This window comes from Ochotona curzoniae, unplaced genomic scaffold, assembly GCF_017591425.1.
Source record: "Ochotona curzoniae isolate NIBS_2020 unplaced genomic scaffold, NIBS_Ocur_1.0 scaffold_3208, whole genome shotgun sequence".
Classification (NCBI taxonomy): domain Eukaryota; kingdom Metazoa; phylum Chordata; class Mammalia; order Lagomorpha; family Ochotonidae; genus Ochotona; species Ochotona curzoniae.
The window spans coordinates 33122516-33192938 of NW_024467106.1; the positions used below are offsets into that span (position 1 = coordinate 33122516).

The 70423-nt window shown below is 49.5% G+C and overlaps 1 protein-coding gene and 1 pseudogene across 2 annotated transcripts; both read left to right on the forward strand.

The window, feature by feature from the left end:
* The first annotated feature begins 7526 nt into the window (after positions 1–7526).
* Positions 7527–58429, forward strand: B4GALT1 (beta-1,4-galactosyltransferase 1). 2 transcript variants are annotated; one of them, XM_040963637.1, is made up of 6 exons: positions 7527–8023; positions 36157–36392; positions 51849–52036; positions 55047–55169; positions 55928–56032; positions 56241–58429. In XM_040963637.1, the coding sequence occupies exons 1-6, from the start codon at positions 7618–7620 to the stop codon at positions 56371–56373; spliced, it is 1191 nt and encodes a 396-aa protein (XP_040819571.1). In that variant the 5' UTR covers positions 7527–7617; the 3' UTR covers positions 56374–58429. The 2 variants fall into 2 exon arrangements, with proteins under 2 accessions (XP_040819571.1, XP_040819572.1); XM_040963638.1 differs by lacking the exon at positions 55047–55169.
* On the forward strand, positions 11928–19883 carry LOC121145009 (annotated as a pseudogene).
* Positions 58430–70423: the final 11994 nt, after the last annotated feature.

Below are 70423 nucleotides of genomic sequence, written 5' to 3' on the forward strand. Positions count from 1 at the left end.
TTCCCACAGGGTGACAGGGATCCAAGTACTTGAGCCACCACCTGCTGATCCCCAGGATGTATAATGGCAGAAAACTGCATCTGATACAGAGGAGCCAGCAGTCAAATGAGACAATTTGATATGGGATTAACCATAGAAAATTAGCAATTTTACTGCTGCTCTAAAAGATTACTCTAAGAAACAGTTACTTTAGGTTATTGGAGACTTAAGTTACATACTGGTAACATGTAGTATCATGGATGAGAGAAAATGTATCAGTTGAGTTTGTGGCGTGTGGAGACATACAGACAAAACCTTCAAGATTCCTTGGGCCCAGTATGGTGGCTTAGCAGCTAAAGTCCTCACCTTGAATGCCCAAAGACTTGGAACCCTGCACCTATGAGGGAGACCTGGAGGAGGTTTTTTTGGCTCCAAGCTTCAGATCACTGCAGCACCAGTCACTGCAGTCACTTGGGGAGTGAATCGTCAGTTGGAAAATCTTCCTCTGTATCTCTCCTCCTCTATATCTATATCTGACTTTGCAGTAAAAATAAAATAAAATCTTAAAAATAAAAGAAAAAAACCTTCAAGATTCCAACCTACTCCTGTTATGTAGTTATGAAAAACTACAGGAAGGAAGCAAGGGCAGTGGCATAGCAAGTTAATCCTCAGCCTATAGTGCTAGCATTTCAGATGGGCACTGGTTTGAAACCCACATCTTCTTTTAAAAGATTTTATTTTATTTTCATTGGAAACTCAGAAAGGAGGAGAGAGGAAGATCTTCTGTCTGATGATTCACTTCCCAAGCGGCCACAACAGCTGCATCTCAGCCAATCCGAAGCCAAGAGCTAGGAGCTTCTTCCGGGTCTCCCCCATGGATGCAGAGTCCCAAGGCTTTGGGCCATCCTTGACTGCTTTCCCAGGTCACAAGCAGGGAGCTGGATGGGAAGAGGAGCAGTCGGAACATGAACCAGCATCTATATTGGATCCTGGCATGTACAAGGTGAGGACTTCAACCACTAGGTTACCATGTTGGGCCTCGAAACCCAGTTCTGATCCAGTTTCCTGCTTATGGCCTGAGAGAGCAGCGGGAGACAGCCTGAGGCACTGAGCCCCTGCACCCATGCGGGAAATTTGGAATAAGCTCCTTGACTCTTGGCTTTGTCCAGCTCCAGCCATTGTGTCCATTTGGGGAATGAACCAGCAGATGGAAGATATGTCTTTTCCTCTCTCTCTCTTTGTTTTTCAAGTAAAATAATGAGATCTTAAAAAAAAAAAAAGTACAGGAAGAAGTGATTTTGTTTCAAGCAAAATCCAAAGTGACTAGAGAGAGCCCTGGGCAGTCTCCACAGCCAGCAAAAGATGATCAAAGTAAATTAAAAACCTAGAGGGGAAAATTAATTCCAGGACACGCCCAGTGAAACAGGGTCCAGCTTGTGGCTGTGGGACTCTTGGCTAAGATCTCAGGAACATTTAAAGCAGTGCCTCCTTTCATCTGGAGACAGTCTCCTGTGAATCTTGGGAGTTTATCCCACAGAGCTTTGACTCATTGCCTGAAGGATGGAAGGGTTTCTCCTGTGACTTGGGGGTGTGGTTTTTATCTAATGGAGTGAAGCTCAATAAAATACATGAAAAAATCCAGGTTGCTTTCCCGCCCTCTAAAAAATAAACAAAAACAGTTCAAGCTGAAAAGAGGCATGGGTGCCCACAGAAACATCTTGCCCAAGTTACTGGGTGGCAATAAGAGCCAGTTCTTATGGAAAAGGAGATAAGACTGAAAGGAGGCAAGCAAGAGACCAGAGGGTAGAGAAAAAAGGCAGGCCTCTGGGATTTGCGGATGACTGTTAGGTACTTTATATTCACTTCTTTTCTATTCCTACTTTTTTCTTTAAATTGACTTGAAGGGCATACAGACACACAGAAAGATCTATCTGCTTCTTCATTCCCCAACTGCCAGGACCTGAGCCAGACTAAGGTTAGGCACCTGCACTCAATTCAGGTTTCCCATGTGGGTTGTAGGGCTCCAGGTGCTTCAGCCCATTGTTTGCTGTCTCCCCAAGTGTACACTGGCAGGAAGCTGGACCAGGAATGGAGGCAGGACTTTATTCCAGGTCCTTCAAAATGTGATATGGCTTCTGCTGTGCCGTAATTCTTACCCCTCCTTAATATTTAACTTCATGCTTGAAATATTCTATATCTGGCCAACGAGAGCCCCTTCAAACTGATTTCTGTGTGCTAATGACACAGCCTCATCAATCTTCAAGTTCTTTACTTCGTGGCACAAGATTTTCCAGGCTGATCTTATAATATCCTTAGCCCATTTCTAGAACCATCCTTTCCCTCAAGAATTCCTAGGTCCTTTTATTGGACAATGGTGTTTAGAAACCAATATTTTGGTGCTAGATGGATACACTGAATTGGGAGGCCTCTACTCTCAGACACGCATGCAAACATACACACAGACTCATATCTACTTACTTATCGATTTTTATATTGAAAACCTTGGCCTTATACCAATTTCTCATTCAAATTAAGTAACACAGGGTTCATTTAATTTTCTCCTGGTCTATATTTGTAACTGCCTTCTCTGCCAGCGAGAAATACAGTGAAATCTCACTAGCCATATCTATAAAGGGCATTCAAAAAGCTCATGGGCATAGTGACTCTTGTGGCTGCTGCTTAGGAAACTCACATCCCGTATTAAAGTGCCAGAGTAGTCCCAGTTACTTCTCTTCCTATTGCACTTTCCAACATGCTGGGAGTTAGCAGGGGATAGCTCAAGTGCTTGGGTGGGAGGGCAAGATGGAGTTCTGTGCTCCTAGTTTTGGCCTGACTTAATCTAGATAGTGTGTGCAAATGGAGAATGAACCAATGGATGAAAGAGTACACACACATGCTCTCTTTTTTGTCTACTTTTAAAGTAGATAAAAATAAATATTTGTCTTAAACTTCTAAAAAGAAAAAAATTTGGAATTGGAATTAGAAAGTAAATCTGGACCGGGCATTTATTCTAGTGTTTTTTGTTGTTGTCTGTTTGTGTTAAGATTTACTTATTTGAAAATCAAAGTGAGAGGGAGAGAAAGTCTTTCAATCACTGATTCACTTCCCCGATGGCTGCAATGGCCAGGGTTGGGCCAGGCTCAAGCTGGGAGCCGGGGCTTTTTGTGGGTCCCACATGGGTGGTGACAGGGACCCCTAACACTTGCACCTTGTTCCTCTGCTTTTCCCAGGCTAATAGCAGGGAGCTGGATCAGACATGGAAAAGCTGGAACATGAACCCATATGGGATGCTAGTGTCAGAGGCCACAATTTTACCCATTATACCACAATATCTGTCCCATGTTTCTGTTTAATCATTCTCTTTATGTTTATCATTTCCTCCTCTCTTTTGTGCTCCAATACCTTGTCCTGGGCTGCTGTTCTTTACTGATACCTGCTACCTCCCTGAGGTCCTCCCAGGGGTGCCTTTCAGATTCCACTCAGGCTTTCACAGGGCTGGGCTTCTGCACCCCTCTGTCCATCCCTTATCCTTCCTCATCCTGATTGGCCTTGATACTCTGTGTGTGCCATCTGGATTCCTACCTTGGTCACCTCTAATGGTTTTTGGACTCAATTGCTAAGGTAGAGAGAAGGAGAGAAAGAAGGTATCTTGTTTTTCTAAACCCAAGGAGCTATACTTGAACCTGATGCAGAGGATCTGGACTCTGAATCTGAAGTAGCTTTAAAAAATATTTATTTTTATTTGAAAGAAAGATTTACAGAGAGAAGGACAGACAGAGAGAAAGATCTTCCATTTGCTGGTTTACTCCCCAAATGGCCACAAAAGCCAGAAATGAGTTGATCTGAAGCCAGGAGCCTCTGCTGGGTTGATTATGTGAATGCAGGGTCCCAAGACTTTGGGCCATTCTCTGCTGCTTTCCCAGGCCCCAAGCAGGAAGCTGGATGGGAAGTGGAGTAGCTAGGACATGAACTGGAGCCCAAGTAAACTGTGAGCACTTGTAGGCAGAGGATTAGTTTATCTAGCCACCATGTCAGCCCCTGGACCTGAAGTCTTAATGAGATGTGCCTCTGGGGAATCTTGAGGGGAGATGAAAGTACTTTATGTGTGGGAAGAATCTAAATAGTTTATGGGCCCTGGACAAACCCTGGTGAAAAGTCATTCCTCTTCTTGTCAAGAGGTTGAGTCTATTTGTTCTCTGCTTGACTCCAGATGACCCAATAATCGACTTTTAACAAAGGGCTGCCTGCAGAACAATGCTGAAGGCGGGGTCTTCTGGGATCTGTGTCTTCTTACTTTGTCCCTTTTGGAAATACACACTCTAGTTTAGTGAGCAAACCCAAGCAGCCACAGGAGGAGGAGTCTGTGAAAAAGTCAGCAAGAAACAGGAAGGTTCTACAACCCACTCTGAGCCAACAGCCAGCACCCGCTGCCAGTCATGTGAAGGAGCCCTTCTGGAACTTCCAACTGTGCCAGTGCCCCAAGCTGACCGCAGCAGAGGCACAAGTGCCCTATTACACAGCTGTATGACGCTGCTGTTTCAAGATACTAAGCTTTGAAATGGCGTGTTGCACAGAAGCAACTGCCTACCACAAGCTGGGCGCTATTCTCTGTCCTCATCTTCAAGGGTGAAGCAGAAACGAAAAGGAACAGGTGCAGAAGACGGTGCTGCAGGAGGGCAGAGGAAATGCCACTCAGGAGCCCAAGGCGAGCTGCACAGACAGGCAGAGGGCGGGGATTCTGGGCAGATGACTACTGGGCAGGATAACTGCCAAGCGAGGTCCCAGCTTTTGGCAATCGAGCCCTGCAACTTCCTCTTTCAGGTTCTCACCTAATAGGATTAGTTTTTCACGTAAAAAGCTCAAGAGTGGAAAAAGCTGGAGACAGTCGGGAGGGGTGGGGAAGGTCGCGAGGGCTGATCTTTTTCTAACACTTGTTTGTGTTTGGACAGATGGAAATTTACTGACTCTGGGTATCTCTGGACTAGGGGCTGGCAAAGCTGGCATTCAGTCTTGTGAAAGACATACATACTTGTGAAATGTACCCTCTGTACATTTTTCAGGTGGAGGATTCACCAGACCCAAGCTTACACACTGGCCAGTTTTCTGGAGGCCTTGGTTACTGGGGTCACCTTCTCTTTTATCAAGTCTGGGGAGAACAAATCTTCGCATTGAGCTCTAAAACACTTTAGTAATAATTTCTCCTATTGCCTCTTCCTGTGTGATCAAGATGCTTTTAGGTATTCATTTCCCAAGAACTCATGTGGACTACGTGCCAGGCTCAGTTCTGGGAGCTAAAGATACATCGCTGAATGAGAAAGTGCTTGCCTCATGGAGCTGGTCTTCCACCAACAAAGCGAAGCGGAGACAACAGAAAATAAACGGATAATGCTGGGGAGCAATTCCTGCAGAGTCAGTACATTTGGGCTGGAAACAAATCTACATAATAGTCTGAGGGGCCGGCACGATGACTAATCCTTTCCCTTCAAGCAGGGATTCCATGTAGGCTTATGGGTTATGTCCTGGCTACTCTACTTCCCATCCAGCTCCCTGCTTATGGCCTGGGAAAGCAGCAGAGGATGGCCCAAGGCCTTGGTATCCTGCGTCCCCGTGGTAAAGTAGAAACCCCGGGCTCTTGGCTCTGCTGCCTCCCAGAACACATCAGCAGGAGGCTGGATGGGAAGCAGAATAGCCTGGACTCAAGCTGATACCCTGAAATGGCACCTGTATGTCCCGAGTGATGGCCTAGCCTGATGCTCTGTAATGCTGGCCCCAGCATCTATGGATTTAAATTTTGATCTGAGTACAACAGCACAACCTGGCTTAGGCTTGCAAACTGGATGCTGAATGGAGAATAGAATGGGGGAGGACCAGGGAGAAGGTGAAGCAGGTGACCCAATAGGAGGCCCAGATGAAGGTGATGGCTATTTGGTCCATTATGGTCCAGAGTTAGTAAGACAAGAATTTTCATGTTTTGACAATGGCACTGAGGAGATTCCTTAAGGGCCTGGAAATGGCATTTGTGAATAAAGAGGTAGGCTAAAAGAGGTAATCCTTTTAGGATTTGGTCTGGTAGAACTGGATGAATGAGGTAGGAATGGAAATAGAGAATGGAAGCAGCTGGTTGGCGGGATGTGTTGATTTAGAGAAGCTGGTAAAACAGGCAGCTGAATACAGGAGTCTAGGGGTAAGGGAGGAGATTTGGGCTGGAGATAAAAATTTGGAGCACTTGGGATACAGGTATTAGAAATCACGCCCAGAGAGAGGCAGAAAAGCACATCACAGCCCACTTGGGTCTTCCCCAACAACCCAAGAGTGGTCAGAGACCGGATGACTATCAGGAGGGCCTAGTGGTCAGACAGTCAAGGAAGTATACTTGTTCAATGATAGCGAAATGTTAACTCCTGTGCCTCGGTTCTTTCCATCTGCGAAATGGGGGCATACAGGCTCCATCAGTGTGGTGCAGCTATTGCTAGAGTTCCCCTTCAGAGTTCGCTGCTGGAGGTTTTGGTTCCTGTATTTACAGCATCTCCAAGGATCTTGGAGAGGTGTCTTTGCTCTGGCGAGGCCCCTGGGTTCCAACCTAGGCCTAGGAGCTTCCTTGTTGTAAAAGCTTCCAGTCTTAGTGCAAAATTCCATAAGCGGTTTTTGGGGTCTGATCAGCTGGGGGATCTTGGCATAAGTTTCTTAACCTCCGTGGCCCTGAAGTCATCATCTGTAACGTGGGGACAGTCCCTAATTCGTGGGACTCTGACCAGCCCCGCATGGATTGCACATTCCAGCAGCCAGGCCTGAGGGTCACCAGGGAACCTCGCCATCTGCCCACTTAACTTCTGTATCCTGGCGTTGTGGTGTGCTTTTAATATAAGGCAAGCGACCTCCTGCGCCCTGCGCCCATTGGCCCGGGGACACATGGTGGTACAGGAAAGACAAGCAGTTGCGTGTCCACTCTCTAGGCCAGAGGCCGCGCGGCGCCGTCCTCGAGGGTTCCCCACGCCGGCCCGCTGGGCCCCGTGGCCTAGAGGAGCGGGTTTCGAACCAGTTCCGCTCAGTCCCTCCCCTCGCGGGGTGTCGAGGTCCGTTTCCTGGCAACCCTTCTCTGGTCTTTCCCATCCCGGCTACTGGCCAGGGTGGCTATGGCCCTCGACCCCTCCGGGACAGTGCCTCGCTCGCTCTCCCCTCTCCGCTCCCAGCTCACCGCCGCGCTGCAGGCCCGGGCGCATACCCTACCGGAGTCCCACGGCACCCAGTGGACGGAGGCCCCTCTGCAGGGCTGCTCGCAGGAGGAGGAAGAGGAGAAGGAGGAGGAGGGAAAAAGGGAGGAGGGCGGGGGCGCCTGAGCCGGGACCGCCCCGGCTGTGGGCAGCCGCGCCCCTGGCCAGCGGTGGCCACGCCCCGGGCCCAGCGCCCAGAGGCCCCGCCCGCCGCCGGCCCCGCCCGCGCCTCGGGCGCCCTTCTGGTCTCCTGCAGGTCCTGCCTCGGAGTCCGCGCCAGCCGCGCGTCCGCCGCGCCGCGCGCCCTCGCCCCGCTGCTGGGCCCCTCCCCCAGCCGCCGTGGTCGGGCAGCGCCTGGCCGGGGGCCCGCGGGCGGGCCGCCCTCCCCACAGCAGCACACCCCCCCTCTTAAAGCAGCGGCGGGAAGATGAGGTTTCGGGAGCCGCTCCTGGGCGGCAGCACCGCGATGCCGGGCGCGTCCCTGCAGCGGGCCTGCCGCCTGCTCGTGGCCGTCTGCGCGCTGCACCTTGGCGTTACGCTCGTGTATTACCTGGCCGGCCGCGACCTGAGCCGTCTGCCCCAGCTGGTCGGGGTCTCCACGACTCTGCAGAGTGGCTCGAACGCCAACACCGCCGCCGCCACCCGTGGACAGCCCTCCGGGGAACTCCGGACCAAAGGGGTCCGGCCGCCGCCGCCTCTGGGTACCTTTTCCGAACCTCGCCGGGGTGGCAGCAACGCCAGCCTCGGCCCTTCAAGCAGCTTGACTTCGGTGCCGGTGGCTCCGACCTCAGCCCTGTTACTGCCCGCGTGCCCTGAGGAGTCCCCGCTGCTGGGTAAGGACTGGACTCGGTGTGGATCCCAGGACTGGGGCTCTCCGGCTTTCCCCCGACGGGGTCCGCCCAACGTACCGCTGTGCTCTGGTCCGCGGGACAGCCAAGCCCCCTTGTTCCAGTTCAGAGTCCTAAATGGGAAGGCAAGCTCTGGGCTGGCTGGGGCAGAGAAAGTGGGAGGTGGACCCTTGGGCGGCTGGGACCGGGGGAGGGGGTCCCTCTGTCCCCAAAGCGGGGAAGGCCAGGCGGGGGCTTCCCTGCTCTGGTCCCAGCGAACCTCAGGAAGTGTTGCAATTTGTGTCTGCCTTAGGGCTTAAAGAAACCTTTTGCGTTTGCTAACTCAGGCAGCAGACAAGAGCCACCCTGCCGCGTTTGGGGGCCTCAGCAGCAGGTTCTCTGGTGGAAAAGGGCGCCTGCTCTAGTCGGGAGTCTGTCTTTCCTTAGAGCTTGGACCTTTACATTGTGGGCTGACTTCTTAGCCTGTGGGCGTATGATTCATGACTCTTGTTCAGCCTCTGCTCTCTCTTCTGGTGAATGGGTAAACCATGCTTGTTCCTGTTTCGGGTCAGGCTGGTTGGGGTCCTAGATGAAACAATGTTAAGTGCGGGTTGAATTAATGAGAGTGAGCTGTTACAGTTGTGTTCATTTCCTCCTCTGGGCCTACCCCTCCACCCTGGCTTCCCCCTTCTGTGAGTTCCCAGGACCTAAGGGAGCAGGGCTCCTCTCTCAAGGGCAGAGGACATGTGTACGCTGGGTGCTGGAGGGCTAAAATATAACCAGTCCCTGCCTGGGCTTGCCCCTGCCCAGTCCTTCTGGTTCCAGCGCAGGCAGGGAGCTTTGGTAGGGGGTGGGTTTGGGCACAGGAACGTGAGGCCAGCCTGGACCACGTAGTGACCTGTAAACCCAGCGAAGCTACAGGTTGCTGCCGGGGTGGTGGACTCATTTCGAGGGTCAGCTTTTCCAGCGCTGTGCTGTGAGTGAGGGGCCCTGGTGGGCAGGCAGGCAAGCACCCATGGAACCCTGACCAAGTAGGCCTGCCTCCCACTCTTGCTCAATTGCTCCCATAATTACTTCAATATTTTCATATCAAGTTTGGGAGGAACCTCTTGGAGTTGGTCAGGCATGAACTGTGGTCATAAGGAGGGTTTCTTTCTTTCTTTCTTTCTTTTTTTTTTTTAAGGCAGAAAATGGAATTCCTTTGGACTTGCTGGTTGGTCTGGGAAGCATCAATCCCATAAAGTGAAGTTGGCTCTCTGTCCTGCTGCTAGATGCAACTTAGAGAGTTTCTTAGAGGCTTTCCCCACCTAATGTGTATGTAAAAGGAGAGGTGATCATAGTCTTGCCACCAGGAGATATTTCCAGGACAGAATGATGTGCGCCTGAAGCAGGTGGCGTGCAGTGGGCACTCATGATAGCATGGCACTAACATTTGTGTGGGGCCTTCAGGTTTTGTTTTCTCAGCCACTCTTTGGAGATAGCTTGTCAGCGGCAGAGAGGAGGCAGGATGAGAGGCCCCAGAACACAGAGAGGCAGACTTTATTTATTTTTTTGCTTTTGTTTTTACTTACTGCCTGAGCATTGTATGGAAAGCAAAAAAAGAATAAATGAAGGAAGACTGCCCTTAGCTTGTCAGCTTGGTGTCCGAGGTGTACGTGAAGTCTTTGGGTTTGACATATGACTAGTCTGGTGGTGTTCTGCTTTGTTTTGCTTGGTAGTGTGTCACCCGTGATGAGTCTTTCCGCCGTTACTAGTGGTGCCGCCTTTTGAAATTAGCGGTTCAAAAGCATTTAATGTTTAGAGGGCATGGGAGAGAGGCCTCACTGGGACTGCCTTCCTAGGCCTTCATGGGTGACTGTGGCCCTAGGGCAGCTGCTGAGGCAGCCCCAGGAAGGGTGGTGGCAGGAATCTGTTTGTTTCGATTAGGCCTTTGGGTTGGAATGGCTGGGTTAGCGCCCCGGTGTTGGGGGTTCCCTGTTAGGAGGAGCATTGAGAAAGTTTCCTGGAGAGTGTGTGGGTGAGGGGAATGGTTCCCATCTGTGCAGGTGTGAGGCGAAGGCATTGTGGGCAGGTTTTGAGGTTGCTGGGAGAAAGCCTCCGCTAGCTTTAGAATTCTGTGGGCTTTTCACTACTTGCAGTTTCTTTTTCCCCAACTAGACTCCTGTTTTTTGGTGTCCAGTGGTGTGGGCCAAGATGGCTGCAGTCGCTAAGGCCTAAGGTTGTGGGTTTTGGGTATGACTTTTTCTCTGCTTCTCTGCAGAAGGTAAGGTGGGGGCTGCGACACTCACCTGCAGCTGGGTCGCTGGTTGGTGGGTGGCCCCTGGGTTCTAAGAGCCTCAGGTGACTTCAGAGAGGTGTGGGTTAGGACGCTGCCCCCCTGTGTGCTGCAGGGCTAGGTTGCTATATTAGAGCCCCTCTCCCTGCACCCTGGGGTTCCCCCTGGCTAGTGTGGGAACTCCAGTTCCAGCTGCAGGAGGGAGGCGGCTCCTTCTGAGGAATCCCACTTTTGCCCCAGGGAGTTCAGCAAGGTGGCTCTGGCCCTGTGTTCTCCACCTCCTCCCTCAGCCCTACCTCAGAGGCCTTGTCTTCCCCTCTCTTTCCCTCCCCTCCTCCCCCCAGGCAGCATCTCTTCTAAGTAGCCCTGGTGGTGAAGTTCCCTGTTCTGGCCACCTGGGAGTTTGTCTGAACTGGGAGGAGCTGCAGCCTTGTGTTTTCTTTCCCGGAATGTTTATCTCCACTCGGATTTGGCAGCAGCTCAACCTGATCTGACCCACCGTGGCACTGCCAGGCCCAGGGGAGGAGAAGGAGGAGGAGGTGGGCAGCACGGCAGGCTGAACTGGTTAGGGGAGACGGTTGTGACCTGGGGCCCAGACTTGCTGCGGGTCAGGGCGGTCACTTCCACCCCGTAGCCAGCCATGAAGTGAGAAGATCTGTTGAGCTTTGAGATTTGTCCAGAAGGGACAATGCTGATCTAGAGGTGGGCGCTTGGGTAAGCTAAACAGCATCTGCAGGTATCAGGGCCTCTGGAGAGACTTGTTCATGAAGCAGTCTCCCTGGCTATTCTGGAGGCCGTAGCAGACGATCCCATGCCGTGGCTGCTCTCTTGGGAATAGGAAGCATCTGCTGGGTTCTGGGCTCTCCTGTGTGCCACAGCTGGGGCATGCTGTACCCCTCTCACATGAACACACGCAAACACACATGTGATACAAGCACGCTGCCCAGGTCTGCGTGGACTCCAAAGCTTAGGAAAGTGCTCTGTCTTGCCCTGGACACCTTCTGACTTGGAGCAAAGTGCAGAAAGCTTCACCCTGTGTCCGTGGAAATCTTGACGTGTTTTGAGCTTCAGTGACCCCAGTTGGGTCTTGTTCTCCTTTGGGGAGAAATGACTTACTAGTATTCACACAGACGTTTGGAGCCCAGCAGTCTGGGACTGAGAAAGCATTTTGTTGGTGACTTTCAGTTGTCTTTCCCATGGGGCTGACAGAGGTAGATGTGATCCCTCTTTGTTGGGAGTTCAGGCTATGAGCAAGCACTACAGCTGGTGCCTCATGCAGCAGCACTACAGCTGAGCCAGATGGAGACTCCTTGGGACTTGGGCAGAGCAAAAGCCAAAGGTGGGTTTATTTTTTTTAAGATTTATTTATTTTTATTACAAAGTCAGATATACAGAGAGGAGGAGAGACAAAGAGGAAGATCTTCTATCCGATGGTTCACTCCCCAAGCGACCGCAACGGCTGGTACTGCGCCAATCCGAAGCTGGGAACCAGGAACCTCTTCCAGGTCTCCCACACGGGTGCAGGGTCCCAAAGCATTGGGCTGTCCTCTACTGCTTTCCCAGGCCACAACTCCCAGGGAGTTGGATGGGAAATGGAATTGGAGCTGCCGGGATTAGAACCGTCGCCCATATGGGATCCTGGCGTGTTCAAGGCAAGGAATTTAGCTGCTAGGCCATGCCTCTGGGCCCCAAAGGTTGGTTTAGACCCAAATTGTAGCTTCTTGCAACCACAGTACCCAGAGGACGCCGTCCACTGCTGTTCCCTGGTGATTACCTTATAGACAGCTTTGGGGCCTACGGACCCGGCAGAAGATCCCTCAAGCTGTGACTGTGGATCCCGCTAGAAAGGCCTTGCATAATGGTGTTGTCAGCTGAGGCACCTGCCAATTTCTCATTCAGCATCAACAATGTGCCTTGATATGCTGGATGCTGGAGTTATAAAGACACCATAATACCACCCAGTCTGCTCCTCTTTAGGAAGTCACACCTTAGGCAGAGGAGACATAACTTAAAATGCTGGTATCTTTTTGGGAGGTGTAAAATGTGCCTTGGTTGACTTCTCCCGGCCTCTCCCTCCCTGCCTTTCTTTTCTCTCTTGGTTTTGGGAGTTATTCGGTCTGGCTTTTATTTGATTGCGGCAACATTTTTCTTTCATTTCTGAAGCTAGACATTAGTTCAGCTGTATCAGCTTGTTGCTTCATAATGATGGTGATGAGACCTTAGCAGCCACATGCCTGGTAGTATGGTCTTTGAGGTCAGGGCAGGGGTTTCCAGGCTGAGGCCTGGCTCCTTTATGGTTCCGAAGTGATGGGGGTAACTTTGAGAGCATGGGCGGCAGGCTCACCAGCTGGGCAGTGGGTGTATGCAGAAGGGGCCCTGTTATTCTGTGCTCTCACCCTGGTACCTCCTGTACTACCCATTTCTCCAGTGCCTCCTGGGCCTTATTTCCTCACTGCTCGTCCTGCCTGTTTTTGCCGAGAAACAGAGCCTGGAGTTTTGCTTGAAGCCTCATCCACCTGGAAATTCCAGTTTGCATGAGCCAGTGGAGCAATAGTGTAGTTGTTCTGGGACAGATCCCCCCATCAGCAGAACCCCATCAGCAGAACCCCTTTGATTGGGCTGGTGGATCTCTAGGCAGTGAGGATGTTGCACACATAGGCCAGGTAGCCAGACCCAGACCCCAGGGGAGGTAAGAGCTCTGTGAAGGGATTTGGTGACCTCAGTGGGACCCCCTTCTGTCCTCTGAACTTGATGCCAATTGCTGGGAGCCAGACTATAGACCCAGAACTATAAAGCTGTCTGGTGCAGGTTCCTCTGTTTATCTGGGCTTGGGCAGGCTGCTGCAGGGCAGACCAGCCCAGGGAGCGATGTCAGGAGATCGTCCCCCGAGTCAAAGGTCTCTGGGTGGCAGGGTTGGAGTGGCGCGGCGGTGGGACACAAGGACTGGTTGGAAGCTGCTTCTGGGTGAACGTGGCCTAAAGAGATTCGCCCTTTGAAGGCCGAGGGCTGAGTCACTTGCTTAGTGTTTCGGGTTCCACTTTTCAGCAGGCTTTCAGCCCTCCCCTTCGTTACACAAGTGAAGGCCAGGGGCTTTATCATTGGCTGCTGCTGAATTCTTTGGCAGCGATTTTAATGTCTGGTCTGGATGTGTTATGAGGCTGCTTCCCTCTCCCCCTGGGCCCCTTCTCCTGAGCCCCTTAAAGCCCAGAGAGAGGGGAGAATGATTTGCGTCCTAGGGATCTTGGGGGCCAAAACAGTCAGGAGTAAGGGAGGAGGCTGGAGTGAGGGTCTGGCTTTGGCCTTCTGTTGGGGAAGGGTGTAGTCTCTTCCTTGTCTCTGAAAAAGCAAAGAAAAACACAAAAACAGGGCAGGCTCATTGAAAATGATTTGCAGCGTTGGAAAGGATAGAAAAACACACCCACATTCCTGCTACCTAGGAGAACCAAGCTGGCTTAGTTTCCTTCAGGGAATAGTAGCTTTACAGGTGAGCAGGCACGGTTATCTAGATAGTTGTAGACAATCTGCTCATCAACGCTCTGAAGATGCTGTCCCTGGTTTGTTCTGCTACCTTCACAAAGCACAAGGCCAGTATTGGACCCCATCAGCTGAACGTACTACAACTTTATCATTCAGCCGCTATGGAACACCCCAGATGGAGAACCTGTGTACTATAGACGAGACTTCTGCCTGGAGCTCTTGTGCACTCGCAGGGGTAACTTTTGTAAGGAGGGTTTTCTGAGAAGGAAAACATGACCAACAGCTATTTTGCGAGGGGCTATGTCTTCAAGCCTTTTTCGGGATGGAGTGGACCCATCCCGAATGGCCGCTCTGTTTGGTACTGACAGATACAGATCTCATACCACCAGTTTGTCTAGAATTCTGATGAAAAAGGAAGAAAGGTGCAGGAAGCGCCAAGGGCAGAGGCACAGGCCCCAGGGACGAAAGTACAGGCTCTCTGTAGCAGGCTGAGCTGAAATTTGCCCTGTACAGCAACCGGTCGGGGTGTGTGTGTGTGTGTGTGTGTGTGTGTGTGTGTGTGTTGCTTTGCCAGTAACTTCTCGTTTTGTTCCTGTGGCAGCCAGTCCCCTGGGATAAGCTTACAGGGACCGCCATAGCTCTGGGTGAACACCAGGGAGCCACCACAGTGCTGTTGATATCACTGAGGTGTGACCCAGGGGAGGGGTGGGAATAGTTAGCAAACGAGGCTCTGCTTCCCCCCCCCCCCCCGCCACATGCTCCTGCATGCTGATGGGGAGGGGCTATGCCAGGTTTCCAGAACTCCTCTCTGCTGGGGAGAAGTCTGCCAGCCTGGTCTCTCACCTAGGGCTTGCTCAGGTGGCTGAGCCCCAAAAGGCTGCAGGCCTGTGTGCCCCAATTATCCTAGGGAGCACCTTTTGAAGCTACTGTTGTTTTATGGGACCTGTGTAGAGCTGACTTTTCCTGTGAGGGACTCTGCAGGTGGGGCTGGTGGAGGGTTATTTGGCCCAGTGCCTGGGGAGCGGGGGCTGGGCTGTTCCGGGGGCGAGGCAAGATCTGGTGACCACGACCTATGAAGTCAGACTCCTTCCTGCCCCACCACACAGGACCAGTCACAGGGAGGGGCCCTGGTAGAGGCTTCCACAATGGCTCAGTAGTATGACAGGACGCATTCTAAAAATGCCTCTAACATATTGTTTAGAAGAAATGCCTTCCTGTTTTGCATAATGTCCTTTTTGCCTTTGACATCCTGACACCACAGAGCTGCTGCCGCTGGGGCTGCCAGGACCCCACCAGCTTGCTAACAACAGGAAAGGACGGAGAGTGAAAGGAAGGGACCTCGGAAGCTGGTGTTTGTGTTGCCTGGAGCGCGGGAACTTGGCCTTGAGGTGTTAGGCAGCTCCTGGCAGCCAGTGGGGCAGAGTCCCTGAGGAATGGGCTGAAATAGAGACGCTGCTTTATGATGATAGTATACCCAGTGCAGGAGAGAGACAAGAACAGAACCTGGCCCTCTGCAGTGGAAAGACTGACGAGATTGTGTAGTAAGAGCCCCTGAAGAACATAAAGGGCGCGGAGAAGGTGCAGGGCACCCAGGAGTGGACTGGGTCAGAACCAGAGTGAAAGTGAAGAGCTGTGCTTCTCAGTGCGGAGTGTAGACCTCCCTGTCTGCCAATAGGTTGGAATCGGTGCTCGAAGGAGCTGGTGACTTGCTTTAGCTGCTGTCACATTGGGAGGTTCCTCTAGCTTGGAGTCCCAGCTGGTTCATGCAGTTAGCACTAGAGAGGAAGGAAAGAAAAAGAAATGGAAACAGAATGAGCAAAAGACAGTGAAAGAAAGAGAAGGCACTTCCGTTAGGGACTATGGCGGACAGTGGAAGGCCAAGGGTGCCTGGCCTGATGGAGTAGAGGAAGGAGGGAAGAGAGCTAGAGAGAGGGATTTCTTGGTGTGCAGAGGGGTGGGGCCAGCCTCTAAGGGCTGAGGGAGGATTCCCGGTTAAGGGCCTCCTTGTTTCTCTAATGTGTTGTGTCATTCTAGGCAAGTCCTGACTCCTTTGGGCTTGAGTCGCTGTCCTAAAATGTGAGTGGGCTGGGCCTTTAGGTGTTTAGTGTCCTTGCTTCTCTATCTGCTGGATTCCAGTTTGACCACAGGAGCAGGGATTCTTGCTTATCTGTGAAATGGGAGGTGTCTGAACTTAACTGTGGCATTGAATACCTTTTTCCCAGGCCTCTGACAAGGTGAGCACATATCGTTTTATTTATTTATTTATTTATTTAAAAAATTTATTTATTTGAAAAGTCGAGTCACAGGAGAGAGGGAGAGACAAAGATAGATTGATCTTCCATCTACCACCTGCTGTTTCACTTCCCAAATGGCCACAATAGCTAGGGCTGAGTCAGGGCAAAAGCAGGAGCCTGGAACTCCATCTGGATCTCTCATGTAGGTGGCAGGGGCCCCAAATACTTGGGCCATCTTCTGCTGCTTTCCTAGGTGTGTTAGTGGGAAGCTGGATGAGAAGTGTTGTGGCCAGCATTTAACCCTCTGGACCATAGACGAGCCCTGGGCATGAAGACATTAGCAAGTGAATGTCCATGAGAAATAACACAAGAAATGTTTCTATTACACGGCAGCTAATTTTGTGATAAAGTTGCTGTCTTTTTCTGCCTCCGAGTTCTCATCTGTAAGATGGAGATAATAAAAGTATCTACCTTGCAGATGTAAAGTTCAGGTGATATTCCTAAAGGGGCTTGGAAAAGTGCTGAATGTATAGTTTTTTTTGGCCGGAGCTGCCATCTTTCAGTAATTTGCCAAGATGACCCACACCGAGGGAAAGAGGAGAGGCACCTGTTACATGTTCTCCAGACCTTTTAGGAAACATGGAGTTGTTTCTTTGGCCACATACATGCACATTTATAAGAAATGTGGCATGGTAGACACCAAAGGAGTGGGTCCTGTTCAAAAAGGAGTGTTGCATAAATGTTACTGTGGTAAAACTGGAGAAGTTTACAGTGTTACCCAACATGCTGTTGGCATTGTTGTAAACAAGTTAAGGGCATGATTCTTGCCAAGAGAATAAATATGTGTATTGAATATATTAAACACTAAGAGCTGAGACAGCTTCCTGAAATGGGTGAAGGAAAATGATCAGAAAAAGAAAGAAGCCAAAGAGAAAGATCTGGGTTCAGCTGAAGCCCAGCCTGCTCCATCCAGAGAAGCCCCTTTTGTCCAAATCAATGGAAAGGAACATGTTAGAACCCAGACCTTATGAATTCATGACGTAATAAGTGTAAAAGAAAAGTAAAAGACTTCTGGACTCTTAAAGGAGAGTGCTGAATGCAGAATGCGCTCTAAGTGTGTGCTGTAATTGGTAACAGTAAATAGTGCCCCTTTACCCATGCCCTGCATGGTGCACTGAAACCATGGATAGTTTTGAACCCCGAACATGCTGTATTTCTTCTTAATTGTGCATCCCAGTGATACAGTGTAATTTATGAAGCAGGCACAGTAGAAATCAACAACCACCAATCCTAGAGTGGTGGTAGGAATATGCTGAAAAAAAATATATATATATACCTCATGGATTGTTTCTGCGATTTTCCATTTTATGTTTTGAAACCTTGATTGACTGCTGATAACTGAAATCTCTGAGAATTAATTTGTTGAGGAAGTAGGAGGGGGTTGAGGCTAACATAGTTCTGAATTGAGACAGTTTTGACTTTTGCTTGATAAGATTTCTTCCTGTTCAAGTTGAAAATACAATGTTACCACATCAAATATTTTTTAAAAGAAATCTCTACCTACCATTGTAGCAAACTGTGCTCCTACAACTGTAACCAAACGTGCTGTTACTTTCCAAATGCACATATTTTACTCTGTTGCTATTTTAAAGTCAAACCATTCTTATTGGGTTACTTTGCTTGGCATTGTCTTATTGCCTGTTGTTTGTCATGTTCCTGGCTGTCTTTGTTGCAGCTGTCTGAGTGACCCTTGTAGACAGTCCCTTAGCCTTTTCCACCCCAGCTCTCACTGCTGTAGAGACGCCTGAAAGGAGCATTTTGACATTATGTATATAGAACTCTGAGTTTCCATAGGACTGCTTCCTTGATATGTATTTCTGGAGAGGATGTGGATGGTTATCCTTAATTCCACCAGTTCACATGGCTGCATTGCTTTCTAAGAAGTTGGGAGTCACTAGCCAGGCTCTGAGTTGGAAATTTCGAGCTCTTAAAAGAACATATCTTCTGAGGGAAAGGGCATTCTGCTTGGAGCCTCAGGTGTATACTTCCATTGTGTATGTAGGGGACTGGGGTAGTGAGGGGGTTTTTCCGTAAGAGGCTTTTTCCCTGTAAGGTGATTGCCTGTGGCAGTTCCTGCTAAGGTCACTGAGTGTTCATGGGAGCCTTATTGTGGTTCTTTCAATGCCCCACTACTTTTGCCAGTTCAATTTACACAAAGTATGACCTTTATTTCCTTCTTCCCTGTGTATAATGGAGCTAGACCTGTAGAAAGGGGCCAACCTTGATGTGAGAGATCTGATGTAAGCCCTTGTGGGTTGGCTGCTGCCAGCAGGGCAACACACACCTGTAGGAGCTGTGTGGGACTCTAATGAACCAGGCTGAGTGCCCAGTCATTTCACTCTGGTGTGGGATGTCTTATCTGACAGCTCTGGTTCATGACCCAAGAGAAGAAAGGCTTTTGAATTATATTGATGACAATTATTTTGTCTGATAGCCTGAAATCTGCACATGTGGAGAGCTGGACATAGAGCTGGTTGTGTCTCTATAACCACTTCCCGTGCACATTCTTTTGTAGACTAACTGGAGCCTGCTGAATTGTCTAAATAAGAGGATGACTTTAGAGCTAGTGATTGCAGCACCAAAAGTTTACAGATCAGCAGACAGGACTTAATTCCACTTGGTGACAGACCCTCCCTTCCTTTTATATAGCCACTTCCCAAGTGAGCTGCTGAATTCACCGCAGTTTGCTTGGCACTGCATTGGCACTCTGGGTCCACTGGTTGGTCAGATTGGCTGTTCAGCACCTGGACAAGATGTGTGCAATGGGGAAAATAATTTCCTACCTCCAGGGATAGATAAGATGATTCAGAGAGATGAGTTTAATGATAATGTAGCTTTTCATCAATGCCAGCCCATCCCCTTGGGCATAGAAGACATACATACACTGTTGTAGGCTGTGCAGTTTTTTCTACACGGGGTGTTTTCAGTCTACCCTGGGGCAGAGTCAAGGGAGGAGGGAGGCAGAGGTGAGAGGCAGTAACCGCATCTTAGGGACAAGTATAGGCCAGAGCCTATACCTGTTGGAGATGGTGGCCTGGCCTGTGTGGACAGAACTCGCCTGGGGCCAGAAGGAGCAACCCCCTGTCTTGAATCTTTAACATTTGGAACTTGGAGTTTGTATTGCTCAGTGCTAAGTGTGCCAGGATTTTGTGGTTGCCCATAGTCTTTCCTTAGCCAGGAGGATGTTGTCAGTATCTAGGGGAAACTCAACCATCACAGATCACTCACATCTGAGTCGTCAGGATGGGTGCTAAAAGGGAATGTTGAATGTTTGGTGGAGTCTCATAAGGTGGGGAGGTGTGTGATTTAAGAAAAATTGGGGCCAGCTGTAGGAAGCTGGATACAGGTGGGCTCAGTCTGGTAACATAGAAAAACCAAGGTACAGGCTTGTAGATAACTTGCTTTACTATACCTGGGCCATGGTGTTGGAATGCTGGACGTTGCCACCCTGCTACGTACTCTGGCAGAAATCACATGGTCTTTCTGGACCTCACTCTTACCCATTTATGAAACGAGATGAGGGTTGGCTTGGGTACTCCCTGGAGTCTCTCCCTGTCTCCAGGGTACTGTTGTAGCCATGAGCTTTTCAGTGTGACTAGCTGTCTTCTGAGTGGGACCCCATAGAAGCCCACCGGGGTTGTCAGTTGGTCCCGAAAGCCAGGGTAGAATCTTGCTGCAAAAATCAACTCCCACTTCAGTGTTAAACCCTTCCAGCACTTCTAGTCTCTCAGCTGGTTATCAAGGGAAGACATGAGTAGGCAAGAGCCAGGGTCCATGTGAAAATCCCATCATCAGGAGCCTCTGAAAACTACATGAGTTCCAAGCCCCTCCAAATAACCAAGCCAACACCCCCACAGCAGGTGGTGCTGAGTCAGCTCTCCCTACCTGCCTAGCTTTGGAGAAAGCCTCCATGTGGAGAGAGATTTCCCCAGAATCTCCCACAGCTCATTTTCTTGCTTGACTGTCCTGGTTAGACCCTCCAGGACAGTGTGGAATCAGTGTATGGAACAGGTAGTGAAGAGTGGTGAAGAGAGGTTGTAAGGAGAGGGCATCCTGTCTGCTTCCCTGGTGGGAAGACTTTCAGTCTTTCCCTGTGAAGACTGCTGTGAGGGTCCGGCACGATAACCTAATGGCTAAATCATCATGTGCCAGGATCCCATATGGGCGCTGGTTCATGTCCCTGCTGCTCCACTTCCCATTTAGTGCCCTGCTTGTGGCCTAGGAAAGCAGTAGAGGATGGCCCAAAGCCTTGGGACCTCCCACAATGTGGGAGACCAGGAGCAAGTTCCTGGCTTTGGAAATTAACATTTATTGAACACATTAGTGCTCAACGTGGTGATAAGTGTGCTTATATGTTATCTCACTACTTGAAGGGAAGACACAATTAACGCCACTCCTTGGGGGCGGAAACTAGAGCTGTATTTCAAGGGGTCCCAAGGGAGGAGCTGCTGAGGACCCCCCTGCTTCCTGCCAGGAGGCAGCAGGCTCATAGGCACAAGCTGTGTTCTAGCTGGAGAAAAAAGGAGAAGGTGGTGGTACTTAGAATGAGCTTCGCAGGTCTAGAAATTGCATCAGGGCTTCAGAACCCATCGGAGGAACAGCTGACTTGGTAATCAGATTCCAGGAAACCAACGAGTCAGAAGGCAGTGTGAGCAAGGGCGTTCACCCTGATGTCACATGTCAGCTTTCAGAAGGCTGCTGAGTCTGTCTCCACAGCACTGCAGACCTCCTCAGGACCCCATCTCCTCCTCCGAAGCCCTGCAAAGACACATCCAGCGCTATCCCGCCTTGCTCTTCTGTTTCTTTATTTCTCTTCCAGCCATCAAACTTATCTTTTTGATAATGTCATCCAAGTGGAAGCATATAGTATGTATGCATGAATTTTTAATATACTTAAGTAGTGTAGTATTTTATTGCTCATTTTGATTTTCATTTTTATTCATTTTTTTAAAAATTGGCATAAATTCAGACTTGTAGAAAAGTTGTAAGGCAATACAAAGAATTACCAGATATCCTCTGGATCCCTAAGTGTTGATTTTTGACTGTATTTGCATTTTCTCTTCTCTCTGTAAATATATGTGTATATTATATATAGTTAAATGAATGCTGTGCCATATCCTTTTATCCCTTAGTATTCAAGTTATATTTCCTAAAAACACTATTTTAGGGGTAGGCATTTGATTTTAGTAGGGCCACCTGTGTCCCACATAAAAGTGCCTGGGTTTGATTTCTGTCTGTGGCTCCTGATTCTAGCTTTTTTCTGATGTGGACCCTGGTTGGGGAGGGACTGGTTCCTAGCGAGGAACCAGCGGAAGAGAGCTCCCAAATAAATAGATAAAAATTAAAAGACAGTTAAAAAAAAAAACACAATTTACGGTATAATTACCAGTCAGGAAATCAACACTGAAACATTTGTTGTTTCATGTCTTAGGAAGATTTTGTCAGTTGTCCCAGTGTCCTTTGTAATATAGCAGGTTGAAGACTGTAAGTTACTTATGTGCCATGTTTCCCTAGGTCGCCTGATGTGGAGCATTCCTGAGTCTGTCTTTATATTTCATGACAATTATTTTGTAGAAGGTGCCTCAGTTCCCTGTTTAGGTCTCATGTTTCTTTTTCTTTCTTTCTTTCTTTCTTTTTTTTTTGAGTTAATCTATTTTTCCATTTTTTTTTATCTTTTCTTTTCTATTAATTGTACTGCATTATGTGACACAGTGTTATGGGCACTGGAATTCCCCCCACTCCTCCCCAAACCCTCTCCCCATGGTGGATTTCTCCACCTGGTTGCATTACCACAGTTCAAATTCAGTTGTGGTTCTTTCATTGGGAATATTTTGGGTCTCATGTTTCTTGATTAGATCCAAGTAATATACTTTTAAAAAGTTTATTGTTTTTATTGGGAAGTCAGATTTATAGAGAGGAGAGACAGCAAAATCTTCCATCTACTGGTTCACTCCCCAGGTGACCACAGCAGACAAGACTGAGCTGATCTGAAGCTCAGAGTCAGGAGCATCTTCCAAATCTCCCACATGGGTATAGAGTCTCAAGGCTCTGGACCATCCTCCACTGCTTTCCTAGGCCATAAGCAGGGAGTTGGATGGGAAGTGGAGCAGCCAGGACACAAACTGGTGCCCATATAGGATTTCGGAGCATGCAAGGTGAAGATTTTAGCCACTAGGCTATTGCGCGAGGCCGAAGTGGTACACTTTTGATGAGAATGCCAACATGAATGTTGAGTTAATCTGTATGCATTCCAGGGTTAATTCCACACACTGTTAATTTGGCTCTTATTGCCATTGTAAGCTATTGGTCATTTCGTTATAGTGGTAATACTGTTATTCCATTACAGAGTTACTTTTTTTTTAAAAGAGGTTAATTTTATTTGTTTGAAAGGCAGAGTTATAGAGAGGGGAAGAGAAAGAGAGGTCTTCTATATGCTGGTTCGCTCCCCAAATAACTGCAATGTCTGGGGCTGGGCCAGTCCGAAGCAAAAAGCTGCTTTCAGATCTCCCATGTGGGTACAGGGGTCCATGTATTTGGACCATCCTTTGCTGCTTCCCCAGACACATCAGCAAAGAGCTGATTTGGAGGTGGAACAGGTGGGTCAGGAACTGGAGCTCATATAGAATGCTGGCATTGCAAGTGACAGCTTAACTTGCTGCATCACAGCCTTTGCCCCTATTTTGCCACTGTTAATTAAAAGCGTCTTATGGTATAAACTTTGAGATGATCTAACTCCTTAAACTTTTACCTATTAGGGGTTTTTTTAGCATCTTAATGATCCTTGTCTCAATTAATAGGGTAATTAGTGATCTTATTTTATATGTTTCAGAGAGAGAGAGAGAACAACTTTCCATCTGCTGGTTCATACTCCAGATGCCTGTGGTGGCTAAACCAAAGCTGGGAGCCAGGACTCAATCTGTTTCCCATATAGGTGGCAGGGACCGACAGACTTGAGCCGTCACCTGCTGCCTCCCAGAATGTGGATCAGCACAAGCCAGAATCAGGAGTGGAGCTCGGACTTGAACCCAGCCTCTGCAGTGTAGAATGTAGGTGTCCTAAATGACATCTGAAGTACTGGGCCGGGCACCACCCCTGGTTGCTGGTGACTTTCTAATTCTGTCATCCTCCCACGCTTACTAGTTGGCATTCTCCTGACTTCTTTCTCCCGTATTGATTTATTCACAGATCAATGCAACCTTATGGATCCCTCCTTAAATCAGCAGATTACGTGCTTTTGCAGTCATTGATCCTGAGGCCCAGAGGCCTCAGAGGCCCTCAGTGGGGTTGTCATCAGGCTGGTGTCTATGTCCTTGGCTACATCCTGTCATTCTCAGGACTCTTTTGCTTTTGGAGATAGCAAGATGTTCCAGGGGCCTTCTGTTCTTTCCCTGACTCATCTCTGAGGTCAGCCACTTCTGTGAGCCATGAGTATGTTTTGTTTGTTTCGCAGTAGAGAGTAATAGTTAGAAACCAAGATTTGGGGGGAGGGAGCTAGCATTGTGGTGTAGCAGGTAACACCACCATCTACAGTGCCAGCATTCCATATGGGTGCCGATTCAAGTCTCAGCTGCCCCACTTAACTATCCATCTCCCTGGTAATGACCTGGAAAAGCAGTGGAAGATGGCCCAAGTGCTTGGGCCTCTGCTACCACTGTCGGAGACTTGGAAGAAGCACCTGGTTCCTGGCTTGGATCTGGCCCAGAGCTAGCTGTTGTGGCCATTTGGGGAGTGAACCAGCAGAGAGATCAGTCAGTCTCTCCCTCTCTCTGTAACTGTGCCTTTCAAATACATAAATATAAAGAAAACACAAAACAAGATTTTGGTGCCATGTGCTCACATTTATTTGTTTGAAAGACAAAGCAGTGGTGGGAAGGGAGGAAGAAGAGAGGAGGGAGGGAAGGAAAAAGAGGTATCTTCCACTCACTAGTTCACAAATACCCACAATAGGTTGGGGCTGAGTCAGGCCAAAGCTTGGAGCCTAGAAGTCCATCTGAGTCTCTTACATGAATAACAGGAACCTGAGCTGTTGGGCCACCATCTGTTGAACTTTCTCTGTTAGGACAGCCAAGTACCTTAGCTGATGGAGAGGGGAGGTCAGCTGAATCAGAAGCAGAATAGTCAGGACTCAGATGAGGGATGTGGACATTCCAGGCAGCAGTCTAATTCACTGTGCCACAACTCCTGCTCCTTGCCTATGCTGTTAAGGGTTGTCTGTGCTGCTGCGTGAACATCCAGTGTACTGATTCTGTCAGAAGATTCCAAGTTTCCATCCCAGTTTCCTCTCCCGTCCAGAATGAGGGAGTCCTAGACTGCTTTTAACACTGCTTTCCACAAAAACTGCCATAAGGAACATCTTTACAATGTCCTTTCAGGGGTGTGTGTGTATAGTGTGTATGGCGTGAATGTGGGATGTGTGTATACAGTGGGTCGTGTATGCATATGGTGTGTGTGTGTGTGTGTATGTGTGAGGTGGGGGTGTGTGGATGCCTGTGTGTGCATGTGTAAGTGAGTATGTGGGTGGTGTCTGTGTATGGTGTGTGTATATGTGGGGTGTGCATGTGTATGTGTGGTGGGGGTGTGGATATGGATGTGTGTGTGTGTAGTGGGTAATGTATGCATATGGCATATCTATACATGTGTGTATGTTATGGCATGTGTACATGTGGGGGGCGTATGTGTGTGCACGTGCATGTGGTATGTGTGTAGGGATGTTCCTTTGGGAGATCCTAAGCAGCTCCAGAGAGACCATCCCAGTTTCTCTTTCTCCCAGCAGAGCATGACAGTTTCTGTACTGCCACAAATTCTTTGCTTTCCCCATTTTCATTTCTTTTCCAGAATAACTGCTGGTATAATGCTTTCTGTTTTAACTCCCTTCTCTCTGATTCCTGATGAGCTGGAGCATTTCTTCATAGGCTTCCCGGCTTTTGGGATTCTTTTTTTTAAAAGAATTTTTTAAAAAATTCTTTATTATTTTTTTATTGGAAAGGCGGATATACAGAGAGGAGAGACAGAGAGGAAGATCTTCCGTCCGATGACTCACTCCACAAGTGAGCGCAACGGCTGATACTATGCCAATCCGAAGCCAGGAGCCTCTTCTGGGTCTCCCACGTGGGTGCAGGGTCCCAAAGCTTTGGGCCGTCCTTGACTGCTTTCCCAGGCCACAAGCAGGGAGCTGGATGGGAAGCGGGGCTGCCGGGATAGAACTGGCACCCATATGGGATCCCGGGCGTGCAAGGTGAGGACCTTAACCACTTGCGCCACCGCGCCAGGCCCGCTTTTGGGATTCTTATTGGCAAATTATTTAGTTGTAGTATATCTGCTTCTGTGTCCCCCTTTCACCCCATTGGAGTGGTTAGATTCTTCTGGGTGAGATGCAGGGATTCCTTACACATCTGGATGGATATCTCCTGCTGGTCTCCCAATATTGCCAGTATCTCTTCTGAATCTGTTAGTTATCTCATAGCTTTGTCCTGTCTTTTGTTGCTATGGAAGACTCATGCTCCTGTGTTCTGTGCAGGCTCTTGTTGGCACACTCCTTGTTTTGTTTTGTTTTTCAGGTTTTTTTTAATTTATTTTTATTAGAAAAGCAGATTTACAGAGAGGAGAGACAGAGAAAGATATTCCATCCACTGGTTCACTTCTCAAGTGGCTTCGATGACCAGAACTGAGCTGATCCGAGACCAGGAGCTTCTTCTGGATCTTCATGTTATGCAGGGCTCCAAGACTTTGGGCTGTCCTCAGCTGCCTTCCCAGGCCCAAATAGCGAGCTGGATGGGAAGAGGAGCATACGGGACATGAACCAGCACCCATCTAGGATCCAAGTATGTGCAAGGCAAGGATTTAGCCACTAGGCCATCAACCAGGCCCATGCTCCCTTTTCTATAGTTATACAGTACCCTTGGTTCCTGTACACCATTGTAGGGCATGTCTGCTCCCCTCAGCAGACAGGCTTTTTTTTTTTTTTTTAAATAACCCCTTAGCTTTGTTAGGAATGACTTGCAAGTAGGATCTGTGAAGCTATTCAGCAAGCATTTTGTAGGTCTACTATGCATTGAGCCCCATGATGAACACAGCAAGATTCAGACATGATGTAGCAGCCATCTCTGGCATCTGAGAGGTGCTACAGAGATTTGAACCCTACACTGTGGCTGATGTTTGGTTCTTGAAGAGCATCTACCAGATGTCTGCATCTCTAATAACAAGTGGCCTAAGCAGTTCCAGAACAAATGTTCTAGCTTAGGGGAAGGTCAGAGGTTCTCCAGACTGATGGCCTAGGCTCTCCATCAGTGTCTGACTCCAGCCAGACTTAGCCCCAGGCTTCAGAGTGCAAGGCCTAGGGGAGGAAGGGGGACTGTCCCAGGCTAGAGAATATCTCAAAACAAAACTACAGATGTGTCTTTTTTTAAAGACTTAATTAGTTAAAAGGCAAAGTTACCCAGATGGAGAGACAAAGAGATCTTATAGTTACTGGTTTATTCCCTAAATGGTTGCATTGAGGCCAGCCCAAAACCAGAAGTTTCGTCTGGGCTCCCAAGTGGGTGCAGAAGCCCAAATACTTGTACCATCCCTGCTGCATCTTCTGCTGCTTTCCCAGGTACATTTTCAGGGTGCTGGATTGGAAGTGAACCTATATGGGATGCCAGCTGTGGCTTAACCTGCTGTATCCCAGCCTACAGCACTGGCCATGCCATATCTTGTTTTATGGCACTTCACTTTATTATACTTTGCAGGTTTTGTATTTTCTACAGATAAGGTTTATGGCACTCTGTAGAGTTGTTCTGTTGGCACCAACAGCTTAGATGGTTGTTAGCATTTTTTCAGTAATGAAGCATTAAGAGATTTACTTGTTTTTATACATAATGTGGCTGTATTCATAACAGACTATACTTTTATATGCGCTGTGAAGCCAAAGGTAAAAAAGTTACGTGGCTCCCTTGGTTCGGATCCTGGCTTTATTACCATGGCTTGGAGCTCAGCCCACAGCACTCACATCCCTGGCATGTGCTTGCACTGTGCTGAGCCTTTCCCAGAAGCTCAGCGTGGCACTGTGTTCTCCAGAGTGCTCTCATTTGGAGAGCACATAGGATTTCCAAACAAGTTGGCCTCCATAGCCTTTTCCTGGTAATGATGGCTATGAGCAAGCGCCGTTTCTGCACATCACAGCCACGGGCGTGAGGAGGAGGCGTCTGCATTTGGGTCAGGACCAAAGAAAACAGACTTTACACACACACACACACACACACACACACACACACACACACACACACACGGTGTCTTGCATCATTGCGGCTTCCTCATGGTGAAAGCTGTTTCCTTGAGTCAGCAAAGGACTGAACTGTGTCGCTGTCTTGCCCCCAGTCCTGGGATTTTTCTCCTGGCTTCTGTTGCCTCTATGAATTCGGCCAAAGCTGAGTATGGGATGCAGATATGTTTGGGGAGGGTTGGGTCAATGATGTCTCACAGGATACATTTTTCTGCTATTTAGCTCAGTTGGTGGCTTCCTGTAGGCACAGTAGTGGCACATGTGTTATGATTCTTGAGTATCAGAAGCCTACAGGCTTACTCAAAGAAAGATAAGGGTGGAGATATATATATATATATATATATATATATATATATATATATATGCCAATGCAACATCTCTGGCCAACATTTTTCTTCATGTAAAAAGCTATTTCCCTTAATTTTTTTTCTATTTTTAGGTATTTGAAAAGGAAGTGTACAAATACACTGAGAAACACACACACACACACTCTCTCTCTCTCTCTGAGAGAGAGAGAAACACACACACACTCTCTCAGAGAGAGAGAGAGAGAGAGAGAGAGAGAGAGAGAGAGAGAGAGAGAAATTGATCTTCCATCTTCTGGTTTACTCCCCAAATGCCCATAACAACCAGGGCTGGGCCAGGCTGAAACCACGAACTCAGAACTCTGCCTGAGTCTCCTGAGCAGGTGGCAGAGACCCAAGCACATGGACCATTACCTGCTGTCTCCCAAGGTGTGCATATGCAAGAGCTTGGAAGCAGATAGGGACTCGAACCTAGGCACAGCCATATGAAATGATCATGCCCCAGGAGACCTTGACTCAGGCTTATTTGTACAAGCAGCACAGGAGGACACTAGCCCCAGGTTGAGAACAGCCGGGGTCACACCAGTCGTTGTGTTCTTGCACTGGCAGGCAGAGGCTTTCTGTGGGTGCCTGGGCATCTTGGGGAGCAGGAACCGGAGCCTGAGCTGGAACTGGATCTGCAGCAGCAAATGCAGCCAAGGCCTGGTTCTGGACCTTGGCCGTAATTTGAGCCTTAGCCTTGATCAGGACAGCTTGGCAGTGCTGGCATGAGGCTAATCCATGAAGCTTGCAGTTGACACCCTTTGGGGCCATGGACTTAACTTGGGCCTTAGCAGCCTTGGCCTTGTTAGACTGCATCTTTTTCAGGGCCTTCTTGTGCTTCTTGGTAAAACCCGTGCTCCTCTAACCCACTGAGAAATTTATGTGTTTGGGATCAGAGTTTTTGGGTGCCATTTCTATGCCATTTTTTGCAACTGGTTGTGTGGTGTGGTTCTTGGACTTGGCCATGTCTGCACTATAACAGAGTGCTCCTAAAGCACCAAGGGGCATCTTACCTGCTGCACCCAATGCCTGCCTCTGAAACATGATTCTCAAGGCTCCTGTGTCCTGTTGTGCTGGGATTCTTCAGGGTCTTACTTGAAATGGCTCTTGGCCTTTCAAGGTGATAGATTCTGGTCATGGCTTTGCCTCCGTAGCTTTAGGCTCAGGTTCTCTGGTAACAGCGTCTGGGGACTTCTCTGTCTGACCACCCACCTCAGATGTGTACTTTGGAATTCTGCTCTCAAGTTATCGTCTTTGGAGTTGGGAGAAGAGACTGCCTTACTGTGGCAGCCTGAGGCATAGCCAAGGAAGCAAAGCCTTTGCATTGGGAGGCTAGGCCACCTGTTGCTACAAAGTCTCAAGGTATAGGCCTAGACTAGCCTAGAGGAAAGTCATTTTAACATTAATGGTGGAGGAATGTCCTTGTCACTCCAGAATCAGGTGCTATACCCTGAAACAACAGACACCTTTGGAGTCCAAAAGGGAGTATTTTGCCCACGTAGATGTTGACTTAAGCAAGAATGTTGGGTTCTGAAATATCAAGGCCAACGTGATATTCTACTTTGTTTGCTCCATTCATTTTTCAAAAAGTAAAATTTAAAAGATTTATTTGAAAGCTAAAGTGACATAGAGAAAGAATCTTGAATGCACTGATTTCACTCCCCAAATGGCCGCAGACAGCCATTTCTGGGCCAGGCCAAACCTAGGAGCCTAGAACTCCATTCTAATCTCCCATGTAGATAGCAGGAGCCTAAGGAGTTGGGCTGTCTTCTGCTGTTTCTTTCCCAAATTTCCTGAATTAACAGGAAGATAGATCAGAAGCAGAGCAATTGGGACTCACACCGACATTCCTCCAATATGGGGTGCTTGTGTCTCATGTGGCATCTGAACATGCTGTGAATAGTGGGCCCCAGCTCAGTTACTAAACACCGTTGATCAAGAGCTGTGTTTGGTATTCTGCTCTTCCAGATACTGTCCCAAGCATGGAGAAGGATGGCACAGAACCCCAACACTCAGATGGCTAATGGAGGCTAACACCTGCAAGCTTGTGAAGGGTGTTGAATACGTTCAAAACAGACTCTGAGGCGCTTGGGAAAATGTTTGAAAAGTGAAACAGGTTCCGTTACGTGCTGAGAAATTGTCAGAGACTTACACATGAACATGCTGGCTTGAGTCTCTGCTATTCTGCTTCCAATCCAGGCTCCTGCTAATACTCCTGGGAAGCAACAAATGATGACTCAGGTTAAAGATCTCTTCTTCCATCTCTCTTGTCTATATCGCTCTTTCAAAAAAAGAAAGAAAAAAGGGGCAGTTCCAGGACATAAAGCTTCCTGGGGGTGAAAAGGGAAGTGGTGGTTAATGAGTAAACCTCTGGGGCTGACTCTCAAAATAAAGTCTGGGGACTGGCTTTGCAGTTCCCTAAGAGAGCTTGTTAGCATGCAGAGTCCTGGGCCTCAGCCAGGCTGGCCAAGTCAGGCTGTCTGATGAGGAGCACCCAGAATATGCAGGTTCACATGCGTCCCCAGCCCGTTTCTTCCCACACTGCAATTTGAGAGCTGCTGCAAAAGATGGAAGAGGCAGCGGTACTTTGAACACTAACCAGTACTGGGAGGCTGAGTTAGGCTTTAACAAGGAAGACAACAAAACTCTGAGACAGCTCCATCGAGACCGGGGGCTTGTTAATCCATCGCACTTGGGAAAACTGCAGAATGTGTCAGCTCAGGCACAGGGCAGGGCTGCTGCTGCTAAAGACATTGGCCCCCCTGGGTGCCTTGGTCCAGATTACCGCTTGGCCACCTGGGCTCTCTCTAACTCCTCTAGCAGGGTTGGTTATTTTTCTTTTTGAGCAAATGTGAAGACCTTGTTTTTCTCTGTCCCCCAAATGCAGGATTTTCGAGGTTTCTGAGAGCACAGATGTGTTCTGTTTCCTGTTGAAAAAGCATTTCTGCCCTGCACCCCCGGGTCTACTAGCAGCCAGGGTGATGCGTTAGCAGCAGAAACTGAGGGTGCAGGCTTCTGTGAGTGGCATACCAGACACAGATCCTGTTCATGTGTGAGACAGACTATTCCTGTTGTTTGGCTGGATGTTTTGGAACCTTTATTTTGGGAGACCAGTATTGGGAATGAGGCTAGGGAGCAGGGGCCAGCTTCCCCTATCCCCCGCCCCAGGTTATATCTTAAGATATTTATTGTTCGGTTTTAAAGCTATGCCCACAAGCATAAATGAAATCACCAGGGATGTCTGCTTTCAGAAATAAATCATTTCCAGGACCTTTGGGGCCTTGGTGAGTTGGATTTTACAACTCAGTGAGAAATGGGTAAAGGGGGAGTCCCTGCTGGTGTCATCCGGCCTTTGTTCCTCCATCCGCTTTTCTTCTAGGTTTATGGAATCTCGTTGCTTGCATCCACGGTAGAGAATCAGGAGGTAGAGGTGCACTACCCTGTGTTGTGGTGGTGCCGCAGGTTAGCTGACACGTGAACACGAGAGTCTCGCAGCAGGAGCTGCTGCTCTGTCGAGTTTCCCCTGAGTCTCCTCCCTGCCTTGGAGTTGGTTGATTTCCCTCCTTTTGTGCCCACTCGTGATGCTGGTGGCTGGAATCGAGTGTTCAAAAACCTATCTTTGTGTTTGCACCACTCCTCTCCCAGCTTGCTGAGGGTAGAGATCTCATTCAGCCCCACTCTCTGCACACCTGGCATCCCTTCACACAGAGAAAGCACTAAGTGAATGTGTGTTTGAATGGATGTGGGGCTGTGAATATGTAGGAGGTTTAGAACCAGCCTTGAGCAGTCAGGGAAGGTGAAGTTTGACCTGAAGCTTGGTGCTGTTGGATTTTGGTGCCTCTTCCCTACCCCACCACTCCCAGCCCCCCAAGTCTGTCCTCTTCCCCACAGGCTGGAAGAGAAGGGGCTCCTCTTCACCTGTATTAGAGCCTACAGAGCCCACAGAGGGCACTGGGAATGCACAGGACCTCTGAGCAAATCTTTCCTGAGCTCAGGGATTTGATGGGAACTCCTGATGCAGCGTCTAGTGCACGCCTGGCATTCAGAGGACTTGGCACAGGCAGAAATGCCCCCTGACATGGGCTCACCATGCAGTGTGCTGTTAGGCTTGAGCGCTGGACCCAGAAAACATTACCGCATCGCAACGTTCGGAACCACCGAATTCTGGGTCCTGCGTGGTCCCACATGTCCTCAGATCTTTCCCAGATGTTTGACTCTGCTTGCCCAGGAAATCTTCAGAAGTAACTTTTGGGAGCCTGACCTATGGTTTTCAAAAGGATTTTGGGAAAAAAAATTAAAGGTCTAACACATCACAGTCATTTGCTAAGAAAAGGGAGATGTCTAACAAGTAAAAAATGTGAAGAGAGAGTTGTTTGACCGAATAGTTAAGATGCCCCAACCCATATTGTAGTGCGTGGGTTCGATTCCTGGCTGTAGCTCCCCACTCCAGGTTCTTGCTAGTACAGACCCTGGGAGACAGCAATGAGGGGTTAAAGTTTCATGTGAGTGTCTGTCACCCACATGAGAAACCTGGGTTGAGTTCCTGCCTCCTGGTCATCTGGGGACTGAACCAATGGGAGTGCATGCTGTCTGTGCCTTGTCTCAAATAAAGTAGAGACACACAACTTAAAAACAGAAGAGTAACAGCATTTACTCTTGGGAACAGTATATTCATTCCACCATACTGATGCTATTTAGTATGGTGCAAAACCACCTACGTGGTCTTTACTTTTATTGTACTTTCCCAGCCTGGTAAAACATTGTCACGCTCCGGCCTCAAGCCAAGCACTAGAATCTTAAACCACTGGCTAATCAGGAAGAAAGCAGTTCCAGGCTGTTTTGCTGAGTCTAGAGGATTAAACTAGTGGTTTGGCCAGTGTGAAAGCCAGGCAGGAGTCCATGCCTGGCCCGCTTAGATTAGCAGGGTTTTTGATGGAGGGGTGTGTGTGTGTGTTTGGGTTTTCCAGGCCAGGCAAGGGAGCTACAGAATCTGTCTCAAGCTCACACATTGAAGTTATTGAGCGGCTTACACGCCAGGCCGTGACCTGGACTCCCAGCCGGGAGGCCCACGTGGCGGGGCTTGAGCAGGGGAGCCGAGGACAGCTCACATCTGCTCATCTGCTTACATAACCCCACTTCCCAGCTTCCAGAGCCAGGAAAACACACAAGCCAGCCCAGCAGGGCAGAGGGCTATGGAAGCACACGCCATGTGCCACACAGCAAGGGCACCTTGGCCCAGCCTGCCGACTCTTGTGAAGTTCTCAGCCCTCTGCCTCCTCAGGCAGCCTCAGAGCTGACCACAGAGCTGGGCATTGCCCTCCTGGAGTCTGAGTTCTCTGGATCTTTCTCACTGGAATGGAGCCAGCTGGGTGATGGAGGATGGTCCAACCAGTGTCGCAGGAGGGCACTGGGTGCTTGGGGAGGCCGCCAAGCTGGTGCTGGACCCGAGAAGGCTGTCAGTTACAGGTGAGGGGCTGTGGAGTGCTGTCCTGTCTCAGATGTGGACTGTGGGAGTCAGGCTTTGTGTAGCATTCTGAGAAAAAGAATGGACAGGAGAAGGAATTGCCAGGCTGGGCTAGGTGGGTTGGAGTGGGGGTTAGTGTGCTAGCTGAAGCATCCGGGGCCATGAAGAGAGCAGAGGTGAGAGAGTAAGACAAGGCTTTGGCGTCTTAGTGCTTGGCAAGGAGCCCTTGTAGGATTGTGTCCCTGTGCCACCCTGAAATAGGGTGATTTCCATTCAGGTTCTGGTACATGCTCTGTAAGGAGCTCCAAGAAGATAGGAATCGCCTTGTCCATTCCTTCTCCTCCATCTCTACCCAGCCTTTCTTGACTGGCATTCAGCTTGGCACCTACCAGGAGCCTCAGAGGTATTGGTTAAAATGATTTGAACAGTGGTCACAGGGAGAGCTTGCATCAGACAAGCCGTTCAGAATGAAGACTCACAGGTTATGCTAGGAAGGTCCACCTAGACAGTCAGCATTGCCAGTCACACCACCTGTGTGTGAATGTGGGGTGTCTGAGAAGGAAAAAAGAGAAGAGTGTGTGTGTGTGTGTGTGTGTGTGTGTGTGTGTGTGTGTGTAAGGGAGGGGATAGGGAAGCTGGACCACCCAGGGGTCAGCCCCCATACTAGGTGCACAGCAGTGTCTGTTGTTCCAGGAACCCTGGAGGAGGGTGGGTGGTTGTGAGCAGATCGCCCTGAGGGGTAACGCCAGCACTCCCTCCAGTTTGCAGGTTTCTGCTCCGGGAAGGCTGGGCAGGGCAGGCCACGTGTGAATTCTGCTCTCTGGGTTGGTTTCAGAAGGTATGAGCAAGTGCCCAGGGTGACAGCCCCAGATGCTGCTTGAGTTCCCCAAAATGGGTTGTTTATCAGCATCTTCAAAACCAGGGGTGGGGTGGGTAGAATGGGGCACTGCAGATGTTCTAGGGCCTTCTGGAGTGAGAGGAGCTCAGTGGCATATCTTCTTTCTGTGGTATTGTTGACAAGTTCACAGTGCAGCTGAGCCTCCCAACGGCTTCCTCCATGGTTAACGGATTGATCGGCCCAGGACTGGTAAACTTTTTGGGCTAGGGTGTGGGTAGGTGAGTTGGGGGGAATCCCTGAGGACTCGGCTCACTCCATTGCCCTAAAGTCACCTCCTTGTTATTCATGCACCTGGGCGCTCCCCCAGACTTGCAGAGCTGTGCTGGCTGAAGTTCTGCATCTGTACCAGTGGCTCCAGGTGTTTCTGAATGTGGAATTGGGGACACTGGTCCAGAGTGGCCCCTGACTATGTCCTGGAGCCCAGTGCCTGCTGACCTTGCCCTGGGGCAGTTGGAGCTGGGACAGCAGGCAGTTCAGTGAGAAACTGATGTGCCAGCTGCCCCTGCCCTCCATTCCTCCATCCCTCCATGGAGCCTTCAGAACCCTGAGGCCCCACCCCCTCTTTGCCTGGGATGGAGGTAAGCAGGGAGCTTACTGCCAGGGTAAGGAAGAGAGCAAAGGGACAGTGAATGAGTGCGAAAGTCTGCCTACTAGAGGAGAAGTGGAAGGGCCCCACTAGCAAAGGGAAAAGCAAGTGGTTTATAGGAATGGGGAGGGAGATAGACATGAGGGCCTTTTCATCAAATGAAGGGATTTGGCCTTGGCCTTGTCCAAAGCTGTGCAGTGACCTGAGAGCCTTCCGATACTTTCAGCAGGAAAGTGATGGGGAGGGAAGATGTAGGGAGGAGCCGGCTCTCAGCTTCCTCCCTGATGGCTGCCTCATTTCAGGGAGGGTGAGCAGCTGAGGTCTCCATGTTGGGCCCCCACTCTGCTCTATGAAAAGTTCCTTGCTTGGTTCTGGGTGCTCATCTTCTTCACAAATAAAGGTGGCTCCCCAGGGTGACAGTTCCTAAAGTGTGCTCCCTGGTATAAAAGTTAGGTCGCCGAATTGGGCCAGGATGCTGCGGTTGAGTGGAGTGAGAGGTTGGTGCTCTTTGGATTGTGCAACTTCGCGGCCCTGATGCACTTTCCAGGAGCAGGGTTTAGTAGCAGTGTTCCCACCCTTATTGGACCATAGGGTGTTTTCCCATCGAGCAGATTGCTGGCTGTTATGTTTCCTGGAATCTGTTTTGAGGAATTCTGTAGGACAGGGAATACGGTAAGTTTAGGTGGCCATCCTGGCCCTGTGCCTGGTTCTCCATGCTGCGCCCTGCATCCAGGGTCCAATCTTCCTTTTCCTTCTACTCCTGAGCTGCCACTACCCCAGGGTCAATCAGCCTTTCCTCCGTGCCCAGAACTCTTGTGCTGACTTCCTTTTAAACGAACTTCTATTTATTTGTTTTGAAAGGTAGAATGACAGGGAAAGAGAGATTTTCCTCTGCTGGCTCATTCCCCCAAACACCTGCAATATCAAAGGCTGGGCCAGACCCGGACTGGGAGCCAGGGACTCCATCTTGGTCTCTCACAGAAGTGGCAGGGACCCAGGTTGCTGGGCAGTCATTTGCTGCATTCTCAGGAGCATAAGCAGGGAAGCGGCATGGGGAAGTGGGGCAGCTGGAACTCTGTTACGGGATGCAGACCTCTCCAGCTGTGGTTTCACCCGCATTACCACGACACCCTCTCCTCAACCCCAGGATTTCTGAGAAAGTAGCTTCTAATTCGTGGTCACTGATTGTAACAACAGCCGGTTGGTTGGGCTGACTGAGCAGGAAATATTTCTGTTTTACATGGCATGTAGTGGGGCAGAGTCTGTGGCAGGTGAAGGCTTGATAGGGTCCCTAGTCCTCTGGGTTGGCCTGACACTGAAAGCTTCCTGGGGCACAGGACTTTGAGCACTGAAATGGATAGTCATCCTTGTGCTGGACGCAGTACCACCTGGTGCTATGCATGAATGCTCTCTCCCTCATTGCGCTGTCCCCAAGAGCAGACACTGCCCCTACAGCTGTGTCCTGGTCCTCCACTGCAGGAGGCGGAGTGGTGAGTCCAGTACCTGCTAACTTCTCCTTCCCTCCACTTCTCTAGTTGGCCCCAGGTCGGTTGACTTTAACGTCCATGTGGACCTGGAGCTCCTGGCAAAGCAGAACCCGGAGGTGAAGCTGGGTGGTCGCCATTCCCCCAAGAATTGTACCTCCCCACACAAGGTCGCCATCATCATCCCATTCCGCAACCGACAGGAGCATCTCAAGTATTGGCTTTATTACCTGCACCCAATCCTGCAGCGCCAGCAGCTGGACTACGGCATCTATGTCATCAACCAGGTGAGGGCTGGGAGATAGAGGGAGGGTGGCAAGGGTGTGTGTGTGCCAGGCGCAGGTGAAGGGGGCTGATCCATGAATGCCTGGTGTGGTAGTGCAGAGTCAGCCCTGCTGTCACCATCCCTGATTAACCAGGGTCCAGGGGCTGCATGCCCTAGTGTGCTCACATGTTGCTCTCCATCCCATCAACTGAGAAAGCAGAGGTGCCTTTGCTTTTGTGTTTTTAGAAGGAGCCTTGCAGCAAGGTTGAGGGTGGGAAGGAGGGAGACAACCCTAATTATCCCAGAGAGAAACCCTGATTAGTGTCTGTGTTTGGGAAGATGTACATTTTTCTCGTTACTTTTAGAAAACAAAACTGCTCATTAGATGTCAGACCTCTAGGCATCTGTCAGACTGTGTCTTCTGAGACGCCCACAGGAGACAGCAGACATGATTGGAGGCCTCTGTCTAGCATGCTGTCCTCTGGTGAGATGTCTGAGAGAGTGCGCCTTGGGGTCGGCTGAAAGTCATGGGATCCCATTTATGCAACCTATGCATGACAGGCATTACCTCTGCTTAGGACGCTAATGCGGGGCATTTGTCACCACCACCTGCAGGACCAGAGTGCTCTGAGAGGCATTTTTATTGTGATACCCTTATTCCCTGTCTGCCTATTATCTTTCTAACGACTGTAACTTGGGATTTCACATTTATCCCAAATACTCACATAGTTTTCAAAAATACTTGTTTACTTGAAAAATGGAGTTATGGAGAAGGAGAGAGAGGAAGAGAGAGACAGATCTTTCACTTGCAGGTTCACTCCCCAAATAGCTACAGTGACTGGGGCTGGACCAGACCAAAGCTCAGAACCAGGAGCTTTTTCCAGGTCTCCCACTTGAGTGTCTGGGGCCTGAGCACTTGGTCACTAGCACGGAGCTGGATTGGAAGTGGAGGAACTGGAACTCAAACCAGTGCCTATATGGGATGCCATTGTTGCAGTTGGCAACTTAACTCCATGCCACAATGCCAGCCCCTCAAATTCTTTTCTTTACTAAGGGAAGGGAACATCTGGCCCTGCCAAGGCCACCACAGGTGGGACTTGAAATTCAATTAATCTACAATTGGTGAATGTTTAGGTCAATCATTATATACCACCCAAAGATGATGTTGTAAATGATCCAGGTGACCCTTGGCAGGAAAAGGTGCCCACCCTTACGTTAATGATAGTAATGACATATCTAATGAACTCTATACTAAGCTGAAATTCACCCAAAGAGACAGAGCATGCCCATTTGTATAAAGCCAGTGTCCAGTTCAAGATACACACTACGTCTCCTCGAGACAGTGATTTGTGTTGGTTTATAGCCCAGTCAAGGTGAAGAGCTGTGTGTGCTTCTTCTTGGATCACACAGAAGCCAGAAGCGGCAATGTGTCCTCAGGTGTCTCCAGGCACCACTGCAGCCCCATGCTGCCTGTTCCAGTTGCTGAGGAGAACACTCTATGTAGTGTAAGTTTATATCTGGATATAAACTTAGGTTCTAAAAGTTGGAGTGTTGTCGTGATGCAGTGGTTTACGCTACCACCCGTGATGCCATCTTCCTATATGGGTACCAGTTGGAGTCCCAACAGCTCTGGGTCAGGGATTCTGACTCAGATCCCTGCTACTGTGCCTGGGAAAGCAGAGGATGGTCCAAATGCTTGGGCCCCTGCCACCTACTAAGAGACCTAGATGGCTGTTGGCTTCAGCCATTTGGGTAATGGATGTAAGATCTCTCTGTCCCTGTCTCTAAAACTCTGCCTTTGAAATTAATAAAGTTTAAAAAATATTTTAAAGTTGTGGGGAGAGATGGGCATCTCAGCTGGAGGTCAGTGACTAAGGACTTGGAAGCAGAAAGAAGATGGGTGCTGTTCCAGGAGACGGAGATGACCATTGGCTGGGAAAGCACCATAGTCCCTGGGGCCAGGGGTGGAACCTGCATCTGTCCAATGGGAAGAGCAGAACAAACCCTATTAGGAAACCAGAGCTCCAGGTGAGAGAGCAGACGGTGGGCTAACTGCTTGCGGGTGTTTGAGTCCCTGGGCCAAGTGAGCCACAGATCAGGGACCCTTTGAAATCCTGCTAGCAAAACAGCCACGTAGTTGTTGATCACCTTGGGAAAATATCAAAAAGAAGGAATGAGGGAGATTAGATAAATGTCAGGGCACTTCATCCTAGCAACTGTTTAAGGCAAGTCCTGAGCCAAAAAGCACTTGTCTGATGTTAGTGAGTTTACGCTAATCACAAGCTCCCTATTGTTGGACAAGTCATGGCAGTGGCCACCTCACTGGGAGCCAGCAAAGGTTACTGCCCAGCTTGCTGCAGACACATCTCCTTTTGCTCTTGCCTGTCATTGTGCCAGTAAAGGACCAATGCATTGGAGGCACCACATTGTCGGGTCGCATTCAGCAAGACCATTCATTCCAGAAGCCTTCCACAAGTCTGCCTGTGCAGGAGATGGACAGCTGTGTCCTGGATGGCATGTGTTTGGACTAAGACACATGCTGGCTGTTAGAAAAAAGAGTGGTAGTAATGATGCTGAGGTGTCATGAAAAAGATGTTTTGATTTATTTGAAAGTCAGAGAGAAAGAGATAGAGAACAAGCTTTCATCAGCTCACTTCCCAAATGACTGTAACAGCAAGGGCTAGGCCAGGCTGAAACCAGGAGCCTGGAACTCTGTCCAAGTCTCCCACATGAGTGGCAGGGGACCAAGAACTTGAGCTATCCTTTTCTGCTTTCTCAGGCACATTAGCAAGGAACTGGGGCAGAAAGAGAGGAGCCCAGAATGCTGGAATTACAGGTGGAAGCTTAACCACTGTGTCATGACACTAGCTACTGTGTTGGGATTTTTTGTTTGTTTGTTTGTTTTAATTTTTAAGAGCGACAAATACTGATCTTCTGTCCACTGGTTCACTCATCAAATGCCTACAATGTCCATAGCTGGGTCAGGACAAGGTCAGCAGTTAGGAACTCAATCCAGGACTCCCATGTGGGTATAGGAACCCAAGTACTTAAGCCAAAACCTACTGCCTCCTGGAGTGTGCATGAGCAAGAAGCTGGAATTGGAAGTAAGGAAACCAGAACTGAAAACAGTTACTCTTATATGGAATTGAAGAAAGTAGAAGTTGCCAGTGAATGGCTACATTGAGTTTTAAGTGACTCTTGAGATTCCCTGGTTCAATTATGAAATCAAAACAAAATATTAGACCAGCAAAATGTAGCTAGCAGCTCTAGTTCCTGTAACACGGTTTATGTAACTGCTCCCCCAGCTTTACAGAGCAGACATCTGAATGTCCTGTACCAGCTACATGCTCTGCTGGTGCTGGCTGACACTGGGCATGGCCCAAGAACAGTGATCCTCCCCATGTATGCATTCCCAAGGGAAGCCATACACAAACAGCTCATGGAAAATGCATGTTATGAAAAACCCTTCATGGACTTCAACATGTTCTTGCACCAGAGTGAACTCATTTTGTGATTCCGTTTCCCACACCTTTTTTGAAGCATATTCTCATTTGTGTAGGGGATGGCAGATGAAAACCAGGGGGTGGGGGGCGGTGAGAGGTCAGTTCTCAAGTTCTCATTCCCACATTGTGACCTGCACAAGTGTTTGCTGCACTTGTCTAAGCAGAGAAGTGTTTTCCAATAACCATCTCAAGTGATGAGTGCTTTGAGTCATGCTTTGGGGAAAACAGACCTTGAAGTAACACTTCCTCACTTGTCCTCCCTAACTTTCCCTCAAATACTGGAAACTTTCCTTCCTGGGCCTTTCTTTTCCCACTTGCAGCATAACATCAAAAGTGTTTTAGTTTTAGTTTCCTGAATATATTAACATCCATTTTCTCTAGTCTTGTCAATATCAGCTTACCTCCCCCATACACACACCTACACATACAGACACAATCATGATTTCTTGTCTTTTCAGTTTTTCTCTTCCAAATGTTAATTTTTAATATTCCTTTTTAAAGATTTACTTATTTGGAAGACAAAGTTACAGAAAGGGGATATAGACCTTCCATCCACTGATACATTTCCCAAGTGGCTGCAGTGGCTGCAACTGGACCAAGCTTAAGCCAGGTACATGAAACTCTCTAGGTCTCCTACGAGGGTGTAAGGGCCCAAGCACCCATTTCCTGCTACCTTTCCAGGCCTATTACAGGGAGTTGGATTAAAAGCAGAGCAGCTGGAACATGAACTGGTGTCAGTGGAATGTTGGTGTCACAGATGGCAGCTTTAATCTTCATCCTGACACTGGTCCCAAGTTTCCATCTTAGGATGATCTTTTCCTCTTTCTCCTGCAGCTAATCTTTTGTAACCTCATCCAAATAAACCCTGATTTTGGGGGGAGGGTGTCAGGGGAAAAGTATGGTCAGAGCCCAATTAGCCAAGTGAAGAAGAAACTTGAAGTGTCTCCTCTCTTTCCAGCAAAGAATATTCTCTGATATATCAGCAAGTGTCAACAGGAGACCTGAACTTGGAAAAGGAGATATCCCATTTGGAGCACACCTCACTGACAAATCAGGAAGTTCCTGTGTTCTCTGTTTCATGGTTGAATTCTTTTTTTTTTTTTTTTTAAGATTTATTTATTTTTATTACAAAGTCAGATATACAGAGAGGAAGATCTTCGATCCGATGATTCACTCCCCAAGTGAGCACAACAGCTGGTGCTGCGCTGATCCGAAGCCTAGAACCAGGAACCTCTTCAGGGTCTGCCACGTGGGCGCAGTGTCCCAAGGCTCTGGGCCGCCCTCGGCTGCCTTCCCAGGCCACAAGCAGGGAGCTGGATGGGAAGTGGAACTGCCAGGATTAGAATCGGCGCCCATATGGGATCCCAGGCATTCAAGGCGAGGAATTTAGCCTCTAGGTCATGCCGCCGGGCCTTCATGGTTGAATTCTATAGGAAAGGAAGAAAAGGATTTTGTAGCACTTGGCTTTGATCACAGTGCACTATTTATTTAGCAAATAAGGGTTATAAGCTGGCAGGCCTCTTGGCTCTTCGCTACTGCAGCCTGGGATCTGCATCCTCCTGTCCACTCAAGAGGAAGATTGAAAGACGTATGGCCTTCGGCACACTCAGTGCCAGGGGTTCAGAACACAACTGCCCCATTAGAATGCTGGTTCCACAGACAACGTTCCATGTGGAGTGCCACTAGGCCCATTGTTACCCACTTAGCACTTCTGTCCATCCTTGCTGGGATTTCCCCACAACCCTGAGGCCAAACTGTGTGCAGACTTCTGCCCCATGCATGCCCCAGATGAGGGGTCCAGGGTTCCAGCTGCCAAAGCAGTTATGTCAAAAGTCACATGCCTCACAGCAGGGCCATGGTGGGGTCCTCCAAGCCTGAAGGCCCGATCACTGCATCCCAGAGACCCTCCACTTTCAACTGCTCCCACAGAGTATTCAGAGCCTGGCCTAGTGCACCTGGGCTTAGTCCTTCCCATTCGGTGGTCCTGGGCAGACTATGTAAGCACCTTGGGTATCCATTTACTCTTTTGCAGGGTGGGGTTGGGAGAAGGAGTTAGTGTGTACCTCATAAGGCTCTGCAGCACTCTTATTTGTGTCATGCCCTCCATGAATACATGCTGTTTCCTGGCCCCACACTATGGTGAGAACTCCTCCATGTCCTTGCCCCATCTTCTATTAGTGTCCCCATTTGTCTGTCACTCACATTTGTGGTAACCTCCCTTTGTGCAAAGAGAGGGTGATAGTGGTATGAGTCATGGGATAGACCCTCAGAGGACCAAGGAACCTTGCTGAACTGTGAGCCACTTGACCATAGCCTCATGGGCTGCGTCCAGGGGTGAAGTCACTCCCGAGTTTCTGTGGCTCCTCCTCCTCCTGCCTATGCAGCCTCAGGCCATCTGGACACCTCACCAGCTCATCATTCAAAATTGGTGAGAGTTGGGCTCGGCGGCGTGGCCTAGCAGCTTAATTCCTCGCCTTGAATGCCCTGGGATCCCATATGGGTGCCGGTTCTAATGCCGGCAGCTCCACTTCCCATCCAGCTCCCTGCTTGTGGCCTGGGAAGGCAGTCGAGGACGGCCCAAAGCTTTGGGACCCTGCACCCACACAGGGGATACCTGGAAGAAGTTCCTGGATCCTGGCTTTGGCTCGGCATAGCATTGGCTGTTGCGCTCACTTGGGGAGTGAATCATTGGACAGAAGATCTTCCTCTCTGTCTCTCCTCCTCTCTGTATATCTGACTTTCCAATAAAAATAAATAAATAAATCTTAAAAAAAAAATTGGTGAGAGTAGCGAACGGGAGACTTTACTTGAGATGGGGAAGGGTCGAGTTGGCTGCTGCTTGTTCTCGGGGTCAGGCACATGAGGATCCTAGAATACATTGCCCTCAGAGCCCATGCGCTGCTCTGAGTCCCAGTGCCTCCCATGAAAGAGGTGACTGATAGGGAATGCCAGCAAGCAGTTGATGCAAACACACTGCACTCCCCCATAATCCGGTTGGGAAGAGAGCCTGTAAAATCACTCAAAGTGGGGGGGACGGCAGGTTGCCACCTGGCAGTAGTAGTCTTGTGTAAAGTCCAGATAACTTGTGGCATCACTCATTGAAAAAATGACACGACAGCTGAGGCATGCAGGCCTGGCTGGCTGGGTGCCAGCCCTAGACTCCAGAGCTGGGCCCAAGGACCTGTCTCTGTGGTGCTACCTGTGTCTCTGCTGGTGCCTTTGGGCACTTCTGGTTCTCATCACCTTACTTCTTCTCCTTAAGCTCTCTAGGGTCTCCCAGGGGAGGAGTCCAGAGTGGCTGAGCCTGGAACTTGGTGTCCAAAGCTGTCTGTCATCCAACCTTGACCTTCCTCCAGCCTCCCTCTCCTCATTGCCCTTGTACAACTTTATGCCACAGCCACATTGAACTCCCCACTCCCACCCCTACCCCAACTCCCACCGCTCCCCAGGCACTGCTGTCTCTGCTTGTCTGTCTCACTATGAAGCTCTGCATAGTTGTACCCATTACTCAGGGCTGGGCACCTGGAGCTTCTCCCTGTGACCCCTGCCCACTCATTCACCCCCAGTCCGAGAACCCCTGATTCCCCTATCCTTTAGGACTCTATCAGTGCCTCTTATAAGTACAACCTATCCCGAAGCGTCCTGCTCATTGCTGGCCAGAGCACAGAATGACTGTGACACAGTCCTTCCAGGGATCCTGCGTTCCAGAAAATCACAGAGGTTCTGCTTTAGCCTCGTGGCTATGAATGGTTATGAAACTTCCTGGTGGTCTTTCCATTTTACCTTCATAATCCCCAGCAAAGCCGGTGGTCTGCTCCTTGCTCCTGTTGAGGGCAGGCCATGAAGGTAAGTGGATGACAGCCAGGCAGCAATGCTGGGATTTGGAGATCGGCCAGGCCTGAAGAACACACCTGGTCAAGCTTCTTTCAGGGCACTCCAGGTTACACCTGTTGGAGTCAGGCCTCAGAACCCTCAGCTGCCTTTGCCAGTTGTCACAGCTGTGGGGAGGTGAGGGAGAGGCACCCAGCTCATTGCTCTGGGGCTTTGTCTGTCTGCAGTGTTTCCCTCTTGCCTTCTATCTGTGCCCTGCTTGGTTTTGGGTATTAAGACCGTGCAGCTGGGCTGCTGGTGTGGCTCTCCTAGGGACCATCCTCTCACCCTAGCAGCTTCTCTGTGTCATTGAGCCAGGCCACCACTTCCCATTCGAGGTCAAGGTTGGTTGAGGTAAAGCAGCTTAGCGAGGATTGCCGCTGGGCTTTGGGTTCTGTCTTGTGTGCCTGTGTTAACCACCCCACAGCCCGGTCATCCCTCGGCTGTCAATGCCCACATGGATATGTGTGGGCTCAGGGTGCAGCCGGCCCATGACCTCTTTACTCTGCAGGCACCTGAGCCTCTCTCCCAGAACCTGCCAGGGTGTGAGAGGGCTGGGAAGGATCCGTGGGTACCCCCATAGGACTGCTGCTCCTTTGCTGGGTCTCCCTATGCTGCCCATTCTCTGGGAGTAAGTGTCAAAGGCTTTTTTCAGCTCACTGTGAAGGGCACGCCAGCCAGTGCCCCGTCACTCCAGAAACACCAGCTGCTCTGCTCACCCTTGGCTCCCTGTGACCCAGATAACGGCTTGCTTGGAGTCTGCCTTTGCCTAGAAGTGAGGGGGTCAGAAGTGGCTCCCTTTCCTTGGTAGCCTTGATGTCTGCTCTCTGCTCCTGGCCTTTCTGCCTTCCATCCACTCTTCTTTGCTTCTTTATTTTTTGTTTCCCTTCTAGTGGGGGCCTTTTGCGTTTCCTTGTTAATCCTGTTTGTAGCAAAGCAAGCTGGAGGACAAGCCCCTCTCTGTGGTCTGCTTCTTCTCTCCACCTACCTTCTCTTCTGTACTCTCCGCCTCCTATAAGGAAAGAGGGACAAAGGAACGCCGCCCCGGCTGCTGCTGCCACCGCTGTCGCCGCCACCGCCTCCGCTGCCGCCGCTGCCACCGCCCCGGTAATGTCCACACACCCTCAAATCAAACCGGGGGCAGAAGCTATGTAAATACTAGTGTGAGTGTTGCCCAGGCCTGAGCTCTCCCAGGCAGGGTCAAGGCCTCTGTGGGCTTGCTTGGAAATGCCCACAGATGGCTGCAACCAGCCCTCTGTGAGATGCCCAGAGACTCTGCCACCTTTAGATAAAAGCACAGTGAACTCCACCGTGTGCATACAGACTGCCGAATCCTGTGTTTTTCTGAAATTCCATCTCATCAGCATCTTCCATGTTATTTCATAGTCTCCGTGTTCATTACTTTCCATGCCTTCATAGTAGTAACTAGTTATTGAGTTACATCATAATTAGCTTAATCCTTCCTCTATTAAAAGGTGTTCAGATAATCTCCACTTTTCCACCAGGGCAAATAATAACATAATGAACATCTCCGAGCCCAAAGCTTCCCCTGCATTGGCCGCTTCTGTGCTCCTCCAGGCTTTTATTCTCAGAGGCAGGATTATGGAATCATAGACAATCTACATATTTTTATTCTGAACACCAGTGACCAGCTTGTTCCCTGAAATAGAACACTTGATTTTCTGAAGTATTTTTCTCTGAGTTGTATCTTTTTGAAGAATTATTTATTTACTTATTTTGAAAGAGTTATATATAAAGAGATCTTCCATTGACTGTATCATTCCCCAGATGGCTGCAGTGGCCAGTGCTGGAGTGGGTCAGAGCCAGGAGCTTTCTCCGGGTTTCCTCCCGGTGTGTATGAGCCCAAGCACCTGGACCATCTTCCGCCCTGCTTCCCAGGAAATTAGCAGAGAGCTGGATCAGAAATGGAGTGGCTGGGACTCGAATCAGCTGTGCCACAATGCTGGACCCCTCCAATTTGTATCAAAAGTGTCCTGGAAGAGTTTAGTGCCGCCTCCTTGGTGGATTCTGCAGGAAGCTCTGGCGGTGCCTGGGCCAGGGAGGAAGGTGACTGTGGTGCTGTGGGAGCTGGAGTTACACATTTTCTCTGGGCCTCCTTCCCCAGAGATCCCCACTGGGCTGTTTCCTGAGCTCTCTGAAGTTCATGGCCTCTGGTCTGCGTTCCTGTACAGCAGGGTTAAGCATGTGCTCCTCCTGCGAGTGATGACTTTGGCTGACCAAGAACCACCCCACACAGCCTGATCTCTGACCCCAAAGGGCCCATTTCTAGAATTTGGTGGGTGGAGAGCTCGTTCAGAGCCCTGTCTAAGCCCAAAGCTACCATAGTATTATGGTTAGAAACCAGAACCCAACTGATGTGAACTCATGGGCAAGTAGATATTAACCCTGCACAACATCCAGCATTTGTACAATCCCAGGCTCTTCCAGTCATTGCCTGGGTGTCGTCTCCCAGCCTGTCTGCTCTCTCCAGATCTACCCTGAGGTCTGCAGCAATGCCCAGCCACAGCTTCCCCTGTCCTCGGCCTGTCATCGCCTTCCTGTTACCCGCCCAGCCTGGTTCCTTCCCCTTAGTGTCTGAGTGGCCATAGAAAGAGATGGGGTGTGGCCTTGCATCAACTCTCCCAGCATACGACACAGAAACTCTGAGTCACCAGGAGCCTTGGCAGCTGCTGCCAGCCTTGTTGCTGCTCTGTCTTTTGGGTGTAGAAAGGCCAGGTGGGCCCAGTTCCCAAGCCGTTGCGCCCTGGAGAGAGATCTGTTGCTGGACCTCCAGGGAAAGCAGGGTGGTAGGAACAGGAGGGCCATGGCGCCAGCCTTGCCTTCCTTAATTCCAGTCCAGATTTTCCTTAGCACAGGGCAGGACTCATGCTTGGCCTGAACCCGTCCTCCGCCCCCCAGCCAACGGTGGCTTGTAAGTGCAGTGCAGGTACCTAGAGAGCAGGTGTGGCCTGAAAGGGGAAGTAGAAGGGCCACCACTGTGGCACAGTGGGAAAGCCACACCGATATCACTGGCATCCCATATGGGTGCCAATTCATATTCCAGATGCTCCGCTTCCCATTCAGCTCCTTGCAGATGACCTGGAAAGCAATGGAGGATGGCCCAAAGCCTTGGGATCCTGCACTGACGTGACAGACCCAAAGGAAGCTCCTGGCTTCAGACTTTAACCATTGTGGTCTTTTGGGGAATGAACCAGCAGAAGGAAGGAGTGTCTGCCTCTTTCTCTTTCAAAATAATAATAACATAAAAAAGGTGTGCCCTAATCGACTATATAAAGATTATAAAAAGAAGAAAAGTTGGAGCGGGACCCCAGGGAGAGGTCGCCTTTACTAACCTGCAGCTACCATCTCACACAGCTTGCCCAGCAGCTTCCTAACTGGCCTCCCTGCCTTCACTTGGCCTGGGGCACAAATCCAACCTTGACATGCAGAGTTTAAGGCTCCCTGCGGCCTAAATAAAAGATAAAGTCTAAGTATCTTAGTGGGCGTCCATTGTGTGACATGACCCATTTCTCATTCGGCCTCAGTCAGGCTGTGTAAGGACTGGCTTCTCATAAGGCTGTGCCCAGGAGTGCTAACTACTCTAAAGTCTTGAACCCCAAGAAGAGCCATGCTTCATCAGTGCTCCTCAGCCATCTTTCTGCCTGCTTCCTGTATGGGCTTTTGGCCAGTTTATTTTTGTGAACTTTCGCAGGGCAGAGTCTCATTGCCCTATACTTCACTCAGTTTCTTGCCCTTTCTTGAATATTCAGTTTGCTTACAGTCTTTCCTTACCCTACCCAAAAGCAGAGTTGGGGAAGAGAGACAGATCATCTATCTGCTGGTCCACTCCCCAGGTGGCCACAAGGATTGGGGCTGGGCTGGTCTGAAGCCAGAAGCCAGGAACTCCCTAGTCTCTCACGTGGGTGGCAGGGGCTCAAGCACTTTGGAAATCCTCCCTGCCTTTACAGCACAAAAACAGGAAGCTGGATCATAAGTAGAACAGCTGGGACTTGAACTAGTGCCCATGTGAGATGCCAGCATCTCATGGCATTTATTTTTTTTAAAGATTTATTTTTATTATTTTTTTTAATTGGAAAGACGGATATACAGAGAGGAGAGAGAGAAGAAGATCTTCCATCCGATGATTCACTCCCCAAGTGAGCGCAATGGCCAATGCTATGCCAATCCGAAGCCAGGAGCCTCTTCCGGGTCTCCCACGGGGTGCAGGGTCCCAAAGCTTTGGGCCGTCCTCGACTGCTTTCCCAGGCCACAGGCAGGGAGCTGGATGGGAAGCGGGGCTGCTGGGATAGAACTGGCACCCATATGGAATCCCGGGTGTGCAAGGCGAGGACCCTAACCACTTGCGCCACTGCGCCAGGCCCCATGGCATTTATTGCATGTGGGATGCCAGCATCTCATTGGCTTTACTGATTGGCCAAAGCTCCTCTGGCTCCTTTGTACACACTCTGACCAGGCAGTGCTTTTCTGCTATTGCACTGTCCCTCCTCCATCAATGTCTGATCTCTTTGTCCCTGCTCTCTCTGGTGTCCCATCCTGCAATGGTGTCAGTGCAGGCATTGGGGGATTTTAGGTGTTTTCTGGCCTTACCTCCTTTTTTTCCCATTGTGTCTCTAAGAGCAGCCAGTTGCCCAAGAATGAAGGGAGTGATGCTCACGCTTGTCCACCAACTAAGCTGAAGCTCGCACCTTGAAAGCAGTGTCTTCCTTTATTTTAAGATTTATTTCTTTTTTATTTTTATTGGAAAGTCAGATATACAGAGAGGAGGAGAGACAGAGAGGAAGATCTTCTGTCCGATGATTCACTCCCCAAGTGACAGCAGCGGCCGGTGCTGTGCCGAGCCGAAGCCAGGATCCAGGAGCTTCTTCCGGGTATCCCACATGGGTGCAAGGTCCCAAATCTTTGGGCCATCCTCGACTGATTTCCCAGGCCACAAACAGGGAACTGAAAGGGAAGCGGGGCCGCCAGGATTAGAATTGGCACCCATATGGGATCCCGGGGCATTCAAGGGGAGGAATTTAGCCGCTAGGCTATCGCGCTGGGCCCTGAAAGCAGAGTCTTTCAAGATGACCGTGTTCCCGGTGTGGTGGCCCCTCTCCATGGAATGTGACTTCCCACATATATCAGGAATCCCTACGGGTCCCTCTGACATCCTGCTGCTCCAGACACTCCAATTGTGTGAGCCACAGGCTCACTTGCTTGAGACTTAATCCTTTTAAGAAATGCCCTACTCCGTCAGAGAGGCAGGATTTGGGGGAGGGATTTTGTAGCTGATCAGAAAAGTCATGTCCACACCTGGAAAAGGCCAAGTCTCCTGAGAGGCACAGGGAAGCTCTAATTGTCTGAGGAGGGCTGTGGAGCTTACTCCTGGAATCGCGTCGGTCACCGACCCTGATCACTGTCCAGCAGCTCGTTGAGGTGTTTTTGTGCATCATCTCATATCATACAAGGCACCTGTCACCATTCCCATGGCACCAAAGAGGAAAGTGAGACCTGTGTGTGTGATAGGATGTGAAGAGGCTGGCAGTCCGGGGTCAGAGCACATGCATCTGGCACAGTGGTGCATTTGGCCTGGCCTGGCCTGGCCTGGCCTGGCCTGGCCGCCAGTACTTGATAAACAGGTGCTTTGTGGCTGAAGTAGCAGGTGCACTGGATGAATGGTGAGGAGAGCAGGGTCAAGCTGGAAGGCCTCCCACCCTGTGTTGGTAGACAGGGTCAGTGGGCCTGCCAAGGCTTGTCTTTGTTGCCAAGAAAGAGGCACCCATTGCTAACTGCGTTTCATCACCAGAAACCTAAAAAAGGCATGGTTTCTCTGTAATCCCAGAGGTGGAAGGCACACTTGTCCTGTCTGCCATATTGCATACCTGTGGTTCCTGGGTGCCTGCTAGATGCTGTCACCAGAGTGCACCCTGTGTCTCCCTCTCCCTGGGTCACACACAGGCACGAGGACTAGGACAGGAGGAGCTAGGGGCAAGTGTGTCATTGCTGCAGTTCTGAGGCCAGACACTGAATGGCAGGAGCTGGTGCACCACCCAGGAGGAAGGAGTCTGCTTCTTGGAAAAGGATAAAAGCAGATCTGCTTTTGGCCTTGGCTCAGCCACCATCATTCCCAGGCGTTGGCCTCAGGCGTGCCGTCTGTGCTTCCTGGAAGGAAACGTTGCCTGATTCCATCTCTGTTAGTCATCTGCTCTGATCAAACTGTGGTGTCCAGCAGAAGCACCCTGCCCATTACGAGGGAGTGTCCCAAGGGAAACGAGTATTGTCAGGGGTTGGGAAGCCACACACTTGGGCTTTACTGGGGATGCTTCCCTTTCCCTTGTGAAGAACGTGTTCAGTACAGCATTGTCTGTGAGGCTGTAGTCTGTGTTGGTGTGAGGACAGCCACATGACTGTCAAGATGATCAAGTGATAATGTTGAAACAGGTTTCCTGTGCCTGGCAGGTGACATTCCCCCAGTGGATACAAATAGTAGATTGCCTCATTAAAAACAGTCATTCCAATAAACTCTGCAGTTAGCACAGGCAGTTTCTGATCTTTCAACTTTGACTTTGCTGTTCCTTGGCATACAGAGCATGGCACTGAACAGAATTCTCCATGGATTCCCCCATCGTGGGGCGACCCCAACACACCAGAACCTCTGGGCAGGGCCTTCTCTGCCTATCACACATGGTTAACAAGCTCTGTCAAGGGGCTGCCAAGAGGCACTGTCATCCTATGGATGAGTCGTCTGCCTGATTGTGTTGCCATCTCCTGGCTTCCTCGCTGCATTGCATGCTGCAAGAAGGCAGTGTGGTACAAAGTGCACCCATAGGGTTTACCCAGGTGTCTGGCGCAGTGTCCATATCCGGGCCTGTGGACAGAGGCTCTGTAAAGCCTCATGCAGGGACCTGTGAAACACTTTCTCCCCAGGCCCAAAGACTCTGATCTTGCTGATCCTGGGGTGCTGTGGGAGAGCACCCCAGGCAGTGACTGTGCAGCATTGGCTCCTCAGAGGATGAGTGTCAACAAGAGGATTGGGTGGATGGTGGGGCTGCTGAGCTAGGGTGCTTTCACTCATTGGAGCCTGGAGTTGGGAAGAGCAGGCTCCCGTCAGACCCCCAAGAGGACCCTTCAGTGGAAGCTTATTGGAAGGGTGACCAGGTGCTGTTGTATGTTGAAACCCATCCATGAGTCCACTCATTCCTTCACTCCTTGCTTCCTCCATTTGTTCATCCAGCCATTCAGCCACTGTTTACTGAGCTCTTAACTATACAACAGGCAGGGGTTGAGACCCTGAGTGAATAACAATAGAAATCCAACCTTCATGGAACTTACCTTCTGATGGGAGAGGCTGGGAATTGGCAAGGTAGTTGCAAGACAGAGGAAGTACTACTATACCACCTACACACACAGGCTTTGGGACCCACTGGCTGGCACCCTAAAGCATGTACCCTTTTCCTTCTTCCTATACCATTTTTCTGTCAAATTGTGCATCACACCACTTCCCCTGCTGCACAGTAATTGCTGGGAGAGCAGAGATGAAGTAGGATTCGCCATATTTCCCTGGCACCTCATCTAGTGCCTCTCAAACCCCTGAAAGGCCCATAATATAGTCAACACAGTCAGCCTCGTAAAGAAGGCCGAAGCGAATGTCCCCTAGGCGCCCAGCTGTCACAAGCTCGTCTATTTATAGTATATGAGTATCTGTAACTAAATGATGTGTGTTTAAATGCTGTAACACCTTTTGTTTTAGAGCTTCCTTGTGTGCATTTTAACAGCTGTATTCCATTGTACAGATGTGCCATGACTGACTTGGCCAGCTCCCCAGCAGTGCCCGTGTCCATCCCTGTAGCCTTTGGCTTTGGCCAGTGCTCTGCCATGAGCAGCCTTGTTCTTTGTAGGCTCTTGCGCAAGTGCAACCCTCGAGCAGGATCAGCTCCTAGCAGCTGTGGGACTGCCAGGGTGGTATTGATTTGTAACTTAGGACAGGGAAAGCAGGCCCCAGTGTTGACTGCTGCCCCTGTGCAGGAAGCAAGCCAGTGGTCCCTGAGAGCGTTCGGCCTTCAGACAGTCCTCATGCCAGATTTTTCCTGTTGTCTCTGTGGCAGGCAGGAGACTCCATGTTCAATCGTGCCAAGCTCCTCAACATCGGCTTCCAAGAGTCCCTGAAGGACTATGACTACAACTGCTTCGTGTTCAGTGACGTGGACCTCATTCCCATGGATGACCGGAACAGCTACAGGTGCTTCTCCCAGCCGCGGCACATTTCCGTCGCCATGGATAAGTTCGGGTTTAGGTAAGAGATTGTACAGCCAGGGTCTCTCGCCTGTGTGGGCGAGTCATGCTTCCTCCAGGGCCCAGAAGGCCTAGTTAGGCTCCAGAGAAGATAGGGCTCCTCTGAGACATGTGGGCTTTGGAAGGCTGAGCTGGTCATTACCTGAGCAGGAAAGAAGACTCTGGAGATGCCTGTCCTGACTGGAGGACCAGACAAGAGCAGTCTGCACACTTGAGGGGGGCGGTGCTCACGTATAGGCTACAAACAGATATCATGTAATTTTACTTCTTCCCATCCCTGCCCCATAGGGTTTCTGATTGTTGAGCTTGGATTCCTCAGCAGGTGTTCTTTGGCACATTTTTTAAAGATTTACTTATTTGAACACATTAGAGGGAGAGACAGGAAGATCATCCATCTGCTGGTTCACTCAGATAGCCACAATGACCAAAACTGGACTGGTCTGAAGCCAGGAGCTTCTTCTGAGTCACTATGTAGGTAGCAGGGACCCAGGAACTTGGAATATCTTCCAGTGCTTTGCCCAAGCCATTATTAGGGAACTGATGGGCAGTGTATAGCCAGTGCCCATATGGGATGCTGGCATTACAGATGATGGCTTTCCTCACTATTCCACAATGTTTGCTCCTGTTCCCATCATTTCTTCCTCTCCTTGATGAATGCATGGGGGACTGTGTGAAGAACTTCCTCCTGATTAAATATATTCAAACCCTAGACTTCTTATCTTAAAGGGAGAGACTCCAGTTTTGAAGATGGGGCAGGATTGTTCTATGAAGTAAGAATCCATCTCTATAAAAACACAGATTATCTCAGAGACCCATATGAGCCTGAATCCCTCTCAAATACGTAAACATTGTTTAAAAGAAAATAAGAGGAAACAATATGGAAATAATAATCTTACCCACTTTCCTGTAGCCCTTGAACCTTTTTACCCAAATTAACTATGTAAAGATTATCAAAATAAAAAAAATTACTTAAAAAAAAAAGAAGACATTAAAAAGAAATCACTGATTATTGAAAGATTTACTGGCCTGGCTCCCTCTGGTTCAAAACCCTGTAATAAAAGAGTTTACAGCAGTGTGAGATTTGCCAACAGGTGGATGACTTGGCACTTGAGTGGTGACGCCTAATTGTAAATGTATTACTTTAGATTACCTTAGATTCATTGAAGCAGGCCCTAAGGGATTTTCGCTCATGGATACTTGCAGTCAATACTTGAGTACATGGGAAAATAACATGCTCACTTCCATACGGTCTGTATGGTTGAAAGGACTGCCCCCTGAAGTTAATTTCTGTGATGAGTTTTACTTTCCATGAAGTCCAGCAAGAGTCCAAGTGTGATTTGGCACTACACTCAGGCTTAACACAAAACTGTAGCTGTTGGTTACTGGCATGTTCATCTGCCTACTTCGCCACCATCCCATATGGTGCTGGTTTGTATCCCAGCTGCTCCATTTCTGATCCAACTCTTGCTAATGGCCTGGGAAAGCCACAGAGGATGGCTCAAGTCTGTAGAACCCTGCATCTAGATGGGAGATCCAGAGGAAGTTCATGACTCCTGGCTTTGGACCAGCTCATCCATTTGGGGAGTGAACCAGCAGATGAAAGATTTCTTTTTGTCTCTCCTCTGTATGTTACTCTACTTTTCAAATAAGAATATAAATAAATATAAATACTTTAAAAACTATAACAATGAGAGCACCCATGGGAAGGTCATTGTATGGCTTTTATGACACATCCTAAATATCTTTTTGTTCTTATTTTGTGTTTTTGTCCATGTGACAGAGAGAGGTGAGGGAGAAGTATCTTTCATCTCCTGGTTCACTGCCCCAAATGCCCGCCACAACCAGAGTTGGACCAGACCAAAGGCCAGAGCCAGCAACTCCATCCCAGGCTTCCTCAGGGGGCAGCAAGGCCCAGCCCCCAAGGTGTTGTCTACTCCCCCGAGGATGCACTAGCAGGAAACTGGATTAGAAGCAAGGGCAGGATTTGAGTCTAGGCACAAACCTGCAGGTGTCCCCAGTTGTGGCTTGACTGCTGTGTCATAGTGCCCGCTCTGTGTGCAGTTCTTGACCTTCTCGGAGCCTCTTCTCTGCCCATCAGGAGTCTACTCTTCATAACACCTGAAACACTGATTGAGAAAGCTGATTGACCATGACACAGTTGGCTAAGTGATACAAAAGCAAAAACTTCAAAGAAATGACTATTTTAGCAAATTTTCAGAAAAGCTGTCTTAACTCGGGATACTGTTTAAGCTGGCTTGTCTTTGGAAGATGGCAGGTGGGGACTGGGCCAGGCCAGGGTTGGCACCAGGAGACCTTCCAACAATCTGGAGCTCTAGAACCTCCTGGGTAAGGGCTGCATTTGTAGGAGCAGGACATGTGAGAAGCAGACCCCAGCCACTATGGAAGACCACCCTTGTCACCAGCTGCTTTTGTTTTCTTTTTTAAAGATTTATTTATTTTTATTGCAAAGGCAGATATACAGAGAGGAGGAGAGACAGAGAGGAAGATCTTCGGTCCGATGATTCACTTCCCAAGTAACCGCAATGGCCGGAGCTGAGCTGATCCAAAGTCAGGAGCCCCGAACCTCCTCCAGGTCTCCCACATGGGTGCAGGGTCCCAAGGCTTTGGGCCGTCCTCCACTGCTTTGCCAGACCACAGGCAGGGAGCTGGATGGGAAGCAAGACTGCTGGGATTAGAACTGGTGCCCCTATGGGATCCTGGTGTATGCAAGGCAAGGACTTTAGCTGCTAGGCTACTGTGCTGGGCCTACCAGCTGCTTTTCTTAATAGGCACAGACAGCACAGCATTCTTGGGCAAAGAAAGATCTGCTTTTTAATAACCACATCTTCTCCAAAATGACCTGAGTCTTGGCATGAAAGAAAAACCCTGATAAGCCTGTCAGAAAGTTCCCAGAGTCCAGGATCCCTTTGGAAGTATGTGTTCTCTCAGCAGGTTTTCTCTGGGAAGTCGAAACTTACTAACCACGCTGTTCTCTGTGTGTTTCTCCCCAGCCTGCCTTATGTTCAGTATTTTGGAGGCGTCTCAGCTCTGAGTAAACAACAGTTTCTCGCCATCAACGGATTTCCTAATAATTATTGGGGCTGGGGAGGCGAGGATGATGACATTTTTAACAGGTAATGGTCACAACTGAAATCCCTTCTGCTTGTTAAAGATTTATTTATCTGTTTGAGAGGCATGGTTAGAGAGAGAGCTCTTCCATGCACTGATTACAACAGCCAGAGCTAGACCAGGCCAAAGCTGGGAGCCAAGAGCCTCTTCTAGGACTTCCATGTGGATACTGGGTTCCATAGACTTAAGCCATCCTCCACTGCTTTCCCAGGCCATTAGCTGGGAGCTGGGTGGGAAATGGAGCAGCCAGGACTTGAACCAGTACCCATATGGGTGTGCTGATGTGCCTGTGCTGAGCTGTGATGCTCCAGCAGATACCAGTGGGTCCTCACAAACCTGCTCAAGCAAAGATAATCACTTCTCCCCTGTGTCCCCTGCGCACCTGCACTCTGGCCACAGACAGCTGCATGCGAGTCCTTTAGGGGTAGATGCTCTCCAGCGTCGATGCCACAGACCTCAGCCCCAGTTGCTAGAGGGTATGGGGCAGGGTTGAAAGGCCCCTGTCCTTCCATGGTCACTGGTGTGGGCTGAGTAAGAATAGCAAGCAGAGCACTGCAGGGAGGGGCCAGGCACTGTCCCGCAGCCCCCCATAAGGAAGGATCAGGCCACTGTCCCCCAGACCCTCCAGCCTCACTGTACAATGACCAGGTGATGGTTGTGCTGATCCCCCGTCCCAGCCTCACTGTGCTAAGGAAGGGCCAGGCCACAGTCCTATAGCTCCCAGCCTCACTATGCTAATGACCTGTCCCTTTCTTCTTGGCAGGTTAATTTTCAAAGGCATGTCCATATCACGTCCAAATGCTGTGGTGGGGAGATGTCGCATGATCCGTCACTCCAGGGATAAGAAAAATGAACCCAACCCTCAGAGGTAAATTATTCATCCTTTCCCGATCCTTCTTCCCCACTAAGGGTGGGGCCTGCCTGTAAGCTTGAGGGGGGAGGCTCTATGCCCCAGCCTGTGGACCAGGGCTGGAACTGGAGGGAGGCAGGGGACAGACAGCACAGAGGCAGTCAACAACTGCTTCTTAGCATTTGGGTGTTGACCCTAGCCCCCGGCCCTTTGGCTCTCTTTGCAGGTTTGACCGCATCGCACACACCAAGGAGACAATGCTCTCAGACGGGTTGAACTCACTCACCTACCAGGTGCTGGACATACAGAGATACCCGTTGTATACCAAAATCACAGTGGATGTCGGAACACCAAGCTAGCGTTTTGGCATGCCCAGAAGAGACCTGAAGGTGGCCAGAGACCTCTGCGGGGTCTCTACCACCCTGCTGGGCTGGGCCCTCTCATTTCTTAGCCGTCTGAGCACTAGGTTCCCCCTACGCTCAGCGGCCAGAAGCTTCTCCAAGAGACCAGGACCAGTGGGAGATTGCCTGTACTCCTCAGCAAGGCGTGGCATGTGACTTCTTAGCCCCACTCAGTGTTTGTCAGTGTAGGAGCAGTCAGCCTTGGAGGGTGTGGGTGGGGTAGGGCTTGACATATTCCTGGCATTGTGGCAAAGAGTCAAGGCCACGCAGTCCCAAAGGCAGTGGACATGGCGTTCATTCCCTGTGATAAAACTGGTCGATGTTAGGAAATGGGTCAGAATTAGTGTAGTATTCTTCCTACTTCATGAAAGTTGGATGACTGCTGCTGAAATTAGATTGGCGTGCTATATATATATATATTTTTCGATTGTCACTGTGTGTGTGCGTGTGCGTGTTTGTTATATTGTAATGAAAAAACTAAAGTTTGTTCCATTGTCACCAATGTCCCTACCACCCCTTTCCTCGGCGGCGTGCAACTATTACAATCATTGTGCATGAGTCTTTTCTCAGCAAAAAGATTTTAACACTTGAGCTTTGGACCTTTGATTGTGCTAATGTGTGAATTCCAAGGCAACTTTAGCCGTCAGAGCAAAAGCCATGGATGTTCCTAGTGGCCGGTCTGTAGATTGATCTGTCTGATTTCTGAATGTAAAGGGTTTTTTTTGAAAGTAGCAGTTTATAGTATCTTAAAGAACAGTTCAGGTTCTACCTGTGATTCAGCATGATTATGTTTTGATCCAAATCTGCCTAGCTGTTCAGCGTTAAGTCATGACAATTTATTTTTCTGAGCATGCTATGTAAACTTGAATTTCCTATGTATTTTTATTGTGGTGTTCCAAGTGTGGGGAAGGGATTGAGCATTTTTTAGGGGATTAAAAAAATCACATATATCGTCATGGCCACAAATGGGCCTCTGATGTAGCTGGCAGGCAAGGTTTTATGCAGAGCAAAATCACCTTCAGGACCCTTGACAAGGGCAAGGCTTCCATGTCAGCACTCTCATGCCAGATGGATGTGGAGGACACAAGCTTCTGTCCTCCCTACCCTCCCCGGGTGGGCAGGGTGGCAGGAACCCCATTCTCTGATGAGCCCTGGCTGTGGGTGGTAGACAGCAGCTACCAGGTTGTTTAGCATTCCTTGGTGGGTGGGCACTGGCAGGGGCCTCCCTGGAGCTCCTGCCCTTCTGCCTGGCCCGTCCTGAATTCCCCACCCTCCTTCTTCCTCCCCTTCTCTCCAGGCCCTGCCTTTCTCCTTCCTTCCTCTCCCTCTAAGTTCCTTTGCCTCTTGCCTGTGGCACTCAGGGTCAAACAGCCTATTCATTCTCCAGCCTGAATGTGCCTTTCAATTAGATCTGGAAAGAAGTGTAGCTGGACCCACAGCCCCGCTCCTTCCTGTGGATCTTGGGTTCCTAGCTGGTGCTCCCTGCTGGCTGTGAAGCTGACCCACGGGTGCATCTGTGAAGACTGACTCTGCCGAAAGGCACTTCCCACCACTGAGTGCGTGGGCCATGGTCCTCAGATGCTGCTGTCTGGCTCCAGGGCTGGACGCCAGCCACTGCCTCAGTGTGTGGCTGAGCTGTGTCCAGCCCCAATCTTACCTGTGCCTTTATTGCTTTGAGCATCTCAGATGCTAACTTGATTCTGTTTCCAAAAAACCTTTGTTTTGGTTGGAGATTCTCTTCCACTCGCAGATGTGGCTGGGCTATGTAAAGAATATTCCTTTCTGTCAGTTCCTCGTTTGTTAATCGTCATGTTTGTAAAACTAGGAGTGACTGCCCCAGGAGGGAGTTTGGGAAAATGCAAAGAATAAAGGCCCCTCCTGTCCCACAGTCCTTGATGCTTCCAAAGTGCCTTAAAGAGATCAGATGCCCTGAGCAGTAATTTCTCTGTTTCCAACTGGACTTCTACAACACTGCCTTTTGTTTCCTGTTGCATTTTCCATCATGTCAATGTGGTTCATGGTCAAAACCAAGGGCACCTCTGCTTTTCCTGCTCCCCCATTTGCCAACCTTCCAGTGCTGCCTTGGCTCCCCCACCCCCAGCCTGGATGATAGCCCAGTGTAGAGGTGCCACGGGCCCTGTGTCCTCATGGGGTCAGAAGGCATGTCCTTCATCCTTGAGCTGTGGCCACCAAGTTGTCCTGTGCAGTGCCTTTCTCTCTTTCTCCCCAGTCTGTTGCTGATAGCAGACTTTGGGGCAAAAGCCGATACAGGAGGACAAAGGAAGGGCTGTGCTGGCCCCAGCCTAGGTCTCCACTGACCTCAGGCGGGCTGGCAGGTGCCACGCAGCCCAGAGGACAGTATTCATGTCCTGGAGCCCCGTTGTGCTGTGTCTTTTGTTTCCCATGGATGCAAATGTGTGTATTTACCACTGTAAAAGGGGGGGAGGGGGAGTGTCTGACCTTGGTGTTCAAAATAAAATTGTATTTTTGCCTTTCAAATCCAGTAATATAACATAAATAAATGACCCTATCTTTGTAACTCTAGGTGGTTGCTTTTTCTTTTTTACCTAACAGGTAAGGCTCTCCCAGAGCTGGAGCTGCCCCCTCGACCCTAGCCTTCAGTGGTCACTTCCTGGGCCAATTTCCTTCAGAAGCATCCTCTTTCCTGCTTCACACAAGACCTAAAAGCCAGGAGGCAGGAAGAGAGGGCTCAGCAGGGCTGGGGAGTTGCTGATCAATCCCCCAGTTTTTAGCTCCTTTTGGGTGCTAACCCAACAAGCCGTAGGTGTCCTTTGGAGGCAAGCTGGCAGCTCCCAGCATGGGTGCCTAGGGAGGCACGAGGACAGGGATTTCCCAGGCCAGCTCAGAGAAGGAGGGGAAGCTGATAAGCTTTCCGCATCTCCCTGTATCTTGTGTCTCCCAGCAGGTAGGTGCTCAGACCACCGGTTTGTCCTTCAAGCTGGAACTTCTTACTTCAAGCAAGAAAGAAACCCGGGTCCAGTTGGCTGAGTGGGCTGTGCCAGTCCAAGCTCATTTCCTGCTTTGGCAGAGTTGCCCAGCACGGAATGTGTCTTCAGGCCCTGGATCAAGGCGTGTGTAGAGGGGGCGGGCCTGGGATGTCTGGGCCGAAGCACCAAAAACCCAAGGAATGTGGCACTTCCGAAGCCATGCACATAGTCCCAGAATGTTGCCAAGGGGTAGACAGCAGATGGGGGTGTCACAAGGTGTTTGCACAGAACAAGTGTCAGGTCACCAGACAGGGAGTCCTGGAGAACAGCCAGGAAGAAGCTGTTGTGGGGTGCGAGCAAAATCATGCCAGACATGTCTAAGGTTTATTAAGGAGTCCTTATTAACCAAGTTTGGTGATAACAGGGCCCACTAGAAAAAACAAATCACAAGTCCATATGACAATCCAATCAATCGTAACCCCAAGAGGAACAAAAGGTCATTACCCTGAAGTCCAACCGTTCAGCTGAAGACCCACATTTCAGCTTTCCCAACAATATGTTATCCTAAGAAACATGCAGCGAATAACCTGGACACATTTTCAAAGCTGCACATTCACCTTTTCCTGGCTTCTTTGTCCACATTACACTACTGCTAGACTTCACCTCTCCTGGAACTCCCGATAGTACACAAATTAAAAATACAATGCATCTTATCATTTCTATCTTCCTGTCTTTCCCAAGCAGTGAACAGAGGATGAGGAATACAGACACACAGGAGCCATGCTCAGGGGATACCTGTCCTCAGAGTCTGTCCTGGCCAAGAATCAGACTGCCAGAGCAACAGAAGCACAGGACTAAGAGTGAACCCCTCCCTATCATGGGCCTTTATAGAGGCTTGTTAGGAAAGTGGTTACACAACAATACAATACTACCCTCTCTCAAGTGATAGGTGAGAGTTACAGGTGGGCAGGAGGGAACACCTAGGTGGTGGGGGCGGGGAGTGGCTTCCAAGCTCCTGACCCAGAACTAGCTGCCTACCTCACTACAAAGCCAGACCCACAGTAGCCACACCTCTGCCATTTTGTGTCCTACTCACTGTATGACTCAAAGACAAGGATGAAGGTTCAGCTCCTGGCTTCAGCCTTGCCCACTCCTGAGCATGACAGCCCTTTGGGGAAAGAACCAGCAGATGGAAGGTCTGTCTCTTCTTCTCTATGTCACTCTGTCTTTCAAACAATATTTTTTAAAAAGAATTTCTGACATAATAACAAATGAGCAGTGAAGATGTGATGCTAAGTGAAGTAAGGTGGCATGAAGACACATTGTAACACCAAATAGATGTGAGTCACCCCACAATGGTCCAACTCCTAGAGACAGGAAGGGAGTTGGGGATTTAAAAGGGTCAGAGAGGGTAGAAGGGAAAAAATGGGATGTTAGTGTCAAATGAGGACCGGGTTAGTTGAAGATGGGCAGAAGATAGGGTCTCTGGAGAAGTTACCTTTAAGATGTTGTGTTTCTAAAAACAGGGTTTTCCCCTATTCCCGTACTTTTCTTGAAGGGAAGAGAAAACAAAGGGACAGAATCAACATATCGATCCCTGTCCGTTAGCAAGGAGACTGGCCCACTTTGGTCACTGTCAAAGTTTGTCTTCAGGGTGTCAGTTTATCTTCAGGATGGGGGAAGGCAGCTGCCCGTCTCACCTTTTATTTCAGGGCAAGGCAGTAGAAATTACTGCCCATCATGAATAAGATTTATCTTTTCTGTCCTTGGGGTGATTAATGTGAACCCCCTCCCTGAGTTGGTGCATGGAAGACCCTATCTCTGCCATTTCCTCAGGTTTTTTTCTACCTTGGAGGCCCCTCCTGTCATTCAGACAGGAGCTCTCTTTCTTTCTTTTCTAAATAAATCATACTTTGCAAACTAGAGTTTGTCAGCATGAAAATTCTTCTTTCATGTAAGACAAGAAATAAGGTTGCTGCTGTGTTTTCACGCCAGTCACCCAACAACATTCTACCACAGCAGCATAACAAAAAAAGAAGGTTCCTTGTGGTCAGGTCTTCACCTTGGGTCTTCAAGAGTGGCAGGGGTGGTGGGCAGTGCCAGCGTCCACCTGGGTGTTAGAGAGTGAGCAGGCTGGCTGTGTGGAACCTGCCACCAGAGCCATGGCAAGTCGTGCCGCACAACATGGCTGCCAAGTCCAATGAAGTACCTGCCGTGAAGGCCTCCGTTTTTCCCAAGACACATGTTGTCCTTTCCTAGGGAGCGAGGCGATGGCAAAGCTGTGATGTAGGCACAGCTCACCCTTAGCCAGGTGGGGTTCAGATGGAGACAGGGAAGCCAGGACTCAGCCAGACCTCAGGGATCCACCTGTGGAGCGTAGAGGTTGAGCCTGGGGCATCTGAAAGTGCAAAAGCTGGAGTTAGAGCCAGATTCTAGCTGGCAATGAGAATGGGGGAGTCCTCTGGACAGGCTTTGTCCAGATGGAGGAGAGCACACTCCCAAGTCAGAAAGCAGAGCCCGAGCCCAGGGCAAGTCCCCTGAGTTTGGAGGGGAGGTGGACACTCTGGAGAAATGAAACTGTGAGTCAGCCATGGTAAGCAGCGTTCTGTAGAGATGTCCCAGAAGTGGATCTGCACTTCGGTCCCAGACTCTTAGGAATTTAGCTAAAAGGAACAAAAAACCCAGAATGTAGCAGAGATGCCACCTCCAATGAGGGACTGTGAGAAGCAAAATGAGGCGATGCAGATGATGAGGTCCCAAGGCGCCCCACTGGGAGTGAAGTGAGTTTGTGTGTATGCATTGGCAAGAAGCCTCTGGGCAAAAGCAAAAGGCAGGATGGCATTTCTATACATGGCAAACAAAGGCATGACTAATTGAGTGCAGACACTGCTTGGTAACTAGGAGCAGAAGCTAGAGCAAACATGTAAGGTGGTTTTTTTTCTATCTCTGCACAGATGGGGAGCCAAGCCAAGGGGGCCTCAGGAGAAGTGACAGACCTCAGTGCTTTGGGGGATGTCTGAGGCCACTGTGATGGGAAAAAGCAGGGCTGTCCCCTAAGGAAGGGAGCTGGGGGCTTTTCCTCAGGACCCAAAGCCTGTTTCATAGAAGGTAGGATGTGGCAAGGCTATGAGAATGTCTGAGGAAGATGAACAGGGGTCAACTTGGGCCAGGAAGCTTCTAGCAATTCTAGAAAGAGGAAGTCACTGCATTTCTTGCTACTCTTTGCCAAGTGCAATTCAACATTCGGGTTTGTTGCGTTTGTGAATTCTAGAAAGAGGAAGTCACTGCATTTCCTGCCAGTCTTTGCCAAGTGCAATTCAACATTCGGGTCTGCTATGTTTGTGTAATAAAAAAATAAAAGACAATGATCTGGGGAGGGAATACTGGGCCCTGTTTCTCTTGTGGGGAGCAAGGCAGGAAGAGTGTGGCCTGAAGTGTCCGATTAGGGCCCCGGAGATGGTGAGGGTGAGGGGGACCCCATTGCCAGTGGAATTTTGATCTCAAAATCCAGGAGTCCTGGATTCAGCCCAAGGAGGTGCTGACATCTGGATTTTGACATAGACCGAACCAGAGTCTGATGCTGTTGGAGACTCATTTCCGGGCCAGATGTGAATGCTGGACACTTGGCCTTCACTGCTGGAGCTGGTCCCTGCCTGTGAGGCTATGCCAAGCCACAACCAAGAAGAGTACATGCCTCCAGTCTTGAATCCTATCTGATGGGGCACTGAGGGCTGTGTGCTTGGCCTTACCCCACCTTGCTCAGTTCCATGGAACTTGGCCAGCTTGAGCTTCCTGCGCTTAGAGTTTTGGCCAGAGCAAGGCACCAGAGGCCACTCGGCCAGGGTCATTGGCCCTTGGCAGGGCCTTCAGCGTGCTGTCTGCCTGTGTCCTGTTGCTGTGGCTGCAAGTGACTGTGGTTTTTTATAATGACAGCATCATCGAGGACAGTCCAGCTCCCTAGTTCCAGGCTGTGCCACAGACAGGCAGGCCAGTAGGGAAGGAGGGCAAGCACAGGGGCACTCAGTGGATGCCATACCATGGTAATAATTTCTCACCTGGGCTCATCCCCTGTGGGCACACGCAACAACTTCCCTTTGCTCTGTTTATCACAGTAATCCCAAGCCTGGTTCTGGGAGGTGCCAGGACTTAGGCGAAGTCATACAGAATGAGACCCCTGGACCAGCTCCTAATCCAGCCTCAAGAGCCGTGTGCCTGGCTGGAGCAGCTGGAGATCACAGGCTGAGAAGGTATCTTAGCCCAGCCTTAGGAGAAGTGCAGCCCAAGTCCAGGGCCAGATGATCCCTATTCCAAGGCTGTCTGGTGCTCAAATTCCCCATGTGGGGCAAGGAGGCCTGAGGTATGGGGAAGAAGAACAGAGTCCCCCAGGGGCCAAGACCCTGTGTGGATCCAGAGATTTAGGGCCCACCTCTGGAAGCAACACTCTAGGTAGCAACAGGTACCTGATTCCTCCTGGACTGACCTCTGCTGTGGGCCAGAACTGGGAGCCCAGGAGGGCTCAGTCCATTTGTTCCAGGGCCACAGAGACATAGAAGGGGCCGCTGGAGAGATGGGCATCTCCCCTGAGGCCTGGGCCCCTGCTCAACACCCTTCTTGCCAGTGGAGAGGGATCTACTGAAGCAAGGGCCACACAGAGCTGGCTGCTAGTGTTAGCTTCAAACAATGTGATCTGTTTTCTTGTGTGTTTTGCTCCAGAGAAACACTGACCTTGCTGCAAAGAGTCTGTAGAATGGAGATAGGAGAACTGCAGGTGGAGGCAGGAGAAACCTCTCCCATAGACAAGCTAGCTGCTGGGCAAGGTGTCTCTGACTCCAGCCAGTGCCAGGCCTACCAGTTCCAGCTGCTTTGCTCTCCCTCAGCTTGGGCTTGCCTGATGGCACCTCACTGGCTCCACACCTCTCCGCCTCCACACCCATCCTCCTGACAGGGACCTGCCCTGACTTGCAGGTTCACTGCCCATGATCTCTGGGAACCTTTCCCAGGGTTTCTGCCAGGTCCTTCCCAGGCTCCATTTAGCCCTGAGGTGAGGACAGACATTTGCCTGATGCTAGGGATACCTCACTTTACAAGGGTTCTGGCAGGCAGCAGGGGAAGCCCTGGCCTGGGAGGCCAGGGTTGACTTTCAGGTGACGTTGACCAGTTTGTCTCTCTCCCATCTCCATGAAGATGTTGGGTGGCGAGGCCATAAGGATCCTTCAGAACTGCCAGCTTGTGGTTCTAAGAGAACTCATCCGGGGTATTTTTATTTTTTGACCCCTAATGTCTCTGGTTTGCAGGACTCTGGCCTCCCCCAAGACCTCCAGGTCAGAAAGAAAGGTTCATGTTGTCCATTCCTAAAACCAGGGAAGGGAAAATGGAAAGAAAAATCTGGGCAGTTCCAAGGGTCTCCCAAGGGCATGGGCCAGAGTTCAAATAGAACAAGATCATTGCTTTAATTTTCCTGGAAGTTCTTGTTATTTCTATGTGTTCGGCCTGCCTCACCCACTGGACCAGAACTGAAAAGAAACAAAGGCTCAGCTTGCAAAGTAAAGTACTGAGTTTGTCCCATGGGTCTCTGGGGGCCACTTCCCGATGCACTCAGCACCAACCAGCCTCTCCAGGTGTGTGTACCTGAGTGGGAGGGTCAACCCCTGGCCCGAGCTCCATGGCCTGGGCCCAAGCGGAAGACCTCTTTTCCGAGATGTGGCGTTCAGGTATGAGCTGCACCCCAGGGCAATTGTCCAAGTCCGGTCTGCTTTCTCAGAAGGTAGTAATCACGGCAATGGCTATTGCTTCACTATAGACACTCCTAGCATTTTCTGGGTCATAAAGGACTTCCGTATCTTGAAGAGTTGTTCATTACAACAGCTATGGGAGGCAATAGGCTGTGTGGGCAAAAGGTGAAAGTGTATGGCCTTTAGAGTCAGATATGTTTGAATTTAAATGCCTGCTTTTGTCACCAGCCATTATGAGATTAGGAGAAAATTACTTCCAGGACCACTTATGTGTTTCCAGGGCCACTTGTGGAGAAGGCTGCTCCGTCATGCACTATTCTGCAATGTCACCTTTGCCCTGAATCAAATGTCCACATCTATAAGGCTATATTTCACTCTGCATTCTGTTTATTGATGTACTCCTCTGTGCCATCACCATGCCCTATTAATTAGTGTAACTTTTTAATTAATGCTGGCCTTTTTGGGGGGTGTCTTGGTGCTTGGATTTCCATCGTAACTTTACAGGATGCTTCGGGGGATCTACCCTAAGCTCTACCAGCATCATTCCACTTGCTGACATTGTGATTGGAATGATGCTGAGTGAAATACTCCAGGAAGACTTGAATCTTTGAAATAGGGAGTCTTTGGGCCAAGCACTGTGGGGTAGTGGTTAAAGTCCTTGCCTTGAACATGTTGGAATCCCATATGGATGCCAGATATATTCCCAGCCACTCTGCTTCCCATCTGGCTCCCTGCTTGTGGCCTGGGAAAGCAGTGGAGGACGGCTCAAAGCCTTGGGACCCTGCACCTGCTTGGGAGATGCAGAGGAAGTTCCTGGCCTCTGGCTTCATATCGATGCGGCATCGGCTGTTGTGGTCACTTGGGGAAAGAATCATCGGATGAAAGATCTTCCTCTCTATCTCTCCTCCTCTCTGTATATCTGATTTTGCAATAAAAATGGAATAAACCTTTTTGTAAAAAGTGAGTCTTCCGGGCCCGGCACTATGGTGCAATGGTTAAGGTCCTCGCCTTGCATGCCCGGGATCCCATATGGGTGCCGGTTCTAATCGTGGCAGCCCCGCTTCCCATCCAGCTCTCTGCCTGTGGCCTGGCAAAGCAGTTGAGGACAGCCCAAAGCTTTGGGACCCTGCACCCGCATGGGATACCTGGAAGAGGCTCCTGGTTTCGGATTGGCTCAACTCCAGCTGTTGCGGCTGCCTGGGGAGTGAATCATCGGATGGAAGATCTTCCTCTCTGTCTCTCCTCCTCTCTGTATATATGCCTTTCCAATAAAAGTAAAATAAATCTTAAAAAAAAAAAAGTTTACATAAATGTTAAAAAAAAAGCGAGTCTTCACATAAGCAAGATACAATTCTCTTTTAAGTCTTCTAAAAATATTCTTTATTTTAAAGTTCTTTTTCTTACTAATTTCTTCACTGACTCATAGGTCATACAGTAGCATCATTCTCTTCAAGAAGGTTTTTTTTTTTAAAGATTTATTTTTATTATTTTTTTATTGGAAAGGCGGATATACAGAGAGGAGAGACAGAGAGGAAGATCCTCCGTCCGATGATTCACTCCCCAAGTGAGCCGCAACGGGCCGATACTATGCCGATCCGAAGCCAGGAGCCTCTTCCGGGTCTCCCACGTGGGTGCAGGGTCCCAAAGCTTTTGGGCCGTCCTCGACTGCTTTCCCAGGCCACAGGCAGGGAGCTGGAAGGGAAGCGGGGCTGCCGGGATTAGAACCGGCGCCCATATGGGATCCCGGGCGTGCAAGGCGAGGACCTTAACCACTTGCGCCACCGCGCCGGGCCCTCAAGAAGGTTTTTGATGTTCATTTCTTCAGCAACACATTGGTCATTTGGTAGCATGCTATTTAACTTCATGTTGTTGTGAATTTTCTATTTTTATTCTTGTTGATTTTATTTTATGACTTTTCATTTAACGGGATGTATAGTATCTGTGTAATACAGACCATCAGATCCAGATGTGATGATATATTGCAGTATGCATCTCTACTTCCAAGTCAAAGATGGTCTCCCATTAAACTGCTAAAAATATCTTGACAACAGGACTCTAGACTCTCCCATTTTCCATATCTACAATGTTAGGATACACTTAAATAGCAGAATGATGGACTTAAGACTGCTTTTAAAGCACTATACTACTGGGCCTGGCACCGTGGCCTAGCAGCTAAAGTCCTCGCCTTGAATGCACCAGGATCCCATATGGTCACTGGTTCTTATCCCGGCAGCCCCACTCCCCATCCAGCCCCACTTCCCATCCAGCCCCACTTCCCATCCAGCTCCCTGCTTGTGGCCTGGGAAAGCAGTTGAGGACAGCCCAAAGCCCTGGGACCCTGCACACACGTGGGAGACCTGGAGGAGATTCCTAGCCCCTGGCTTCAGATCAGCACAGCACCGGCCATTGCTGTCACTTGGGGAGTGAGTCATCGGATCGAAGATCTTCCTCTCTGTATCTCCTCCTCTCTATATATCTGACTTTGCAATAAATAAATAAATAAATAAATTTTATATTAAAAAAGGACTATACTACTGTAATAATGTGAGTGAAATCAGTGTGTAGGAGGAGACTTGGGGAGAAGGGAAGTAAATCCCAGAGCTTATGGAACTGTATCATAAACTAAAAAAAAAATAAAATTAAATTCTTTATTTAAAAGATACTCATATTTATATGAAAAGTAAAGTGATAGAGAAGGACAGAGAGAAGGGAGAAAGAAAGAGAAGAACAGAGAGAGAGAGAGAGATCTTTCACCCACTGTTTTACTCCCCAAATGGTCACAAAAAACAGGGTTAAGCCAAGCCAGGAGCAAGGAGCCAGAAACCCCAAACAGGTCTCCCATCTTGGTGGTAGGAACTCAAAGTACATATAAGGCAAATATTAAAAAGTTTGATTAGAAACTAATGAAATGGAATTAAATCAATTGAAATGATGAAAACCAAACCCTGCACAATAGCCCAATGACTAAATCCTCTCCTTCCACGCACCAGGTTCCCATATGGCCATCAGTTTGTGTCCCAGCTGCTCCACTTCCCACCCAGTTCCCTGTTTACGGTCTAGGAAAGCAACGAAGGATGGCTCAGGTCCTTTGGCCCCTGCATCTATGTGGGAGACCCAGAAGAAACTCCTAATTTCTGGATTCACATCTTAAGCAACACAGAGAAAGAGGGAGAGGCAGAGAAGAGAAAGAGACCTTCCATCTACTGGTTCGCTTCCCAAAGGGCCACCACAGTGTAGGTTAGACCAAAATCAGGAACCCAGAACTTCACATCCAGGTCTCCCACCTGGATGGCAGGAGCCCAAGAATTGGACCAGCACGTACTGCCTTCGAAAGTGCATTGGATGTGAAGTACCTGTGACTGCAATCAGCACTCTGACAGAGGATGTTGCTGTAAGTGCCAACTTAACCTGCCAGCCTCTGGAGGCCCCTGAAGGCAACACCTGCTAGGATTTGGGCTATGAAGGAAAGCAGGGGAAATGGCAAAGACAGTGGTGCAGGAAGAATTTTAAGAGGGAGCTATACCAGAAGAGTTTTATATGCTAATGGGAATGCTATTTCCCACCCTCAAGAGAGATGTATTTCTCACAGTGAGTTAACACCTTAGCTTCCTGTGTCTGCCTCATAGTTGTGTTTTAATTAGATGAGTCAGAGTTAGTGGGCCCAGCTCTAGCCTGCCTTTTGTATCACATCCACAGTCACTTTCTTTCTTCTCTCCTTTCCCTCCTCCCTCATCCTTGGCTGAGCTGATGCTCCTACCTGGCCACCTTGACATCAAGACCACTCATCTCCAGCCCCTTCTATGCAAAGCTGCCAGAATTTTTGCTATTTACTGGGTGTCAAAAACTGTTCTGGGTCCTTGGAGCTCTAAGGTGGACATCAAAACATGTCACTCTCCCATTCAGTGCCACCTCACGGCTTCTCATTTTCCTGTGGTTAAAGCCTTGGTTTTGAACATGTGCCTTTAGCCTCACCCCTCTCATTCTGATGCCCTGATTGAGTTAAGGGAGCTGGGGGGTACTGGATGTCAGAGTTTGTCTTCTGTAGCTGGCTCCCTGTACCCTTGCCCGGCCAGCATCTGTGTCACTTGGCTGACAGTCGCTGGGTCAGCATGTGAGCCAGAACTCCAGTTCCAGGGAGACAAAGATGGGCACAGACATCCTGGACTGCTGTGTGAGGGCTGGGCTGGGCCAAGGCTTTTGTTTCCAACTTGGGAAAGGCTTCAAGTTTCTGTCCTTTTTTTCTAAGAACTGTGGGTATGCCACGCGGGCATTATGTTGGCCAGAATCAACAAGAAAAACAATACCAGGAGAAAATTCTTGCTCCCTTAAGTCACAGGAATGTGGGGTATATGTGTCTGTGTTTTTCCATGTGCCACATGATCACGTGTGTCTCTTCACGTGTGTTTCATGCCTGGATACGTGCATGTCCCTGTGTGTATCTACCGTGCTGCATGCTGGGAAGCTGTCGAGGGAAGGGCCATACTTGGTCCCGTGTCTGTGATCTTGAATGTCCCTGTGTATGTGTGTGTGTCTGGGTTCTGCACTCAGGTGTAGCTGGCATACCTGTGTGTCTTTCTAATTACAGTTTGCCTAAGCGAGGCCGCCAGAACCCCTGATCTCCTCTGCTCTATTTCCCCTTCAGTCCACTCCCGTCAGCAAGGGCTGTACTCACAAGTCTCTCTCTTTTTAAGAAGATTTATTTTTATTGGAAAGACCGAGATGCAGAGAGGAGAGTCAGAGATTTTCCATGCACTGCTTCACTCCTCAAAAAGCCAAAGCCAGGGCTGAGCTGACCCTAAGCCAGGAGCCAGGAGCTTCCTCCAGGTCTCCCATGTGGGTGGCAGGGGCCCAAGGCTTTGGGCCGTCTTTGACTGATTTCCCAGGCCACCAGCAGGGAGCTGAATGGGAATTATAGCAACTTTGAGACAAACTGGTACTCAAGTAGCATGTCAGTACTGCAGACAGAGGATTAGCCTGTCACACCACTATACCACCCTCCCATTCACAAGTCTCCAAATCCAACTGTTCCTGCCCTGGCACCCCTTAGCACCCTCCAGTTCTCACGATTAAGCCTGTCTTCCGTCTCACTGAAGCCTTTAGCCTTTTGGAGCTCCCCCAGCCCTTTTAGCCTTGCCCTGCAGGTGTATTACTTCAGCAGGTATTTCCTCAGCACCCTCTCTGCCCTAGCCTCCTCAACCTCCCATAACCCCACCTAGTATAGTTGGGACCAGTCTCTTCTCCTTTCCCCCGGTCTTGCTATCCTTCCTTCACACCCAGGGCTAGATCACCCAGAAAGATCCTCCCTTGTTTTTTTTGCTTGGCAGCACT

Coding starts and splice junctions, on each gene's coding strand:
- B4GALT1 (XM_040963637.1), top strand. CDS start 7,618: ATGAGGTTTCGGGAGCCGCTCCTGGGCGGCAGCACCGCGATGCCGGGC. Junction 8,024..36,156: donor TGAGGAGTCCCCGCTGCTGG/GTAAGGACTGGA, acceptor CCACTTCTCTAG/TTGGCCCCAGGTCGGTTGAC. Junction 52,037..55,046: donor ATGGATAAGTTCGGGTTTAG/GTAAGAGATTGT, acceptor GTTTCTCCCCAG/CCTGCCTTATGTTCAGTATT.